Genomic DNA, 60,948 nt, shown 5'->3' with positions numbered 1-60,948 from the left:
ACTGTACTCGTTGGAATTTAGAAGGATGAGGGGGGATCTTATAGAAACATTTAAAATTATGAAGGGAATAGATAGGATAGATGCGGGCAGGTTGTTTCCACTGGCGGGTGACAGCAGAACTGGGGGGCATAGCCTCAAAATAAGGGGAAGTAGATTTAGGACTGAGTTTAGGAGGAACTTCTTCACCCAAAGGGTTGTGAATCTATGGAATTCCTTGCCCAGTGAAGCAGTTGAGGCTCCTTCATTACATGTTTTTAAGGTAAAGGTAGATAGTTTTTTGAAGAATAAAGGGATTAAGGGTAATGGTGTTCGGGCCGGAAAGTGGAGCTGAGTCCACAAAAGATCAGCCATGATCGAATTGAATGGCGGAGCAGGCTCGAGGGGCCAGATGGCCTACTCCTGCTCCTAGTTCTTATGTTCTTATGTTCTAATACTTTTCATCAGTATTCACTCAAGAAAAAGATAATATTGTGGAGGAGAATGCTGAGACCCAGGCTATTAGAATAGATGGCATTGAGGTGCGTAGGGAAGAAGTGTTGGCAATTCTGGACAAGGTGAAAATAGATAAGTCCCCGGGGCCGGATGGGATTTATCCTAGGATTCTCTGGGAAGCCAGGGAAGAGATTGCTGAGCCTTTGGCTTTGATTTTTAGGTCATCATTGGCTACAGGAATAGTGCCAGAGGACTGGAGGATAGCAAATGTGGTCCCTTTATTCAAGAAGGGGAGTAGAGATAACCCCGGTAACTATAGGCCGGTGAGCCTAACGTCTGTGGTGGGTAAGGTCTTGGAGAGGATTATAAAAGATACGATTTATAATCATCTAGATAGGAATAATATGATTAGGGATAGTCAGCATGGTTTTGTGAAGGGTAGGTCATGCCTCACAAACCTTATCGAGTTCTTTGAGAAGGTGACTGAACAGGTAGACGAGGGTAGAGCAGTTGATGTGGTGTATATAGATTTCAGTAAAGCGTTTGATAAGGTTCCCCACGTTCGGCTATTGCAGAAAATACGGAGGCTGGGGATTGAGGGTGATTTAGAGATGTGGATCAGAAATTGGCTAGTTGAAAGAAGACAGAGAGTGGTAGTTGATGGGAAATGTTCAGAATGGAGTTCAGTTACGAGTGGCGTACCACAAGGATCTGTTCTGGGGCCGTTGCTGTTTGTCATTTTTATAAATGACCTAGAGGAGGGCGCAGAAGGATGGGTGAGTAAATGTGCAGACGACACTAAAGTTGGTGGAGTTGTAGACAGTGCGGAAGGATGTTGCAGGTTACAGAGGGACATAGATAAGCTGCAGAGCTGGGCTGAGAGGTGGCAAATGGAGTTTAATGTGGAGAAGTGTGAGGTGATTCACTTTGGAAAGAATAACAGGAATGCGGAATATTTGGCTAATGGTAAAATTCTTGGTAGTGTGGATGAGCAGAGGGATCTCGGTGTCCATGTACATAGATCCCTGAAAGTTGCCACCCAGGTTGATAGGGTTGTGAAGAAGGCCTATGGTGTGTTGGCCTTTATTGGATAGAGGGATTGAGTTCCGGAGCCATGAGGTCATGTTGCAGTTGTACAAAACTCTAGTACGGCCGCATTTGGAGTATTGCGTACAGTTCTGGTCGCCTCATTATAGGAAGGACGTGGAAGCTTTGGAACGGGTGCAGAGGAGATTTACCAGGATGTTGCCTGGTATGGAGGGAAAATCTTATGAGGAAAGGCTGATGGACTTGAGGTTGTTTTCGTTAGAGAGAAGAAGGTTAAGAGGTGACTTAATAGAGGCATACAAAATGATCAGAGGGTTAGATAGGGTGGACAGCGAGAGCCTTCTCCCGCGGATGGGGGTGGCTAGCACGAGGGGACATAGCCTTAAATTGAGGGGTAATAGATATAGGACAGAGGTCAGAGGTGGGTTTTTTACGCAAAGAGTGGTGAGGCCGTGGAATGCCCTACCTGCAACAGTAGTGAACTCGCCAACATTGAGGGCATTTAAAAGTTTATTGGATAAGCATATGGATGATAAGGGCATAGTGTAGGTTAGATGGCCTTTAGTTTTTTTTTCCATGTCGGTGCAACATCGAGGGCCGAAGGGCCTGTACTGCGCTGTATCGTTCTATGTTCTATGTTCTATTTCCTCCGGCAGCTCATTACAATACGTACCAGTAAAAAACAGACTTGATTACAGCTTTGAAACTTATGTTGCACATTGAGGATCTTTTATTGCCTCTACTGATTACAACCGAGAGAAACTTAAATCTATTCTCAATAAAGCCTTGCCAGCAAAAGACTTAAAGAGAAGTAATTTATAAAACAATTCTGACTTTCAAAAATAATACAGAAATGGTTTCTTGCTGAAGACAAAGAAAGCTTGCGCAAATTTCAAGAGTTTTAGAAGGGAAAGTATGAAAATACAGATAGTGAATAGTCAAGTAAAAGTATAGAATGATCTGGGTGGAAAATGGCTGTCCGGACTCTCATGTTTAAGGAGAATGTTATCGGTCTGAAGCCATCTGTCCCTACCTCTATGTCGTCCTCATTGGTTTGGGTGAGTTTCAAATACGTTTGATTGGATTGTCAACTGTCAATCCTCAATGTGCAACATAAGTTTTAAATGTTTCATGTTTGAATTTTTGTGTGTGCTATAGAATGTGATTTTGTGCTGTAATCGAGTCTGGTTCTTACTGGTTTTCTGCTGACTTTCATTTTATCCATGTTCTGAACAATGGTGGCTTCAAAGTGCTTATTTCGACCTTGATCTGATTACTGGTACAGATGCATTAAGCAGAGTCTTCCCATTTGCGCTTTAGCTCCTCTGTCTGCGTTTCCTCCGACTCCATGGATTCTTTCTAAATAGCCGAAACCTTTCCCTCTCCCACCCCTGTTCTGGAAACGACCCTGTCCTGTATCCCCCATGGCAGCAGGAGCGGAAAGGTCGAAACCTGCCTTCGCAAAAAATCCCGTGCCTGCAGATATTTGAATCCATTTCCTGCTGGCAGTTCAAATTTTTCCTCTAAATCCTTCAAACAGGGCAAGCTCCCATCTACAAATGGATCCCCCATCCCCTCTGCCATCTCCAAAACCCTCCATCCAGCCTTCCCAGTACAAACCGATGGTTATTGCCGATTCGATGCTCCCTTCACTCTCATATCCTTCCTCCACTGCCCCCATACTCTCAGGGTGCCACTACCACCGGGCTTGTAGAGTACCGGGCCGGCGAGAACACGAGAGGTACCAATGCCCCAAAACTTGTGTCCTTGCATGATGCCGCCTCTACTCGCTCCCATACCGACCATACCCCTCTCCCCCTCCCCCCCCCCCCCAGACTACCCACTTCCTAATCATGGGTATATTTGCCGCCCAGTAATAGTTGCTAAAGTTCAGCAGCGCCAACCCACCCTCCCCTCGGCCACATTCCAGCAACCATTTTTTAATTCACGGGGTTTTACACGCCCACACAAAACCTGAAATCACCTTGTTAACCCATTTAAAAAAGGCCCTTGGGATAAAGATGGGGAGGCACTGAAAAACAAACAGAAACCTCAGGAGGACCGTCATTTTCACGGTCTGTACCCTCCCTGCCAGTGACAGCGGGAGCATGTCCCACCTTCAAAAGTCCTCCTTCATCTGTTCTACTAGCCGGGTCAAATTTAGTTTATGTAACAGTCCCCAGTCCCGTGCCACCTAGATTCCCAAATAATGAAAGCTCCCTCCCACCACTCTGAACAGCTGCTCTCCCAATCTCCTCTCCTGCACCATTACATATCTATGTAATTCTGTGTATGTAACTTCCAATGATTGGATTTGAACTCACAATCTCTAGATTGTTAACCCAGCACCAGAATGATTCGGCTCCATACCTGGAGATACATCTATTGAAATCTCTTTTTGTGCCTTATTGAGCTCTCAACCTTTCCCTTGCAGTCTTTGCGATTTTGTAAGATTTTATATTTGTATTCTGATTCTCACCACAGTGGCTCCCAGGCCACAACTGGTCAGGTCAATGGTCTTGACTGTCACTGAGCTGATTTATTTTCTTTTAATTACATCTTCCACTTGATGACTCCCAGTTAAAAATGATAGCAATGTATCACCCATAAAGTACAATGACTTCTTTACTCGACAAGGTTTAATCTGATTTTGAAGAAAACCCTTTCCATTAGTACTAGACACCCGTGTCCTTAGTGTTCCTGTCTCGTGGGTTTTCTTGAAATGTCCTCATACTTCAACTGGAAACTACTTGTTTTCTGTTCTTTAAAAACTTTCTTTGTTGATCAACTAACTCATTAATTTTGTCACTCAATTAATTCTTATTCAAAGCTTTGAATTAATTCTCCGTGATTCAATAAGGCAGTCTCAAAATAGCATTCTTGACCTTGTTGAGGCTCTTGGCTTTCTATGATTTACTTCAATAAAACCAAACTCCTTTGGTTAAAATCTAATTCTAACCATCCCCAAAACTACCTACAGAGAGAGCTAGGAGAAAATTGCTCCCTCTATCTTACGTCTCTCTCTCCTGTGCCTCTTCCTTGCTGTGTCCCTCTCTCCTGTGTATGTGCTGATTCCACCACTGCACATCATCATTGCTTTGGTTGCTGTGGGTCTTCCTCTTCTAATCTGCTGTCATACACATCCAAAGCTGCACATCCTACACTAACGTTGTTAGTTTGACAGCCTCTGAGGATGAAAAGTGCGATTCCCACACTCAAAATCTCTGTTAAACATTTACCCCGGGGAACTGAGACAGCAGCTGCAATAAGCAAAGTTTTATTCAGATGGAACAATGACAAGTTTGGAAGCCACAGTGTACAAAGGAACTTATCCAAACATCCCCCTTTTTGTTTACAAGTTACTCCACATAAAAATAAAATGATCACACTTGAACAAAAAATCTATTTGTTTTTTCTAGTCTGTTCCAATTTTGCCTGTCCTTTAAAGAGTTCAAGTGCTCACAAATGAAGGACCATCCTTTAAACACTTAAAGTAAACACTTTGGAGATAGAAGCAGTTTGAGAAAGATCATGTGAAGTGGTTTGTGGTCATATTCTACCATCACATTCTCTCTCCCAAACAAATACTGGTTGAAGTGCTCATAAAAAAGACAATATCCGGGCACCCTTTCTCAATTTATGCACAGCACCATATCATTTGTGTTAATGCTCTGGATATAAACACAACTGGTTTCTTTGCTGTAGTTGCTTCAAGTCCTGTTTCATTGGCATCTCACTGTAGGGTGACTTCATCATTGACATCATAGTACTTCAGCACTGACATTGTCGTCACCAGTGTTTGATGTGAGTGAGAGCTGCTTCTTTGTTTAGTGCCTCAATATCACTGAATATTCTTTGTACTGAACTTGTGTAGAGACCCACACTCTGATGACAGATTGGCAAAACATGGTTAAGTCGTTCTCATGTGGGTTCACTGATGTTCCAGGAGGTTCAACAACTGTGTGATGGTTTTATTACACAATTCGCACCAATAGGGTTCCCCCTTTGTTTGTGTTGGTGGAACAGGGCTGGTTTAGCATAGTGGGCTAAATAGCTGACTTGCAATAAGAACATAAGAACTAGGAGCAGGAGTCGGCCATCTGGCCCCTCGAGCCTGCTCCACCATTCAATGAGATCATGACTGATCTTTTGTGGACTCAGCTCCACTTTCCAGCCCGATCACCATAACCCTTAATCCAGGGGTGGGCAAACTACGGCCCACGGGCCGCATGCGGCCCGCCAAAGGTCTTTATACGGCCCACCAAGTCATTGAAAAAAAAGAAAAAACAAATTTCAAAAAATCTTTTTTTTTTTATTTTTAATTTTTTTTTTAAGGTTAATGGGGGGGCTGTTGGGTTACTTACTGGTATAGGGTGGATACGTTGACTTGAGTAGGGTGGTCATTGCTCGGCACAACATCGAGGGCCGAAGGGCCTGTTCTAGAACATAGACATAGAACAGTACAGCACAGAACAGGCCCTTCGGCCCTCAATGTTGTGCCGAGCCATGATCACCCTACTCAAACCCACGTATCCACCCTATACGCGTAACCCAACAACCCCCCCCTTAACCTTACTTTTATTAGGACACTACGGGCAATTTAGCATGGTCAATCCACCTAACCCGCACATCTTTGGACTGTGGGAGGAAACCGGAGCACCCGGAGGAAACCCACGCACACAGGGGGAGGACGTGCAGACTCCACACAGACAGTGACCCAGCCGGAAATCGAACCTGGGACCCTGGAGCTGTGAAGCATTTATGCTAACCACCATGCTACCCTGCTGCCTCTGTGCTGTACTGTTCTATGTTCTATATGAGGCGCCCAGAATCATAACCGGGTGAAGTAATTATTTTACTTAATATACTATGCGGCCCTTTAAAATTGTGAATTTCTGAATGAGGCCCTTGCACTGAAAAGTTTGCCCACCCCTGCCTTAATCCCTTTATTCTTCAAAAAACTATCTATGTTTACCTTAAAAACATTTAATGAAGGAGCCTCAACTGCTTCACTGGGCAAGGAATTCCATAGATTCACAACCCTTTGGGTGAAGAAGTTCCTCCTGAACTCAGTCCTAAATCTACTTCCCCTTATTTTGAGGCTATGCCCCCTAGTTCTACTTTCACCCGCCAGTGGAAACAACCTGCCCGCATCTATCCTATCTATTCCCTTCATAATTATCTATGTTTCTATAAGATCCCCCCTCATCTTCTAAATTCCAATGAGTACAGTCCCAGTCTACTCAACCTCTCCTCATAATCCAACCCCTTCAGCTCTGGGATTAACCTAGTGAATCTCCTCGGCACACCTTCCAGCGCCAGTACGTCCTTTCTCAAGTAAGGAGACCAAAACTGAACACAATACTCCAGGTGTGGCCTCATTAACACCTTATACAATTGCAGCATAACCTCCCTAGTCATAAACTCCATCCCTCTAGCAATGAAGGACAAAATTCCATTTGCTTTCTTAATCACCTGTTGCACCTGTAAACCAACTTTCTGTGACTCATGCACTAGCACACCTAGGTCTCTGCACAGCAGCATGCTTTAATATTTTATCATTTAAATAATAATCCCGTTTGCTGTTACTCCTACCAAAATGGATAACCTCACATTTGTCAACATTGTATTGCATCTGCCAGATCCTAGCCCATTCATTTAACCTATCCAAATCTCTCTGCAGACTTCCAGTATCCTCTGCACTTTTCGCTTTACCACTCATCTTAGTGTCATCTGCAAACTTGGACACATTGCCCTTGGTCCCCAATTCCAAATCATCTATGTAAATTGTGAACAATTGTGGGCCCAACACAGATCCCTGAGGGACACCACTAGCTACTGATTGCCAACCAGAGAAATACCCATTAATCCCCACTCTTTGCTTTCTATTAATTAACCAATCCTCTATCCATGCTACTACTTTACCCTTAATGCCATGCATCTTATGCAGCAACTCGGGGCTTTTCCCAGTAACTTCATTGAAGCCTACTTGTGACAATAAGTGATTATTGTTATTAACAGGAGACACAATGACTGTGAGAAAGCCTTGTCACACATCTCACACCTGAATGGTTTCTCTCCTGTGTGAATCTGCTAGAGATCAGAGGAATGGGTGAAAACCTGGTCAGAAATATCACACCTCAGAACTTTCTCTCCTGCATAAATCCTCTTCTATCCCAGGAGAGTAAATATCTGAAGAAAGCTTTAGTGAAAACCATTTGAAGGGATATTCCTCTATGTGGACCCTCTGACCTAACTGTGTGAATGATTTGTCACACACCTCACAGGTGAATTGGTCTCCACGTGTGGACTGTCCAATGGAACAGGAACTTGAAAATGTTGTGATGGTTTTATTACACACCTGATACTAGATGGGTTACTTCTGTGTGACCACATCGGTGTACACGGAACGATCGAGACTGTGAAAATGATTTTTCACAAATTGTACATGTGAACGGTTTCTCCCCTGTGTGAATGCGTTGGTGTGCATGGAGGGTTGATGACTGTGTGAATGATTTGTCACACACTTCACACGTGAATGGTTTCTCCCCTGTGTGAATACGTCGGTGTTCCCGGAGGGCTGATGAGTCTGAGAATGATTTGTTACACACCTCACACACAAATGGTCTCTCTCCTGTGTGAATGCGTTGGTGGACACGGAGGTCTGATGAACGCATGAACAATTTGCCACACACTTCGCATCTGAATGGTTTTTCCCCCGTGTGAATGTGCTGGTGTTCAAGGAGGGTTGATGACCGTGAGAATGATTTGTTACACACCTCACATCTGAAAGGTCTCTCCCCTGTGTGAATGCGCTGGTGATCGAGGAGGGTCATTGATCGTGAGAATGATTTGTCACACACCTCGCACGTGAATGGTTTCTCGCCTGTGTGAATGCGTTGATGTCTGCGAAGGGCTGATGACTGCAAGAATGATTTGTTGCACACCTCACACTTGAAGGGTTTCTCCCCCGAGTGAATCCTATGGTGTGTTTGGAGGTTGGAGGATTGCGTGAAAGCTGCCCCACAGACATCACACCTGAAGGGTTTCTCCCCTGTGTGAATCCTCTGGTGTATCAGGAGGCTTGAAGATGTCACAAAAGCTTTATTGCAAACGTCACACTTGAATGGTTTCTCTTCCATGTAACAGTGCTGATCTTAACAGTACATAGAAAATGTACGAGCCCGTGGAGCCATCCTCACACACCTCACACTTGTGGGAGTCAATCAGTGGTTCGATGAATGGTTGAAGCTTTCCATACACTTGGAGCTCACTCACACCAGTCTCACAGCCCACAGCAGAACATTGGGAAAGGCTGGTTCTGATAGAAGGCTCCTTCCCATTGACCAGTTTCTATCTGACGGTTTGTCTAAGCTCCCCAACCTGATTGATTTCCAGATGATGGTTTCACTGCCCAGCCTTCACTGTGTTGAGCAATGCTGTGAAGCGACTGAATATCTTCCCACAGTGTGCAGTTGTTCCTTGGGTGATGGTCAGGACCTATCTGTGGTGTCTATCCTCTGTATTGTCTGGTGTAGTACGGCGCAATCCTTCTGTAAAACAGGAAAAGGAAACATGATTTCTTCCAACTCCCTCTCCTGCTTTGCTGAAAGGGCTGAACTCCTCAGTTCGACAGTTTCACAGTGAGTGCCAGTCTGATACTCCCCTGTGTGAAAGTCCTTTTTTTCCCCTCACTTAACTGTCACACACCCTCTGTTTCCAGGAGGGACACTGGATAGTAACCAGGAGCAGACAATAAGCGTACCTTCTTTCCTCCATCCAGACCACCATCTTCCCAGGCACATTGAGAATAATGGTAAATACATCGGGCAGAATGTAAAACAGGCTATCAAAGAACAAAGAACAATACAGCACAGAACATGCCCTGTTCCTTCGGCCCTCCAAGCCTGTACCGGTCATGATACCAACCTTTGCCAAAACCCTCAGCACTTCCTTGTGCCGTATCCCTCTATACCCATCCTATTCATGCGTTTGTCAAGATGCCTTTTAAATGTTGTTAATGTATCTGCTTCCATAACCTCCCCGGCAACACATTCCAGTCACTCACCATCCTCTGCGTAAAAAACCTGCCTCACACATCTCTAAACTTTGCCCATTGAACCTTAAACCTTTTTCCCCTGGTGACTGACCCCTCCACCCTGGCAAAGAGTGCCTGTCCATCCACTCTATCCATGCCCCTCATAATCTTATAGATGTCTATCAGGTCACCACTCAACCTCCATCTAATGAAAACTGTCCGAGTCTATTCAGCCTCTCCACATAGCTAACACCTTCCAGACCAGGCAACATCCTGGTAAACCTCCTCTGCACCCTCTCCAAAGCCTCCACATCCTTCTGGTAGTCTGGCGACCAGAATTGTGCGCAATATTCCAATTGCAGACTTACCAAGATTCTATACAACTATAGCATGACTTGCCAGTTTTTATACTTGATGCCCCGTCCAATAAAGGCAAACATTCTGTATGCTTTCTTCTGTATGTTTTCAAATTCACTGTGAGCTCGTTTCATAAGTCAAAGTCAAGTTTTACCCTTAGAATATGTGTTCAATATAAAACATACTCAGGAGAAATGTTAATTCGATGGAGATTTGGAAATGTATTTCCTTGTTTACCAAATTATTTGAAGAAAACATACTGGGCAGAAAGTGCTGAAAGCTGAGGTAAGTATTGCTTCAGTGAAGCTGATTGAAGCGTTCTGGTTTATCCTGGGAAATTAGACACACTGCACTCACTCAGACTGCACATCCCAAATTTAGCACAGTGGGTAGCACTGCTGCTACACAGCACCAGGAACCCAAGTTCAATTCCAGACTTGGGTCTCTGTCTCTGAGGAGTCTGCACGTTCTCCCCGAGTGCTCCGGTTTCTTCTCCCAAGTCCTGAAAAACGTGCTTGTTAGGTGAACTGAACATTCTGAATTCTCCCTGTGTACCCGAACAGGCGCCTAAAAATAGCAACGAGGGGATTTTCACAGTAACTTCATTGCAGTGTTAACTAAGCCTACTTGTGACATAATAAAGACTATTATGATTTAGCTCTCAGATACATTACTGAGCTATCAAATCCAAGACTTTTGGGAAAGGCTGCGGCCTTCAGGTAAAATGTTTAAAGAAGGCATTACAAACATTTGAATAAACGTGTCTCTGCCCCTGCCAGATAATTACACCTCACCTTCTCATATTCAGGACTGACCCATCAACAAAACTCAGCCTGTAAATCAGAGGGGAAATGCTTCCAATAAACACTCAATATCCAACACAGTCAATCAAACAGTTCAGCACAAAGCACCGAGTAAACAGGTCTCTCAGCTGGATCTTCTCAGACAGAATAAGGGGCATTTCACAGCTGATTCCCACAGGATAGTCAGACTGCCTGAACATTAGTGTGGATATTCTGAGATGTAATGATTCTAAATTCTACTTCACTCACCATCTCCTGACTTGGTTTGGAGTGCCTACAGGAAATGAAGCAGCTGTGGTAGAGGAAGAGGAGAGAATGGGCAGAGTGGGTGGGCCTCTCTGATTGACGTCTCTCACAGACAATCCAAATATTTCTGCAGTAACTGGAGTTTCCTGAAGCTTGGAAATCTGATGGTGAAACAGAGGCGACTTTGAGCAGCATCAAGTGGGGATTTAAACTTGTCCTTGTCCCCTCTGAATAAAACCTCACTTATTGTAGCTGTTGTCTCAGTTCCCCAGGTAAACCTTGAACAGAGATTTCTAGTGTGGGGAAAGCATTTTTCATCCTCGGTGGCTTTCAAACTGACAGCAGATGTGTAGCCTCGGATGTGTTTGACAGCAAATCAGAAGAGTTTGACTTTGTGACTTGAAGATTCATTCTGTTCCCTCAGTGCTTGCCAGATCTCTCCAGCAGCGTCGCAACTCTTGAGTGATGATGCCATCCCCATGCCTGACCCCTTATTCTGCCTCTCACCCCTCATGTCTTGCATGACCCCACATCTTTTTCCAGGAGTTGGGAGGTAACAATATGTTCAAGGACAGAGAAACATAAGGCCTTCCAGCCCTTTGAGCCTGCTCCACCACTCATTAGTGACGGGCTGTTTCTTTGAGGAGAGGAGAGAACTGTGAAAAATGTCAGCTAACATGGGAACCAGGAATGTAAATTGCGTCAAGGGAACAGGAAGTGGGGTTCATGGACAAAATTAGTTCAGAGAGGACATGAGGGGAGATAGGAGAGAAACTAGAGAAAGATGTGAGTCCGGGGCTCAGGCAGGGAGAGAACTGATGAAAGTTTGTCCAGATGAGCTAGTGGAAGGGAGGGACGTGGCAGAGGCAGCTGTTTCAATCTCATTTCCCTGAGCAGAGAGGTCAATATTCAGGGAGCAGAGATTTAAAGTCATTGATGGAAGGATTAGAGGGGAGTAGAGGAGTATTTTCTTCACCCAGAGGGTGGTGAGGGTCTGGAACTCAGTTTCTGAAAGGGTGATAGACGGAGAAACCCTAATCACATTTTTAAAATACTGGGATATGAACTTGAAGCAATAGTCTCTCCACTTTTAAAATAGGCATGGAATAACATTAATTACTGGCATACAAAAAGCAAATCCTGATCCTGTCAACTCATTACTGGAATGTTTGGAATTGATCCAATCTGGTTTTCGCTGAAAGGGCCAATCCACAAAAAGGCATCAGATTTGGCAGCGATTATATCAAGACAAAGAATTCAAGTTACAGTCACCAAATCTCCATCCAGTAGTTTCTGTAGCCTAACGGATAAAACACTGGGCTCCTCATCCAAGAGATTGTGGGTTGAAATCCCATCTGGGTGGAGTAAGGTTTGATACAGAAACAAATGTCAAAGCTTCTTCTCTAGACATTGTCACATTCTGTGACAGTCAGGTAACTTTCTGTTCACAACAGAAAATACTGGACAGACTTGAAAGGTTTGACAGCATCTCTCTCAACAGGCCTGTTGAGATTGTCTGATATGTTATGTTTTTGTTTCAGATTCCGGCCTCCGGGAATTTGTTTTTAACTTTCTGTTTAACTTCTCAACCAATCTGGCCAGTTCCTGTTCAGCCCCCTCCTCACTCTGTCACGGCTTTCCACTGATAGAAAGCAAAGCAATGTTCCTTCCAAGCTGTGCACCATTGCAAAACTCAAGGAGCAATGTCACCTCCACTTTCCAGCCAAATACTGTCCCCTTAACTCCAGTCTACAGTTCACCCAACATACCCCAAACTCAGTGGCTACTGTGGTGAATGTAAGAAATTGGAATATATAATAGTTTTAATGTCTGTTGCAGTAATGTTTTTAAACGTCTGAGTTCAGATATATATATGTATATATTGGTTGCAGTAATATTTTCAAGAGACTAGGTTGAGGTATCCAGATTCTGTGGCTGCAAAAGGTGCAATTAAAATGTCATCATTCATTCCAACCATGTATATAGTTTACCTGTACAGGGCTAATGGAATTTTGTTTATCGAAAGAAGGTTCCCTGGGGTTTCGATAATTAAATGGTCAGAACAGAGTTTGTGGAATAGATATGGTGCAATTAATGGGAGGAGCCAAGTCTGTAGCTTTTAGTTTCTTTGTTGGGAGCTTGAAACTGAGCAGGAGCCAAAGGCTATCAAGTTAAACAGTAGCCTCCCAGAATCAATCAGCAAGACTTGCAGCTGGTGTCTGAAATGGTTTCTGTCTCTCTTCAAGCAGACTTTTCCAAGAAATCTCTATCCAGAGGACCGCAAGTATCCCTGTGCTTGCTAACTTTATTTGCAAGTGGCTTTTGATCTGTGATGGGATTTGCTTAATTGGAGATAAAGTATCAGTTAGAATTAAAGTGTTTCAATGTTACGAATTGTTTAACTGTTCAGAGGAAGTCATTTTCATATGACCATGTGGCAAAGGAAGCCATTTTAACATGAACATAAGGCAAAGGAAGCCATTTTAACACAAACATGTGGCAGAAGCATGTGGCAGAGGAAGCATTTTTAACTACATGTATTAACTACAAGTATTCAATAATGGGCCACAGTAGCACAGTGGTCAGCACAGTTGCTTCACAGCTCCAGGGTCCCAGGTTCGATTCTCGGCTTGGGTCACTGTCTGTGAGGAGTCTGCACGTTCTCTCCGTGTCTGTGTGAGTTTCTGCCGGGTGCTCCGGTTTCCTCCCACAGTCCAAAGATGTGCAAGTTAGGTGGACTGACCATGCTAAAATGCCTTTAGTTACCAAAAAGGTTAGGTGGGGTTATGGGGATCGGATAGAGGTGTGGGCTCAAGTGGAGTGCTCTTTCCGAGGGCCGGTGCAGCCTCGATGGGCTGAGTATGGGCCGTTATGAGCCTTAGCCAGTCCGTAAGATCACCTTTGCCAGAACCCCAAAATGGAGCAGGAGGAACACTACAGGAAATGAAAGCAGCCATATTAGATGTCATCAGGTATAACGAAGGAGATCCAGTCAAGGGTTTAAATCACTGCAGGCAAAAGGAGGGAGAACATCTGACCGTGTTTGCTGGTTGTTTGTGGATTCATTTTATGGTAGTCTCCGGACAACTGAACCGTGCATACCTAACTGAGGAGGACACTAAATGGTCCCACACCTTAGTCTCGCATGCCACAGACGCAGGTCAAAAGGCTTGTGTAAACTATGATCCCGCAGACCACACACACAATGAAGTTTGGGTATTGAAACGACTTTCTAGGGCATGGGAACAAACCCTACACCGACAGACAGATCAGGACGATACAGAAGCAAACATGCACCCAGTTAGGACTAGCCAGGACCCAGCATGGATAAACGAGGGTAGACATGAGGGACAGCACCCCAGAGCATAGGCACCACGAGGTTGTTACAATTGTGGTCACATGGGACATTACACCCGCGATTGCCGACAAAACTCCGAACCAGCAACGATACCAACAACCAAATCCCCCATCTAGGAACAATGTTAGGCCCATGCATAATGTTAGCACCCGTTCAGACAATTTAGCGTTTAATCCCACAGATTGACGGTGTTCGGACTCCCCAACTTGGGTCTGTGACACATGCTAGGACAAATCAGGCAGACCAGTAGTTACAGGCACAGTCCGGGGACATACAGTCGATTTCCTTTGGGACACAGGAGGATCCCGCACCACTTTAAACTCCTCCACCATGTTTAACATGACAAATGGCCCACCACAGACACCATAACCCTGGCTTCCACAGCACACAGACGCCATTGATGATTTAAAACATGCCCTAGGCACGTTTTAAAAGTTCCAGACCCAGACTTGCCCTATGCCATCGAAGTAGCAACCACCGACCAAACCCTATCAGCAGTACTACTGCAAGAACGACACAATCACTGAGGACACGTAGCCTTTGCCTCAAGAGTATTAGACCCCGTAGAGCAAGGATTCTCAGCCTGCAAACGGCACTTGCTTGCAGTCTTTTAGGCAGTACAGTACTTTGCGTAGATCACAGGCCTTAACCCAGTAACGATCTTGACCGAGCACACCCCCAGGCAACTATTAGATTAGACGGTAGTGATGGAACCATCAATTCAGCGAACACGTGTAGTTGGATCTGAACAAAGGCTTTAATACACTTACAACAGAGCCAGCCTATTCATCGTTGAACTCCAGATGGACAGCAGGCTGGCTCTAAGGCACTGATCTTTATACATCGGTCCCAGGGGGAGGAGTCCTGGGCGGTGCCAAGAGAGGAGCCCAGTACAAACTCTCGCGTACTCCCAGAGCGACTCCCCCTGGTGGTCGGATAGTGCAACTGCACTTACAATGGTGGATAGTGAACATCTATACACAGAGTTATATTGGCAACTATATACAGCATTGACCTTACAACGGGTAGATAACGAACATATATGCATGGAGTGATATTGGCAACTATATATAGTGTGAATCACATTCACCCCCTGTTAAAAAACTCAAGTCCAGCGGGGGTGATGGCTCAAAGAGTCAGTCTGTCCGGTGGACGAATTGTCCGTTTTGATCTGCGGAGCACCGGGGTTGCAGCCTCTTGCGGTGGCTGGGCGGGCGTCGAGGTCTGGGGTACGGTTGCCGGCTCCGGGGCGAGTCTTGTCCGAGCCTCATACACCTCCTGGTCGAATGGAGACTGGGGGCGCGGGGGGCGGGCTGGTGCTGGCGCTCGGGACTGGTGGGGTGAGCTCGCAGAATCGGGAGCGCAAGGGGGCGGCCGCATAGGGAAAGGGGAAAGGAATTCCTCGGTGGGGGTAGATGGGGGGCTGGATCCAGCGGGTGCCAGGTCCCGGAGGGATACTGTGTCCTGGCGACCGTCCGGGAACTCAACAAATGCGTACTGTGGGTTTGAATGAAGCAGGCGCACCTTTTCAACAATGGGGTCGGTTTTGTGCGCCCTGACGTGCTTCCTTAGGAGAACCGGGCCTGGCGTCCTCAGCCACACTGGAAGTAAGACCCCTGTGGTAGTGCCCCTGGAAAAAATGAAGAGCCGCTCGTGGGGGGTTTGGTTGGTAGCTGTACACAGGAGGGATCTAATTGCGTGGAGCGCGTCAGGGAGGACTTCCTGCCATTGGGAAACTTGGAGCTTTCTGGACCTCAGGGTCAGTAGGACAGTCTTCCAGACCGTCGCGTTCTCCCTCTCCACCTGTCCGTTCCCCCTGGGGTTGTAGCTGGTAGTCCTGCTTGAGGCGATGCCCTTGTCGAGCAGGTACTGACGCAGCTCGTCACTCATAAAGGACGCACCCCGGTCGCTGTGCACGTAGCTGGGGAAACCGAACAGGGTGAAGACACTATGCAGGGCCCTAATGACTGTGTGGGAGGTCATATCGGGGCATGGGATGCGCAAAGGGGAATCGGGAGAACTCGTCAATAATGTTAAGGAAGTAAATGTTTTTGTTAGTGGAGGGGAGTGGCCCTTTGAAATCAATCGCAAGGCGTTCAAAGGGCCTAGAAGCCTTGACCAGGTAGGCCCTGTCTGGTCCATAGCAGTGCGGTTTGCACTCTGCACAGATCAGGCAGTCCCTGGTGACTGCCACCCATTGGGGCCACACCCAAGGCAGCCACAGTGAGGGCAGTGTCAGCCAATGGTACCCCTGGCAGCAGGGATGGGCGCCAGGGGCAGGGGCACTGACGGGGCCAAGATGCGAGGGTGAGGGAGGGGCATGTGTGGGCAGGGCCCGCAGTGCCAACTGGGGACAGCATGAGCCCATGGAATCTGGATGGGCACGGGAGTGTGCATCATGCTAACATGTTGACCTTTCATCCCCTGCAGAGAATGGCATTCGGGCATCAACCTGTGATGATGGCTGCTGTGGTGATGGCCTCAACTCTGCAAGATGCCCTGCAGCAGCATAAGCGGAGGCTGCTCAGAGAGGAGGAGGAGGCTGCAGCAGAGGAGCAGGCTGCGGAAGGGCAGGTGGCAGCCGCACCAGCTGGAGGGCAGGCCACCCAAAAGGCTGAAGAGGAGGAGGAGGTGCCAAGGGGGCACCGGATGATGCCCGGCGTGAACCGCAACCCCATGTTGTTCGATGACCTCCTGGACCAGGCATCTAGACGGAGACTGCGGATGAGCAGAGGGACTGTGTGACATATGTGCCAGATGGTGGCACACCTGGCACCGCAAGGGTATGGGGGAGGACACCCGCTCCCGGTAACCGTCAAGGTGATGGTTGCGCTGAACTTCTATGCGACAGGATCCTTCCAGTCGCCAAGTGGAGGCCTGTCCGGCATTTCAGACATCGGCGCACAGCTGCATCCGTGCTGTCACAGACGCCCTATGTACACAGGCTGACCAGTACATCCAGTACCATGTGGACCGAGCCCACCAGTATGCCCGGCCAGCGGGTTTCACTGCCATTGCCGGGATGACCCGGGTCCAGGGGGTGATCGATGGCATGCATGTCGCCCTATGGGTAGTAGCGGATAACAGGCCACTGTACACTAACAGAAATGGGTTCCACTCCATGAACGTCCAGCTGGTCTCAATCAACAGATGTGCATCATGCATGTCTGCGCCCGATACCCGGACAGTGTGCACGACACATTCATATTGGCACACACAGTGATCCCCGACATGCTTGAGGGGTACGCCCCACCGGCTGCGGGGCTGGCTGCTGGGCGACAGGGATTACCCGCTGCGGTCATGCCTGATGACCCGCTACAACGATACACACACAGCGACCAGGGGTGTGGTGGAGAGGTGCTTTGGAGTCCTGAAGATTTGCTTCAGGTGCCTGGACTGCTCTGGAGGGACCCTCCAGCACGAGGCTAGGAGGGTTGCCCGCATTGTGGTGGCCTGCTGCATCCTCCACAATATAGCCCAGCAGAGGGGTGATGTGCTGGAGGAGGAGGATGAGGAGGAAGGGTTGGCGAGGAGGATGAGGGAGAGGGGAACAACGAGCGTGACATGGGCCCGGTCAGGCACAGGAAGCTGCACGATGGTTTCGCCAGGGCCAGCATGCACGGGGCGCCCTCATCGTGACATGTATCACTGCCTGGGGAAGAGGGGGGTTGCTGGCTAGGGGCACGGACCACCATCACAGACCACCTCACCTCCCACACCATCAACCCTCCACGATATATCCCTGCGGCACGACGAGCTGAGGGCATTGGGTTAGCAGTGACAGCGGGTCTAGTCCATAGAATAGAGGATGATAATAACCCGCTCTGCGATGTGCTCCACACCAGTCCATCACACAGTCCCATCGAATCCCTGGGGTGGGAGTGCTATGGATGGTCAGGGTAGTGGGGAGAGGGAGGGAGAGTGGGGAGCATGCTCCACCCACAGGGCCTACACTGGTCTCCCACCCCCCCCAATTCCCCCTGGCCAGCACTGACCGGCCCACCCCCACACCCATCAGACAGAGCACCGAGGCAGGTATCGACCGTGTTAACAGGTGTTTAATATGGAGAAATATATATAGTCTGTGCCCTAGCCCCTATAACTAAACTGTGCCCTGCACCCGTGCCAACTGAACTTGTGTCTAACTTTATGGCCTTACGGGCCCTAACAGTACACCTTGATAGTTCCCCAGACGGGACAGCAGGAGTGGAAGCGGCCTGCTGTGACTCCTGCCCTGCGACAAGGGTCCCAGTTTGTGCACGTCTCCTGGGGTGGCCCAGCCTGGATTGGCCCGGCTGCTGCTTAGGCGTCCCAGGTTGCGTGGTGCCACTCTGCTCTTCCCGCTGCTCACCAAATGCACCACGGACAGGAAGGGGGGAGTCCAAGGTGCTGCGCTGTTCCGGCATCTCCCCTGCGGGAGTCACCGGCACGGGCCCCAGCACCTCCTCCGCCCTCGGGTTGCCCGCTGGCCCTCGGGACACTCTATTGTGCGGGGGCGCGAGCAGTGCCATCCCCTGAGGCACCCCCCCCCCCCCCCCCCCCACATGCCGCTGCCAATGTTGGAGGCCCACTCTGACCAAAGAAAAAAGAACAAATTAAAGTACAGCACAGGAACAGGCCCTTCGGCCCTCCAAGCCTGTGCCGACCATGCTGCCCAACTAAACTAAAATCTTCCACACTTCCTGGGTCCATATCCCTCTATTCCCATCCTATTCATGTATTTGTCAAGATGCCCCTTAAACGTCACTATCGTCCCTGCTTCCACCACCTCCTCCGACAGCAAGTTCCAGGCACCCACTACCCTCTGTGTAAAAAACTTGCCTCTTACATCTCCTCTAAACCCTGCCCCTCGCACCTTAAACCTGTGCCCCCTAGTAGTTGATTCCTCTAACCTGGGAAAATTCTGACTATCCACCCTGTCTAATTTTGTAGACCTCTATCAGGTCGCCCCTCAACCTCTGTCGTTCCAGTGAGAACAAACCAAGTTTATTCAATCTCTCCTCATAGCTAATGCCCTCCATAGCAGGCAACATCCTGGTAAATCTCTTCTGCACCCTCTCTAAAGCTTCCACATTCTTCTGGCAGTGTGGCGACCAGAATTGAACACTATATTCCAAGTGTGGCCTAACTAAGGTTCTATACAGCTGCAACATGACTTGCCAATGCCCCAGCCAATTAAGACAAGCATGCCGTATACCTTCTTGACTACCTTCTCCACCTGTGATGCCCCTTTCAGTGACCAGTGGACCTGTACACCTAGATCTCTCTGACTGCCAATACTCTTGAGGGTTCTACCATTCACTGTATATTCCCTACCTGCATTAGACTTTCCAAAATGCATTACCTCACATTTGTCCGGATTAAACGCCATCTGCCATCTCTGCGCCAAAGTCTCCAAACAATCTAACTCCACATATCGCAGAGTCACTACCTAAGTAACAGAGTCAATTCCCAAGCAGTTGATCATTCTCCTCTCCCAATCTCTCCTCTGCTCTCCGCCCCTCCCCCTCACTTTGGTGCAAGTGATGATGCCACCACTGTACATCATCACTGCCTTGGATGATCATAGAATTTACAGCGCAGGAGGCCATTCAGCCCATCGAGTCTGCACTGGCCCATGGAAAGGTCAACCTATCTAAGCCCACATCTCCACCCTATCCCCGTAACCCCACCCAACCTTTTTGGACACTAAGGGCAATTTAGCGTGACCATGCCACCTAAACTACACATCTTTGGACTGTGGGAGGAAAATGTAGCACTCGGAGGAAACAAATGCAGACACGCGGAGAACGTGCAGAATCCGCAGTGCCCCAAGCCAGGAATCGAACCTGGCACCTTGGAGCTGTGAAGTAACATTGTTTTTTTTTAATTTAGAGTACCCAATTAATTTTTTCCAATTAAGAGGCAATTTAACGTCGCCAATCCACCTAGCCAGCACATCTTTTGGGTTGTGGGGGCGAAACCCACACAAACACGGGGAGAACGTGCAAACTCCACATGGACAGTGACCCAGATCTGCGATCGAACCTGGGACCTCGGTGCCATGAGGAGCAATGCTAACCACTGTGCCACCGTGCTGCCCCCATTAAGCAACAGTGCTAACTACTGTGCTACCGTACCGCCCGCTAAATTCCACCAGCTGCCATGAACCCATCACTCTGGAGCGATCGCCACTGGATTATTAGGTGGCTGACATAACCACTATGCCACAGTCTCCCCTCCGCAGGTCTTCCTCGTAAAATCTGCTGTCAAACACATCCGAGGCTGCATATCCCACTGTGGTCAATTTGGAAGCCTCTGATGGTGTAGAATGCTATTCCCACACTAGAAATCTGTCAAATATTTGTCAGAGAAGCAGTAGATTTTTTATAGATGGCATCCTGTAATATCCACACTCGTACAGGAAGAATATTCAGTGAATGATTGATTAAAATTCCTATGAATTTAATTCCATAATATCCACACTGATGTTCAGGCAGTCTGACTATCCTGTGGGAATCAGGTGTGGAAATGCCCCTTATTCTGTCTGAGAAGATCCAGCTGAGAGACCTGTTTACTCGGTGCTTTGCGTTGAACTGTTTGATTGGAGCAAACCCAAACCAGGAGAAAGGGCTTGTCAGTTGTGACATTCGTTGCAGGGGTACCCTGGAATGAGTGTGGAGGCAGTGGCGTAGTGGTACTGTCACTGGACTAGTAATCCAGAGACCCAGGATAATACTCTGGGTTCGAATCCACCAGGGCAGATGATAGAATTTGAATAACATTTTTAAACATCTGGAATGATAAGTCTCATTGTCGATTATTGTTAAAAACCCATCTGGTTCATTAATGTCCTTTAGGGAAGGAAGTCTGCCATTCTTACCTCGTCTGGCCCACATGTGACTCCAGACCCACAGCAATGTGATTGACTCTTAAATGCCCTCAGGAATGGACAACAAATGCTGGCACAGCCAGCGACGCCCACACCCCATGGACGAATAATTTTTAAAAAGGACCCTGTGTGAGGAGGCAGGCTGGGTGAAATGTCTGTCCTGGAGAACCGGCACTCTATTGAAGTTTTAAAAACTTGTTAAAACAGAGAAACATACAGCTGTCTCTCCCCACATCACATCCATGACAAATGATGCCCCAGTCCCCCAATGTCATATGGTTCCGCTCTTACCCTCTATGTCATCCTATGCCCCCCAATCATTACACCCACCATACTATCCATGCCAATGTATGTATCCAACCACTTCCATGGGTCTTCATGCCAACCTCTGCCCCCCTCCAGTCTATATGGCCCTTTATCGCCTCTGTACCAACTCTTTGTTAATTCAAACCAGACTATGCCCACCCATTGTCCTTACACCACCCATAAACGCTCCCTAATGGGCAGACCTCAGGACTTGCTGGGGTTAAAAATAAAGCTCCAAGTGTCTTTTGCAGACTTTATTTTTTTAAACAATTAATTTATAAAAGAATTTACATTTACATTCCTTATAACAAACATCATTTAATTACATGATCCTGTCTAAAAGAAACAAGCAATTAAATTCATATCCGCACTTCAAGTGTCCATACCCACTTGAAGTTGCCAATCAAAATGATGTGGTAGGCACCCTAATGTGTTAATGGATGGTTGTGAAATGTGTCATGCAACATTAATCCAGTCAACCCCTGAGGCTTATGTAAATAGACAGAGGGAAAGTAAATAATTTTTAATACTCCCGTTTCTTCACAGTTCAAGTCAGGAGGTTTAAATGCTTGGCAGCTCCCTTTGACCGTTCATCTCAACGCTTCTGACATTTGTTTCGACAGCTCCTTATACTCATTGGAACTGAAAGCTCATGCATTTTTCATGCACATTCATTGCCAATTTCAGTAATCTCAGGACATCGTACCTCACACAAAGATGGCTGCGGAGCCATAACCTCTACAAAAAGGTACCCTATATATCGAAACAATCCACGGAGTTCAGACTTGCTCCTACTGGGTCTAACCTGCACATGTCGGGTCTTAGACATCTCATCCAAAACCACACGAGTGGACGCAGCTACTGATCTCTATGGACAGCTGCCTCTGCAATGTGAAAATCCTGATCCGGCCAGTCCTGATCCCACAGTAATGGGAGGTGCTACAATCGAGGTATGGGCAGGACTCACGGGTTTGGGAGTCTTCTACCATTATCCTCAGAATGGATCGGCGCTCTGTCGTGACAAAAATCCAGACAGAAAAATAACCCTCATGAAGGGGGAGATAATAGGGTCGAGGAGGCAGTGTTGGAGGGAGGGACGCTAATGCCTTCTGCGTCTGCCTCGTCCCCGTGACAGGATCTCTCCAGTGTTGGAGGCATGTCCAACAGCAGATGTCTCTGCACTGGGCTGCTGCTGGCCAGAAGGTGCAGGCGCTACAATCTGAGACAGAATCTGTCTCATTTCATTCAAAGTTTCATTGCTTTTTCGCAGAAGCTGACAAAGAGCCTCAGTCTGCCGCTGAAGAATCTCATTGTGTCTTTGGAGATGATGCTGAAGAATCTGGCTAACATCCATCTTAAATTCAGTCAAGATTTGCCGAAGTGAGTTAGAAGTGGTCTGATAACTCTCTGTACTTTGAACTTGTTGCCGATGTAAGCACGCAAGAGGTTTCAGATCCTCTTCATTTTCTTCACCAGCAGCATGAGCCTGATGCTGTCTGTGTGTTCTTTGAGATGGTGGAGCTTCGACTCCCAAAGCCGCAGGTTCCTCACCTCCAAAAAGTTCTGAGCGTCCTCCCTCCACCACAGCATCAGAGACCTCATACTTCACACAAGCCACAATATTTAACTTCTCATCAACTCTACTCTCCAAATCAAACATCTTCCCCTCCTGACACTCCTCTCCCTCCTCCACTGCAGCTGCCATCCCACATTGCTGTGAGTTATTCACCTCTGTCCCTTCATCAGCCCCTTCAGGAATCTCGGAGGCTGCTGCCAGCTCTCCTTCGTCACCATCTGATGTGTCCATGGACACCTGGGTACCTGTCAGAAGAAAAAAAAAATCACAATTATTTATCTTTTGTCCCATAAATGAACTCTCCTCCTGATGGTCAGAACACTCAGCTGTTGACATCACCTTCGCTCATCCCCATCTCTGATTCATCATTATTTATCGTGGCGTTGGAGAGGCCAAACTGCTTCCTCGTGAACTCCTTCTGTTCTGTCAGCTCCTTGATGGACAGAACCCGCCCTCCAGTCAACGAGCGCCCCTGGGCATTATGGGCCAGCTTTACCTGAAGGAGGAAATGAAAATGAAACAGAAATCATCGGCCAGATTTAGCTGTGCTAGAACATAGAACATAGAACAGTACAGCACAGAACAGGCCCTTCAGCCCTCAATGTTGTGCCGAGCCATGATCACCCTACTCAAACCCACGTATCCACCCTATACCCGTAACCCAACAACCCCCCCCCTTAACCTTACTTTAACGGGCAATTTAGCATGGCCAATCCACCTAACCCGCACATCTTTGGACTGTGGGAGGAAACCGGAGCACCCGGAGGAAACCCACGCACACAGGGGGAGGACGTGCAGACTCCACACAGACAGTGACCCAGCCGGGAATCGAACCTGGGACCCTGGAGCTGTGAAGCATTTATGCTAACCACCATGCTACCCTGCTGTCTTGTGACACATTTTCCGAGTGCTGGAGACATTTTTCCAACCTGCACCCCGGATATTTCTGATTAAAGATAACTCTTATGACAATGTCAGAGTCATCTCCAAGGCAACTGCATTTTCAAAAATCTCATAAAATTTGTGGAAAAAAAACCTTGTGATCTTCCCGTATCAAACAGTGGCGGCCATATTCTGAGCGGTAACAAAAATGTGGCTCTTGTCAAGGAACTTTGATTTAGGTCTTTCAACCCCACAAAACACACATCAAAAGGGTGAAAAGTTTGCCAAACTAACCCGGGGGGGGCCCCACTGGAGTGGTAGCTAAAATGTCAAAAAAAACAGCAATGGAGCTGTAATGGAAGTAAAAGCAGGGAAGAGAGAAACCTCAACCTTGGAGCAGGAAAGCCCGTGTGGAGGCATGGAACCGGCCATGGCCCACCCACGGAATCCCCAGGGCAGACCCAGGTAACGATGCAAAAGATGATGGATATTATTTCTACTGAGCTCCAGAAGCACAGGACAGCGATGAAGGAGGGCCTTTTGGCGGCAGTGAAATCAGCAGCAGCGACCGCGATGGCGTCCATAAAGGAAACTGGGTAGAATGAAGCGAAGACTCGAGGCCCAAGAGGCAAACATGTGGGACCTAGAAAAAAGCCACCACAGACCAAGAGACTGCACTCAAGGCTGAAGTGACGAGACTGGTCAAGCCGCAGAGGTTTTAAAAGAAAAGGCTGACGACGAAGAAAACCGATTGCAGGGCTGCTGGAGGGCATGGAGAGGAGGAACGATACTGGGAAAGCCCCCGGCATGCTCAGAAACCTGATCAGGGAGGAAGGCTTCATAAAGGCCCCAGAAGTGTACTGTGCCCACAGAGCACTCCTGAGCAGCCCAAGGAAAGGAACCACCGCGGGCGATGATAGTGAGGCTCCATAGGTTCCAGGAAAAAGAGCAGATCCTGAGGTGGGCAAAAAACACGAGGACTTGCAAGTGGGAAGGATACACCATTTGCTTGGACCAAGATATTGGAGCAGACTTGGCCAAACGCCAGGTAGAATTTAATTGCGCCAAATCCGCACAGGTCGACAGCAAGTTGCGGCTCGGCATGCCCTAACCTGCCAGACTATGCGTCATAGCAGAGTAAAGAATATTTCTTCCACTCCCTGGAGGAGGCAAAAATGTTTGTCTGGAACAATAAACTCGAGAAGCATCAGCAAAAGAAAACGGTCCGAATATGGACATTAATAATCCAGAGGGGATTGGGGCATCCGCACATGGGTCAGTGGAGAGGGTGGGACTGGGGGGGGGGGGGGGGGGGGGGGGGGGGGAAGAGAACCAGGTGGTGTTGTAAAAATTAGAACTCAATCATTGGGAGGTGCCGCCGCACTAGTGGACCAGCTCGAGTACAGAAGCAAAATGAAGGGGGAGGCCACAGCGCACATCCCGAGAGGGCTGAAGGTGGGGGGGGTGAGGGGAGTGACAACCCGTGGTGGTGAGGGGAGTGACAACCCGTGGCGGTGAGGGGAGTGACAACCCGTGGCGGTGAGGGGAGTGACAACCCGTGGCGGTGAGGGGAGTGACAACCCGTGGTGGTGAGGGGAGTGACAACCCGTGGCGGTGAGGGGAGTGACAACCCGTGGCGGTGAGGGGAGTGACAACCCGTGGCGGTGAGGGGAGTGACAACCCGTGGCGGTGAGGGGAGTGACAACCCGTGGCGGTGAGGGGAGTGACAACCCGTGGCGGACAAGAGGCGAGAGGTGAAAGAAAGAGGAGGGGGAAGGGAAGGGAAAGGAGACAGAGGAGGAATGGGGAACAAGAAGGGGGCAAACACATAGGTAGCGAGGGTCGGGATGGGGGGGGGGGGTGAATCGGGATGGGGGAGCGGAGGGGGAGAGTTTCGAGTGCTGTTTACAAAAAGTCACACGTGGAGATAACTGAAAAGAGGATGGAGATGGTGGTTATTTTGAATGGCCCAAGAACAAGGGCAGGCCCAGGCAAGCAGGGCCATGCCACAGGGTGAGAATGGGTGACCCCACAGGAGGGGAGAGGAACAAACCCCCCACCCATCAGGATTGTCATCTGGAATGTTGAGGCCAGCGAAAAGATCCAGAGTCTTCGCCCATCTCAAAAGCCTGACAGTGGATGTAAAATGAAAATGAAAATCACTTATTGTCACAAGTAGGCTCATAGAACATAGAGAAATACAGCACAGAACAGGCCGTTCGGTCCACGATGTTGTGCCGAACTTTTGTCCTAGGTTAATCATAGATCATAGAATTTTAGACGCTAAGGGCAACACTAAGGCCAATCCACCCAACCTGCACATCTTTGGACTGTGGGAGGAAACCGGAGCACCCGGAGGAAACCCACGCACACACGGGGAGGATATGCAGACTCCACACAGACAGTGACCCAAGCCGAATTCGAACCTGGGACCCTGGAGCTGTGAAACAATTATGCTATCCACAATGCTACCATGCTGCCCTTAAGAACAAATTAATCTACACTCCATTATTCTACCATAATCCATGTACCTATCCAATAACCGCTTGAAGGTTCCCAACGTTTCCGACTCAACTACTTCCACAGGCAGTGCATCCCATGCCTCCACTACTCTCTGGGTAAAGAACCTAACTCTGACATCCTCCCTATATCTTCCACCATTTACCTTAAATTTATGTCCCCTTGTAATAGTTTGTTCCACCCGTGGAAAAAGTCTCTGTCTACTCTATCTATTCCCCTCTTCATCTTATAAACCTCTATCAAGTCACCCCTCATTCTTCTCCGTTCTATTGAGAAAAGGCCTAGCACCCTCAACCTTTTCTCTTAAGACCTACTCTCCATTCCAGGCAACATCCTGGTAAATCTCCTTTGCACCTTTTCCAAAGCTTCCACCTCCTTCCTAAAATGAGGTGACCAGAACTGCACACAGTACTCCAAATGTGGCCTGACCAAGGTTTTGTGCAGCTGCATCATCACCTCACGGCTCTTAAAGTCAATCCCTCTGCTATTCCCTTTTTTGAACAGTGGCACGACATTCGCCACTCTCCAATCCCCTGGTACCACCCCTGTTGACAGTGAGGACGAAAAGATCATTGCCAACGGCTCTGCAATTTCATTTCTTGCTTCCCATAGAATCCTTGGATATATCCCGTCAGGCCCGGGGGACTTGTCTATCCTCAAGTTTTTCAAAACAGCCAGCACATCCTCCTTCCTAACAAGTATCTCCTCGAGCTTACCAGTCTGTTTCACTGTCCTCTCCAACAATATAGCCCCTCTCGTTGGTAAATACTGAAGAAAAGTACTTGTTCAAGACCTCTCCTATCTCTTCAGACTCAATACACAATCTCCCGCTACTGTCCTTGATCGGACCTACCCTCTCTCTCTTCATTCTCATATTTCTCACATATGTTTAAAAGGCCTAGGGGTTTTCCTTGATCCTACCCGCCAAAGATTTTTCATGCCCTCTCTTAGCTCTCCTAATCCCTTTCTTCAGTTCCCTCCTGGCTACCTTGTATCCCTCCAGCGCCCTGTCTGAACCTTGTTTCCTCAGCCTTACATAATTCTCCTTCTTCCTCTTAACAAGACATTCAACCTCTCTTGTCAACCATGGTTCCCTCACTCGACCATCTCTTCCCTGCCTGACAGGGACATACATATCAAAGACAAGCAGTACCTGTTCCTTGAACAGGTTCCATATTTCACTTGTGTCCTTCCCTGACAGTCTATGGGACATCTCTCTGGGCACTAGCCACCACCTCGTTCCCGGACTCCCCACACACATACTCTATGAGCCCAGTGGTAGTAGCCACGTCGAAGACCTGGAACCAGGTCAGGCACCATTTTAAACTCAATGATATATCTGTGGAGGCCCCCCATCTGCAAGAACCATAAGTTTACATTGGCAAGGATAGATGCCACATACAAGACATGGAAAGAGGTCAACAGGATACTGACGTGAGGGACGTGTACGTGGACGGTAGAGTACCGACCTTGGGGTAACTATCGGAGAAGCTACAACTCCCAAAAGGGAACGAGCTTCGATACCCGGAGCTGCGAGACTTTCTCCCCCAACTACTGGATAGGTTAGGGGGGGTTGTTGGGTTACGTGTATAGGATGGATACGTGGGTTTGAGTAGGGTGATCATTGCTCGGCACAACATCGAGGGCCGAAGGGCCTGTTCTGTGCTGTACTGTTCTATGTTCTATGTTAGTAGCACTGAATTGGCTGGGGGGAAATGTGCTGACATATTCGGAAGAGGTCAGGACCCCACTGAACGTGACAAATGGGAGGAGCTAGGCATGGGGATGGGGGGAGGACTCTGGATCGAGACGCAGCACGGGATCAACTCCATCTCCTCATGCACAAGGCTGAACCTAATACAACTCAAGGTGGTGCACAGAACGCACCTTACCAAGATACAGTTGAACAGATTCTTCCCAGAGGTGGAGGGTAAGTGTGAGAGGTGTCGGGAGGCCCGGCCAACCGCACCCACATGTTCTGGTCCTGCCCAGGCTCAGTGGGTTCTGGACAGCCTTCTTTGAGGGCATGTCCAGGGTGGTTGGATTGAAGATGGAGCCATGCGCGTTTGTGGCGATCTTCGGGGTATCGGAGGATCCAGAGCTCTTTATAGGGAGAGGGGCTTATGCCCTGGCATTTGCATGACCCAGGGCCTCAGACTGGCTTTCTGACCTAGCCGAGTTCCTAAGGTTGGAAAAAATAAAAATAGCAATGAGGGGATCTGTCGAGAGTAGGAAATATTCATCGGCCTCCTCGGGGACCTGATCGTAACCATCGACTAGAGGGGTGAGGGAGAGGGAGCAATGGGAGCAGATAGAGGAAGGGAAGGGAGGAGTGTCCAGAGAGGATGGAAGGAGGGGCAACTGGAGGAATGGGGAGGGGGCGGGGTACACCCACATCATATAGGAGAAAAGGGGAAATAGGCCTTACACTCAGAGGGGTGCAGACACCCACGCATAAATGACTGGCGAAACATAGTATGGATTGGTTGACCCAGAAACACTGAGAAATAAAAGGGGATTTGGAAAATGAAGCCATCTACCTAGCCCTGCACTGTAACCAACTAAGACAATGTAAACAGATCACTCATGGCTGTGGGTGCATTGATAGTTGTATTTTTAATACAATTCTATGTGTTTCTTCGTTCTCTTTTTCCAATTCCTGTATTTTATAGTGTGATTGTTGTTTCTCTCCATTGTTATTCCATGTTAGAATCATAGAAAAGTTACAGCACAGAAGGAGGCCATTGGGCCCATCTTGGCCATGCCAGCCCGAGGACATCCAGGTGCCCTTTCCCATTCCCACTTTCCTGCACCTGGTCCATAGCCCTGATCTTACAGCACTTACTGTGTAGATTCAGGTACTTTTTAAAAGGGTTTAGGGTCTCTGCCTCCACCACCAACTCGGGCAGCGAATTCCAGACTGCATAAAAACATTCTTCCTCATGTCCCCTCTACACCTTCTGCCACTTATCCTGAATCTATGTCCCCTGGTTCTAGAATTCGCAACCAAGAGAAACAATTTTATTCTGTCCACTCTATCTCTTCCCCATATATGTTTGTATATCTCAATTAAGAGCAGCAGGTAGCTTAGTGGTCACTGTCTGTGCGGAGTCTGCACGTTCTCGCTGTGTCTGCATGGTATTCCTCTGGGCGCTCCGGTTTCCTCCCACAAGTCCCGAAAGACGTGCTTTTAGTTAATTTGGACATTCTGAATTCTCCCTCTGTGTACCCGAACAGGTGCCAGAATGTGGCAAATAGGGAATTTTCACAGTAACGTCATTGCAGTGTAAGCCTACTCGTGACAATAATGATTATTGTTATGATAATTGCCTTCTTGGTTCCAAGGAAAATAATCCCCACTTTTCCAATCTCTCCTCACAGCTACACTTTTTTTTTATCCCTGACAACATTCTTGTACAACTCCTCTGCATTCTCTCCAGAGCAATTACGTCCTTCCTGTAATGTGCTGACCAGAACTGCACACAATACTCCAGTTTTGGCCTCACCAGTGTTTTATACAATTCCAATATTAATACTAATGTAAATAATGTAATGCCAATATAAACACAAAATGTTATTAAAATGTTGCTGTCCTGTCCATCATAGGGAAACATGTGCCTAAGTAGGAGCTTTTATTCATTTCAAAAAAAAATTAAATTTAGAGTACCCAATTAATTTTTTCCAATTAACAATTCAGTATGGCCAATCCACATACCCTGCACATCTTTGGGTTAGCACACAGAATTTACAGTGCAGAAGGAGGCCATTTGGTCCATCGAGTCTACACCAACCCTTTGAAAGACCGCCCCACTTAAACCCAAACCTTCACCCGATCTCCGTAACGCAGTAACCCCTCCTAACCTTTGTGGACACTAAGGGTAATTTAGCATGGCCAATCCACCTAACCTGCACATCTTTGGACTGTGGGAGGAAAACGGAGCACCCGGATGAAACCCACGCAGACACGAGAACGTGCAGACTCCGCACGGGTCAGTGACCCATGGCATGATCGAGCCTGAGACCTTGGCGCTCTGAGGCAGCAATGCTAACCACTGCACCACCATGTTGCCCTTAGGAGCTTCTATGCATATTGATGTCTTCTTTTGGTGATGTTTGGCAATCTGGTCAACGGCTAAATTGCCCTTGAAACCATTTAGATTGATGGTGGAAGAGGTTGGGAGACAGACACTGCTGAGACAGACAGTCCTTTGGAAGGACAGCTCCCCTGTGTGAGGACTGAAGGGTAAACAATACAAATAACTCTCAGTGTGAGGGTGAGCCACACTGTGAGTGTGCCGATGTCTGTGGAAGTCTGATGACTGTGGTAATGGTGACCTGATGAAGGACCTGTGCCCCGAAAGCTGGTGATTTCAAACAAATCTGTTGGGACTTTAACCTGGTATTGTAAGACCTCTGACTGTGAGAATGATTTGTTGCAAATCTCGCATATGAATCATTTCCCACCAGTGCGTGCAGAGGGCTGACTGGCCAGAGAATGATTTGTTACGTACAATACATATGAATGGTTTGTCTCCTATATGAATGTCTTGCTGTGCAAAGAGGGACGGTGACTCAGTGAATGACTTGTTGCATATCCTACATGTGAATATGTCAGTGTACGCAAGAAACCAACGAGTCAAAGAATAATTTGTCACATACCTTGCATGAGAAGGGTTTCTCCCCTGTGTGAAGGTGTTGGTGTTTACGGAGGCTTGATGACTGCGAGAAAGATTTGTCACACACCTCACATGTGAAAGGTTTCTCCCCTGTGTGAACGCGTTGGTGTTTACGGAGGGTCGATGACAACGAGAATGATTTGTCACACACCCCGCATGTGAAGGGTTTCTCCCCTGTGTGAATCCTCTGGTGAGATAGAAGCTGGGAGGATTGGTTGAAAGCTTTCTCACAAAAATCACATTTGAAAGGTTTCTCCCCTGTGTGAACACGTTGGTGTTGACGGAGGGTCGATGATACCGAGAATGATTTGTTACACACCTCGCACGTGAAGGGTTTCTCTCCTGTATGAATCCGCTGGTGTGATAGAAGATGGAAATTTCGGTTGAAAGTCATCTTACACACATCACACTTGAAGGGTTTCTCTTTCTCCCCTGTGTGAAGACGTTTGTGTTCACTGAGGCTTGATGACCATGTGAATGATTTGTCACACACGTCACACGTAAATGGTTTCTCACCTGTGTGAACACGTTGGTGTTTATGGAGGATTGATGACAACGAGAATGATTTGTCACACATTTTGCACGTGAAGGGTTTTTCCCCGGTGTGAACACGTTGGTGTTTACGGAGGTTCGATGCTAATGAGAATGATTTATCACACACTTCACATGTGTAGGGTTTCTCTCCCGTGTGAATCCTCTGGTGAGATAGAAGATGGGAATTGTGGTTGAAAGTCATCTTGCAAACATCACACCTGAAGGGTTTCTCCCCTGTGTGAAGACGTTTGTGTTCACTGAGGCTCGATGACCACGAGAAGGATTTGTCACACACTTCACATGTGAAGGGTTTCTCACCTGTATGCATACGTTGATGTTTACGGAGGATCGATGACGATGAGAATGATTTGTCACACACCTCACAAGTGAAGGGTTTTTCCCCTGCGGGAACATGCTGGTGTTGATCGAGAGTCGATAATTGTGAAAAGGATTTGTCGCACACTTCACAGTTAAAGGATTTTTCCCCTATGTGAGTGCGCTGGTGTTTACGGAGGGTTGATGGCCTTGACATTGATTTGTCGCACATCTTGCACTGAAGGGTTTCTACCCCATGTGAATCACCTGATGATTCATAAAATTCACAAAATCCTCATCACAAATATCATAATTGAACAATTTCACGTCCTTGTGGCTGCCTTTACGGTTATAGGAGTTCTAACAAATGCACCTTAGAAGATCTTATAAAGTTGTGGAGTCCCCAACACACACCTCACATTTAAACAGCCTCTCACCTGTCAGAATTAGTCAGTGATTCATGAGGCTCGACACGATTAAATCTCTCACAATACTTGGAGCCCACTCACACTTCTTCCCTGCCTAAGGGGAAGTAGATTTAGGACTGAGTTTAGGAGGAACTTCTTCACCCAAAGGGTTGTGAATCTATGGAATTCCTTGCCCAGTGAAGCAGTTGAGGCTCCTTCATTACATGTTTTTAAGGTAAAGATAGATAGTTTTTTGAAGAATAAAGGGATTAAGGGTTATGGTGTTCGGGCCGGAAAGTCCACAAAAGATCAGCCATGATCTAATTGAATGGCGGAGCAGGATCGAGGGGCCAGATGGCCTACTCCTGCTCCTAGTTCTTATGTTCTTATGTTCACCCTGGCTGATCACCCACAGCTGAACCTTCAGAAAGGTTGGTTCTGATGTAAGGTTCCACACCACTGACCAGTTTCAGATCTGATGATATGTCAAAGCTCCAACCCAGTTGATGGTTTCACTGCCAACCTTCTCTGTGTTCAGCAAAGCTGTGAAGGGAATGTCTTCCCACAGTTGTGTAGTGGGTGCTGGTCAGCATCTATCTGCAGAGTCTATCCACTCTGTATTCTCTGGTGTAGTACGGCGCAATCCTTCTGTAAAATAGGAAAAGGAAACAGGATTTCCTCCAACTCCCTCTCTTCCCTCAGGACACCTCAGTTAGAGACTGTTCCACAGTGAGTACCAGGCTGTAATTCCCCTTTGTGGCAGCAGATGCAAGTGCTTTTTTCCCCTCACTTGACTGTTACACACCCTCGGTTTCCAGCAGGGACACAGGATAGTGACCAGGAGTAGACAACGTGGCTACTTTCCTTCCTCCATCTGGACCCCCATCTTCCCAGGCACGCTGAGGGCAATGGAAATGAAAGTTGAGTGGAATATAATGCAGGCTATAGAACATAGAACAGTACAGCACAGAACAGGCCCTTCGGCCCTCGATGTTGTGCCGAGCAATGATCACCCTACTCAAACCCACGTATCCACCCTATACCCGTAACCCAACAACCCCCCTCCCCCCCCCTTAACCTTACTTTTAGGACACTACGGGCAATTTAGCATGGCCAATCCACCTAACCCGCACATCTTTGGACTGTGGGAGGAAACCGGAGCACCCGGAGGAAACCCACGCACATACGGGGAGGACGTGCAGACTCCGCACAGACGGTGACCCAGCCGGGAATCGAACCTGGGACCCTGGAGCTGTGAAGCATTTATGCTAACCACCATGCTACCGTGCTGCCCATCATGCTGGCTATATGTTGTAACCTCCACAAGGAAACCATTGTTGATCTCCCTGTGGCACCCGTGAAGTACGAGCTTCCTAGATAAGGGACAGAGGTAACTCAGCTGGAGATCTTACAGACCATACATAAAAGCTGGCCCAAAGTAGGGCCTGCTGTGGTTAGTTTTCCCATCTAGGACTGGAGTGGGAGCAAGTTACTGCCAAGAGTAGAAAATTGTATATAGTTAAATAAATCTCTGTTCAACTTTCTATTTCTATCAATTTATTTTTATTTTCATTTCTTTCATTGACATGTTTTTCACTCACCATTGATCCCCCTTCCCCCACTCCACTTGGGCCAATTGTTCCGAGTTGCCCTTTGACACACTGCACAACTTTGTTAGGCCATACACACATTTTAATCTCTTTATGTGCCATTGGCTGCACACTTCTAAGCCTTAATCACCTCAATTTACATAGCTTTTGTCTTCTACCTTGACATATTTGACTATCTCCACCTACTGCTGGCCCCTATCCAGCCCTATCGCTCCCCTGCTACAGCATAAATCTGACCCTATTTCCTGTTCCCTCCAGCTTTATAATAATAATAATATTTATTGTCACAAGTAGGATTACATTAACACTGCAATGAAGTTATGTGAAAAGCGTCTAGATGCCACAATCCGGCACCTGTTCGGGGAGAATTCCCGAGAGGGTAAATTCAGAATGTCCAAATTACCTAACAGCATGTCTTTCAGAACTTGTGGGAGGAAACCAGAGCACCCAGAGGAACCCATGCAGAGACGGGGAGAACATGCAGACTCCGCAGACACAATCACCCAAGCCGGGAATCAAACCTGGGACCCTGGAGCTGTGAAGAAACAGTGTTATCCACAGTGCTACCTTGACAAAGCTTTGACAAAGTCATCCAGACTCGTATTTATCTCCACAGATGCTGTCAGACCTGCTGAGATTGTCCAGTATTTTATGCTTTCGGCTCTCCTCAATTCTTCAAGTTACTAAACTACGAACTGACGATGACCTTGTGTTGTACTGGCAAAGACCAGTTTTATCTTTAGAGTATGTGTTTAATATAAAAACCCTCAGGAGAAAAGTTAATTCAAAGGAAATTTTTTAATTTTTCCCTTTTTTCCCAAAAATATTTGAAGAAAACACACTGGGCAGGAAGTGCTGGAAACTAAGGTAAGTATTGCTTCAGCGAATCTGATTGAAGGTTCTGGTTTATCCTGGGAAATTAGACACACTGCACTCACTCAGACTGAACATCCCAAATTCAGCTCTCAGACACAGCACTGGGCAAAACTATCAAATCCAGGCCCAGGCTTTTGGGAAAGGCCTAGGCCTTAAGGAAAAATCTTCAAAGAAGACATTACAAACATTTGAATAAATGTGTCTCTGCTCCTGCCAGATAATTACACTTCACCTTCTCATATTCAGGACTGACCCATCAACAAAACTCAGCCTGTAAATCAGAAGGGAAAAGCTTCCAATAAACACTCAATATCCAACACAGTCAATCAAACAGTTCAGCACAAAGCACCGAGTAAACAGGTCTCTCAGCTGGATCTTCTCAGACAGAATAAGGGGCATTTCCACAGCTGATTCCCACAGGATAGTCAGACTGCCTGAACATTAGTGTGGATATTGTGCAATGTAATGATTCTAAATTCTGCTCCTTCACTCACCATCTTCTCAATTTGTTTGGAGTCCCTACAGGAAATGAAGCAGCTGTGGTAGAGGAAGAGGAGAGAATGGGCAGAGTGGGTGGGCCTCTCTGATTGACGTCTCTCACAGACAATCCAAATATTTTTGCAGTAACTGGAGTTTCCTGAAGCTTGGGAAACTGATAGTGAAACAGAGACGACTTTGAGCAGCAGATCAGGTGGGGATTTAAACTTGTCATTGTCCTCTCTGAATAAAACCTCACTGTGCCCAGTCATGTTCTGCAGGGATCAGTGCTGGGACCTTTACTGTTCGTAGTATATATCAATGATTTGGAGGAAAATGTAACTGGTCTGATTAATAAGTTTGCCGACACAACATAGAACATTACAGCGCAGTACGGGCCCTTCGGCCCTCGATGTTGCGCCGACCCGTGAAACCATCTGAAGCCTATCTGACCTACACTATTCCATTTTCATCCATATGTCTATCCAGTGACCACTTAAATGCCCTTAAATTTGGCGAGTCTACTACTGTTGCAGGCAGGGCGTTCCACACCCCTACTACTCTCTGAGTAAAGAAACTGCCTCTGACATCTGTCCTATATCTACCACCCCTCAATTTAAAGCTATGTCCCCTCGTGTTGGTCATCACCATCCGAGGAAAAAGACTCACTGTCCACCCTATCTAACCGTCTATCTTATATGTCTCTATTAAGTCACCCCTCAGCCTTCTCCTCTCTAACGAAAACAACCTCAAGTCCTTGAGCCTTTCCTCGTAAGACCTTCCCTCCATACCAGGCAACATCCTAGTAAATCTCCTCTGAATCCTTTCCAAAGCTTCCACATCCTTCCTATAATGTGGTGACCAGAACTGCATGCAGTACTCCAGGTGCGGCCGCACCAGAGTTTTGTACAGCTGCAGCATGACCTCGTGGCTCCGAAACTCAATCCCCCTACTGATAAAAGGCTAGCACACCATATGCCTTCTTAACAGCCCTATTAACCTAGGTGGCAACTTTCAGGGATTTATGTACCTGGATGCCGAGATATCTCTGTTCATCTACACTACCAAGAATCTCGCCATTAGCCCAGTACTCTGCATTCCTGTTACTCCTTCCAAAGTGAACCACCTTTGGAACCACCTAAGGTTAAGGGAGGGGTTGTTGGGTGACGGGTATAGGGTGGATACGTGGGTTTGAGTAGGGTGATCATTGCTCGGCACAACATCGAGGGCCGAAGGGCCTGTTCTGTGCTGTACTGTTCTATGTTCTACCTCACACTTTTCCGCATTAAACTCCATCTGCCACCTCTCAGCCCAGCTCTGCAGCTTATCTATGTCCCTCTGTAACCTATAACATCCTTCAGCACTATCCACAACTCCACCGACCTTCATGTCATCTGCAAATGTACTAACCCATCCTTCTACACCCTCTTCCAGGTCATTTATAAAAATGACAAACAGCAGTGGCCCCAAAACAGATCCTTGCGGTACACCACTAACAAAGGTTGGTGGAATTGCTAATTGTGATAAGGACTATCAGAGAATCATAGAATTTACAGTGCAGAAGGAGGCCATTCGACCCATCGAGTCTGCACCGGCTCTTGGAAAGAGCATCCTACCGACGCCCACACCTCCACCCGATCCCCATAGCCTAGCAACCCAATGCTACTGAGTTAGCATTGCTGCCTACGGCGCTGAGGAAGCGGGTTCGAATCCGAGCCCTGGGTCACTGTCTGTGCGGAGCGTGCACACGCTCCCCCTGTCTGCGTGGGTTTCGCCTCCACGATCCAAAAGATGTGCAGGATAGGTGGATTGCCACACTAAATTGCCCCTTAATTTGAAAAAAAAAATAATTGGGTGCTCTGAATTTTTTTTTTAAAAAGAACCCAGCAACCCCAACTAACCTAAGGGCAATTTAGCATGGCCAATCCACCTAACCTGAAATGAAATGAAAATCGCCTATTGTCACAAGTAGGCTTCAAATGAAGTTACTGTGAAAAGCCCCTAGTCGCCACATTCAGACTCCTGTTTGGGGAGGCTGGTACGGGAATTGAAGCCGCGCTGTTGGTCTGCTTTAAAGGCCAGCTATTTAGCCCACTGTGCTAAACCAGCCATCTTTGGACTGTGGGAGGAAACCGGAGCACCCGGAGGAAACCCACGCAGACATGGGGAGAACGTGCAGACTCCGCACAGACAGTGACCCAGCGGGGAATCGAACCTGGGACCCTGGCGCTGTGAAGCCACGGTGCTATCCACTCTGTGCTACCGTGCTGCCCGTTGTTATTTTGTGTTGTTATTTTCAAAGCTGCATCAAATCAGCCCATCGTCTCCACTTCCCTGAAGTGCAGACATCAGCTGTTGGAATCCAGTGGGGAGAAATGGTGTCAATGCTGCAAATCCGAGAGATTCAGGGAATATTGGAAATGCTCAGATCAGGAAACATCTGTGGAGATAGAAGCAACCTGCCTGCAGCCCTTACCTTCCCCGTCTACACTACCCTCCCCATCAACAACACTTTTATGTGTGGTTCAGTCAGTGGGACTTTTTCTCTTCAGTTGTACCCAGAGAATCTGCTGCAATGGTGAATCTTCCCCCACCGCCATCATTCTGCTTCCTCCCCAGGACCAATCTCCGCTCGGGGCTCGCGCTTCCTCACATTCCAACTCCCAAACACCACTGCGCGCGACAAAACGACAACTCCCATCAAACACCGCGGACTGGCTCTCCCCATTCAGACGCAGTGCAGGCGTCCAGACCACGTTCAGCATAGGAAATGACGTTCCAGACGGATGTGGAAAGCCCCTGCGCAGATCTGGAGGGTAAATGCATTCTATGTGATTGGTTGCGCCGTGATTGACATGCCTCTTAATGGCGGGTCTCCAGATTCTGGTCTCCCTGATTGGCTGTGCGTGCCGTCAATCGGAGTTGAGCTGTTTGATTGGCTGTGTTGAATATAGAATGTTTATTGGAAGCTTTTCCCTTCTGATTTATGTTGATGGCTCAGTCCTGAATATGAGAAGATGAGGTGGAATTATCAGAGACTTATTTATTCAAATGTCATTTATTATCTTTTTAATTGTATGAATTCTTTATTCAAAATGTATTTTAATGTCTTCTTGATAAAGATTTTATCTGAAGGCCAGCTGCACCTCTCCCCTGGGCTTAGAACATAGAACAGTACAGCACAGAACAGGCCCTTCGGCCCTCAATGTTGTGCCGAGCCATGATCACCCTACTCAAACCCACGTATCCACCCTGTACCCGTAACCCAACAACCCCCCGCTTAACCTTACTTTTTAGGACACTATGGGCAATTTAGCATGGCCAATCCACCTAACCCGCACATCTTTGGACTGTGGGAGGAAACCGGAGCACCCGGAGGAAACCCACGCACACAGGGGGAGGACGTGCAGACTCCACACAGACAGTGACCCAGCCGGGAATCGAACCTGGGACCCTGGAGCTGTGAAACATTTATGCTAACCACCATGCTACCGTGCTGCCCCTGTTAATGTTAATTATCATTTTGCCAAGTACTGTGGCACAATGACAGCAGTTATTAACAATAATCTTTATTATTTTCAGAAATATGCTCACATTAACACTGCAATGACGTTACTGTGAAAATCACCACACCATGGCGCCTGTTCGGGTACACTTATTCACTGTCTTGGAAGCTGTGGGTCTTCCTTTTCTGATCAGCTGTCAAACACATCCCACATGGATAGTCAGTTTGAAAACTTCTGAGGATGAATTCCCACAACATAACGGGCTACAAAGCAAAGCCGAGCAGTATCTCTGATAGCAGCGCACCCCTCCCCAATGAACTTAATGCATTCTATGCTTGGTTCAAGCAGGAAACCATTGATCCACTGTCGAGTGCCCCAGCAGCCAACACCTATACCCATCGTCACAGCTTCCAAAGTCAGATCGGCATTCCTGAAAATGAACCCTCGGAAGGCAACGGGAGCCCTGGCCGTGCACTCAGAGCCTCCGCAGACCAGCTGGCAGATGTGTTCGCAGACGTCTTCAACCTGTCCCTACTCCGCTCCGAATCCTCACCTGCTTCAAGAAGACCACCATCATACAGGTGCCAAAGAAAAACCAGGCAACATGCCCCAATTACTACCGTCTGGTGGCCCTGACCAGCGCCGGCTCTAGGGTTGCTGGCGCCCCGGGCAAGCTGAATTTCGGCGCCCTTGGGGGGGGGGGGCCGGGGGGGGGGGGGCTGAGGGGGGGGGGGGGGCCGAGGGGGGGGGGGGGGCGAGGGGAGCAGGGGCGGGGGGGGCAGGGCCGGCGGGGGCGGGGGGGGGCCGAGGAGGGGGGGCGGGGCCGAGGGGGGGCGGACCCGGGGGGGCGGACCCGAGGGCGGGGCGGGGGGTGGACCCGAGAGGGGGGCGGACACGCGGGGGGGCGGACCCGAGGGCGGGGCGGGGTGGGGGGGCGGACCCGAGGGCGGGGGGGACTGAGCGGGGGGGGCGGACCGAGCCGGGGGGCCGCCCTGGGGGCGGGCGGCCACCGCGCATGCGCTGGTTGGCACCGGCCCAACTGCGCATGCGCGGGACCCGAGTCTCTGGCGCCCCCGAGCACATGGCGCCCCGGGCAGTCGCCCGAGTTGCCGGTGCCTTGAGCCGGCCCTGGCCCTGACATCAATCATAATGAAGTGCTTCGAGAGGATGGTCATGAAGCCCATCAACTCCATACTCCCAGAACCCTAGATCCACTGCAATTCGCATACCGCTGCAACTGGTCCACAGCAGACGTCTGGCCTTACACTCATCGCGAGAGCATCTCGACAACAAGGACTCCAACGTCAGACTCCAATTTACTTACTACAGCTCCGCCTTCAACACCATTATCTCTACGAAGCTCATATCACACTGGGCTAAATCGCTGGCTTTGAAAGCAGACCAAGCAGGCCAGCAGCACGGTTCGATTCCCATAACAGCCTCCCCGAACAGGCGCCGGAATGTGGCGACTAGGGGCCTTTCACATTAACTTCATTTGAAGCCTACTCGTGACAATAAGCGATTATCATTTTTCATTTCATTCATATCAAAGTTCCAAAACCTAGGACTTGGCTCCTAACTCTGCAACTGGATCCTTGACTTTCTGGCACACAGACCACAATCAGTAAGAATAAACAACAACACCTCCTCCACGATAGCCCTCAATACCAGGGCCCTGCAAGGTTGCATACTTTACACCCTATATACACATGGCATGGCAAAAGTTGGTTCCAACTCCATCTACAAGTTTGTTGGTGACACGACCATAGTGGGTCAGATTTCGAACAACGAGGAGTCAGAATACAGGAGGGAGGGAGATAGAGAACCTAGTGGAGTGAATACAGCAGGACATTGATCAGTTGGAGACTTGGGCAGAGAGATTGCAGATGAAGTTTGATCCAGACAAATGTGAAGTAATGCATTTTGGAAGGTCTAATACAGGTGGGAAATATGTAGTATTTAGAGTATTGACAGGTAGTGGTCCACAGGTCACTGAAAGTGGCAGTGCAGGTGAAGAAGATAGTCAAGAAGACATTCGGCGTGCTTGCCTTCATTGGACGGGGCATTGAGTATAAAAATTGGCACGTCATGCTGCAGCTGTGTAGAACCTTAGTTAGGCCACACTTGGAATATAGTGTTCAATTCTGGTCGCCACACGACCAGAAGGATGTAGACGTTTAGAGAAAGTACATAAGAGGTTTAAGATGTTGCCTGATATGGAGGGCATTAGCTATAAGGAGAGGTTGGATAAACTTGGTTTGTTCTCACTGGAACGACAGAGGTTGAGGGGCAACCTGAACAAAGAGAACAAGGAACAAAGAAAAATTACATGCACAGGAACAGGCCCTTCAGTACTCCAAGCCATGCGCTGATCCAGATCCTCTTTCTAAAACTGTTGCCTATTTTCTAAGGATCTGTATCCCTCTGCTCCCTGTTCATTCATGTATCTGTCTAGCACAGATGTTTAACAGGGGTTGTTTAGCACAGGGCTAAATCGATGGCTTTGAAAGCACACCAAGGCAGGCCAGCAGCATGGTTCAATTCCTGTAACAGCCTCCCGAACAGACGCCGGAATGTGGCAACTAGGGGCTTTTCACAGTAACTTCATTTGAAGCCTACTTGTGACAAGCGATTTTCATTTTCATTTTCATTTCATACATCTTAAATGACGCTATCGTGCCCGCCTCTACCACCTCCACCGGTAATGCGTTCCAGGCACCCACCACCCTCTGCATAAAGAATTTTCCACGCATATCTCCCTTAAACTTTTCCCCTCTCACCTTGAACTCGTGACCCCTAGTAATTGAGTCCCCCACTCTGGGAAAAAAGCTTCTTGCTATCCACCCTGTCTATACCTCTCATGATTTTGTAGACCTCAATGAGGTCCCCCCTCAACCTCCGTCTTTCTAATGAAAATTATGCTAATCTACTCAACCTCTCTTCATAGCTAGCACCCTCCATACCAGGCAACATCCTGGTGATCCTCCTCTGCACCCTCTCTAAAGCATCCACATCCTTTTGGTAATGTGGCGACCAGAACTGTACAAAGTATTCCAAATGTGGCCGAACCAAAGTCTGTGACATGACCTGACAACTCTTGTACTCAATACCCCTTCCGATGAAGGAAAGCATGCCGTATGCCTTCTTTTTTTTTTAAATTTAGTGTACCCAATAATTTTTTCCAATTAAGGGGCAATTTAGCGTGGCCAATTCACCTATCCTACACATCTTTGGGGTTGTGGGGGTGAAACCCACGCAGACACGGGGAGAATGTGCAAACTCCACACGGACAGTGACCCAGAGCCGGGATCGAACCTGGGACCTCAGCGCCGTGAGGCAGCTGTGCTAACCACTAGGCCACCGTGCTGCCCCCGTATGCCTTCTTGACCACTCTATCAACCTGCGCAGCCACCTTCAGGGTACAATGTACCTGAACACCCAGATCTCTCTGTACATCAATTTTCCCTAGGGCTTTTTCATTTACCATATAGTTCGCTCTTGAATTGGATCTTCCAAAATGCATCACCTCGCATTTTCCCGGATTGAACTCCATCTGCCATTTCTCCACCCAACTCTCCAATCTATCTATATTCAGCTGTATTCGCTGACAGTCCCCTTCACTATCTGCTACTCCATCAATCTTAGTGTCATCTGCAAACTTGCTAATCAGACCACCTATACCTTCCTCCAGATCATTTATGTATATCACAAACAACTGTGGTCCGAGCACGGATCCCTGTTGAACACCACTGGTCACAGTTCTCCATTTTGACAAACTCCCTTCCACTACTACTCTCTGTCTCCTGTTGCCCAGCCAGTTCTTTATCCATCTAGCTAGTAGACCCTGGACCCCCATGAGACTTCACTTTCTCCATCAGCCTACCATGGGGCACCTTATCAAATGCCTTACTGAAGTCCATGTATATGACATCTACAGCCCTTCCCTCATCAATCAACTTTGTCACTTCCTCAAAGAATTCTATTAAGTTGGTAAGGCATAACCTTCCCTGCACAAAACCATGTTGCCTATCACTGATAAGCCCATTTTCTTCCAAATGGGAATAGATCCTATCCCTCAGTATCTTCTCCAGCAGCTTCCCTACCACTGACATCAGGCTCACCGGTCTATAATTACCTGGATTATCCCTGCTACCCTTCTTAAACAAGGGGGAAACATTAGCAATTCTCCAGTCCTCCGGTAGCTCACCCGTGTTCAAGGATGCTGCAAAGGTATCTGTTAAGGCCCCAGCTATTTCCTCTCTTACTTCCCTCAGTAACCAGGTCCCTATTCATCAGGAGCTGAGTCGGCGACATGCCAGTGGACAGTGGGGTCGCCCTGTACGTAAGTAGCGCGAGGTAGATATCAGAAGCAGAATCCGCGGCCTTGCAGATCAACTGTTTCACAATGTGCACCCCTTTTTCCACCTTCCCATTGGACTGTGGATAGTGTGGGCTGGAAGTGACAAGTTTGAAATGGTACAACTTGTCAAACATAGAACACTCGTGGCTGCTGAAGCACGGGCCATTGTCACTCATGACAGTGAGTGGGATATCATTCCTGGACAACGTCACCTTACAGGCCTTAATGACCGTCCGAGAAGTGAGGTCTGAGAGCTTCACGACTTCAGGGTAATTGAAGAAATAGTCAATAATCAACACGTAGTCATGGCCATTCGCACAAAAGAGGTCGATGCCAACTTTGGAACATGGGGAGGTCTTGATTTCATGCTGCTGGAGCGTCTCCTTGCTCTGTGCTGGCTGGAAGCGTTGACAGGTCACACAGTTGAGGACCATGTTCGAGATGTCCTGGCTAATCCCAGGGCAGTAGACAGCTTGCCTGGCTCTGCGTCTGCACTTCTCGACGCCCAGGTGCCCCTCATGGATTTAGCTGAGCACCAAGCTCTGGAGACTATGTGGAATGACAATCCAGTCCAGCTTGAGGAGGATACCATCAATCACCATCAGGTTGTCCTTTACATTATAAAATTGAGGGCACTGCCCTTTCTGCCAGCCATTGGCAAGGTGGTGCATGACACGCTGCAAGAGGGGGTCTTTGACTGTCTCCTTGCGGATATGAACCATCTTCTCATCAGACGCCGGGAGGGAGCTAGCACACAGCTGCACCTGTGATTCAATCTGCCGGATGATTTCCAGTGGTTCACTAGGCAATGTGATGGAGCGGGACAATGCATCAGTGATGATGAACTCCTTGCCAGGCGTGTACACTAAGTCAGAGTCGTACCTTCTGAGTCTGAGGAGGATGCGCTGCAGCCGGGACGTCATGTCGTTCAGGTCCTTGTGGATAATGTGGACCAGAGGCCTGTGATCCGTCTCGACTGTGAATGTTGGCAGGCCGTAGACATAGTCGTGAAACTTGAGAATTCCAGTGAGAAGACCCAGGCATTTCTTCTCTATTTGCGCATACCGTGTTTTGGTGGGCATCATGGCCCTCGATGCGTAGGCTACAGGTGCCCAGGATGAAGTGTCATCGTGTTGAAGCAGCACCGCACCGATGCCATCCTGGCTCGCATCTGTTGAAATATTTGTCTCCCTGTTGGGGTCGAAAAATGCCAAGACGGGTGCAGTGGTGAGCTTGGTTTTTAGCTCCAACAACTCTGCCTGATGTGCTGCCTTCCACTCAAAGGCAGTGGACTTTTGCACCAGGTTTTGTAGGGCCGTGGTGTGTGAGACCATGTTTAGGATGAACTTGCCCAGAAAATTGACCACGCCCAGGAAGCGCAACACCGCCTTCTTGTCTTCCGGGACCTTCATGGCTTCGATGGCCTTGACCTTGTCTGTGTCCAGGCGCACACCCTGCTGAGAGATCTGGTCACCTAGGAACTTGAGTGTTGACATGCCAAAGCAGCATTTGGACCTGTTCAGCTTCAGGCCATTGGCATGGACACGGTGGAATACCTGCTGGATTCGCGAAACATGCTCTTCAGGGGTCATGGATCATGTGATAACGTCGTCCACGTACACACAAACCCCTTCAATGCCCTCCATCATCTGCTCCATGATGCGATGAAAGATCGCCGATGCTGAGACAATGCCAAACGGCATGCGATTATAGCAGTACCTGCCAAACGGTGTGTTGAAGGTGCAGAGCCTTCTTTAACCGCTCCGCTCCTGGTCCAGTCCATCCACCGGCAGATAAGCGCAGTGGATGCGTTCCCACACCGGGAAAAGTCCAGCTGGACAAGCTCATGGCGACTCAGACGGCTCAGGGTGCAGAGGTCCGAGAGCTACGGCAAAAGGCCTCGGAGAGCGAGGACAAACTCCTAGGCCTGGCAGTGAGGCGCTCCACAAGAAACGGCTAGCGAGGATGGAGGAGATGGAGAACCGCTCCTGTCGGAAGAACTTGCAGATCCTGGACCTCCCGGAGGGGCTGGAAGGTTCGGATTTGGGGGCCTATCTGGCTGCGATGTTGAACTCGTTAATGGGCGCGGGGTCATTCCAGGGGCCCTTGGAGCTGTGGGTGCCCATCGAGTGCTGTTGAGGAAGCCCAAGCCGAACGAGCCACCTAGGGAGGTGCTGTTCCATTTTCACCGCTTCGTTGACCATGAGTGTGTGCTGAGATGGGCGAAGAAGGAGAGGAGCAGCAAGTGGGAGAATGCAGAGATCAGGATTTATCAGGATTGGAGCGTGGAGGTGGCGAAGAGAAGGGCTGGTTTTAATCAGACAAAGGCAATGCTTCACAAGAAGGGGGTGAAGTTTGAGCTGTTACAGCCGGCTCGCCTCTGGGTCACTTACAAGGATCACCAGCTTTACTTTGATTCCCCGGAGGATGCCTGGGCCTTCGTCCAGGCAGAGAAGTTGGACTCAAACTGAGGACTGGAGGGCTGGGGACTGATGTACATGATCGGGGCTAGATGCTAGGCCTTGTCCTCCTGGGTATCCTTTCATTTTTCTGGTTGTGTTTGTTGATGCCTTTTTGCTTTTTTGGGTTGTTATTTATTTATTCGGGTGCTTCCTTGTTTTTAACTGGTGGAGGGCTGGGGAGCTGTTCGCGGTCCCGCTGGGTCAGGTGCCCGTCTTTTTCCCGCGTGTTGGGTCAGGGGGGCGGGGTTTGGGATGAAAGCGCGGGTTTTCTTCCCGCGCTGGAGGAGCAGTGGGCGGGGCCGGCAGTGGGAGGGGGGGAATGGTGGTTGTGTTACACCGGGGCGGGGGGGTGGTTGGGCAGCCGGGGTCAGCAGGAGTCAGCTGACTTATGGAAGTACGATGGAAGGGATTACGCAGCTGAGGGGGGGGGGGGGGGGGGTGGTACTGGGTTGCTGCTGCAGGGGCCGAAGGGGAGCTGCTGGTGATGGGGGGGGGGGGGGGGGGTTGGGAGGGGTGTCTGCCACCGTGGGGAACGGGCCTGGGGGGGTTCTGTGGGCACTTGGTGAGCCGAGTGAGAGCTATGGCTGACTGGCGCATTTGAAGGGGCTGGGAGCGGACGTGGCTATGCTCCAGTAGACGCACCTTAAGGTGGCTGATCAGGTGAGGCTGAGAAGAGGCTGGGTTGGGCAGGTGTTCCACTCGGGGCTAGATGCGAAGAATCGAGGGGTAGCAATTTTAGTTGGCAAGAGCTTGTCGTTCGTGGCGTTGAGTGTGGTGGCGGATAGCTGTGGTAGATACGTAATGGTGAGTGGTAGGCTTCAAGGGGAGCGGGTGGTTCTGGTTAATGTGTACGCCCCCAACTGGGACGATGCAGGTTTCATGCGGCGAATGTTCAGCCGGATTCCGGACCTGGAGACGGGAGGCTTGATCTTGGGAGGGGATTTTAATACAGTGTTGGATCCAGCTCTCGATTGTTCGAGGTCTAAGACGGGCAAGAGGCCGGCGGCGGCCTCAGTGCTGACGGGGTTCATGGATCAGATGGGAGGGGTAGACCCTTGGAGGCTTTTTAGGCCGGGAGGTAGGGAGTTTTCCTTTTTCTCCCATGTCCACAAGGCTTATTCCCGGATCGATTTTTTTGTCCTCAGCAGGGCGTTAATCCCAAGAGTGGTGGGGGTGGAGTATTCGGCGATTGTCATATCTGACCACGCTCTGCATTCGGTGGACCTGGAGCTGGGAGAGGGGAAGGATCAGGGCCCGCTGTGGAGGCTAGATGTGGGGCTTCTGTCAGAGGAGGAAGTATGTGGGCGGGTCCGTAGGTGCATAGAGGGGTATTTGGAAGCTAATGACAATGGGGAGGTGCAAGTTGGAGTGGTCTGGGAAGCGCTGAAGGCAGTGGTTAGAGGGGAGCTGATATCTATTCATGCGCACAGGGAGAGGGGGGAGAGGGTTGAGAGGGAGAGGTTGGTGGAAGATATGGTAAGGGTGGACAGGAGGTATGCGGATGTCCCAGAAGAGGGGCTTTTGAGGAAGCGTCGCAGTCCCCAAGTGGAGTTCGATATACTGACCACCCGGAAGGCGGAGGCGCAGTGGAGGAGGGCGCAGGGGGCGCATGAGTACGGGGAGAAGGCAAGTCGGATGTTGGCCCACCAGCTCCGGAAGTGGGAGGCAGCGAGAGAGATAGGGGAAGTCACAGATGCAGGTGGGAACCTGGTGCGGAGTGCTAGGGACATTAATGGGTTGTTCAGGTCCTTCTACTTGGAGCTGTACCGGTCGGTGCCCCCTAGGAAGGTGGGCGGGATGGACCGCTTTCTGGATAAGCTGGAGTTCCGAAGAGTGGAGGAGGAGCAGGTGGAGGGGCTGGGGCCCCCAATCGAGTTGGAGGAGCTGATGAAGGCACTGGGGAACATGCAGACAGGGAAAGCGCCGGGACCTGACGGGTTCCCGGTGGAGTTTTATAAGAAGTTCTCAGACTTGCTGGGCGCGTTGTTAGTGAGGACCCTGAACGAGACGAAGGAGGGGGGGGGGGCTTTGCCCCCGACGATGTCTAGAGCAATAATTTCACTGATTCTGAAGCGGGATAAGGACCCCCTTCCAGTGTGGGTCTTACAGGCCGATCTCGCTCCTCAACGTGGACGCAAAGTTGTTGACTAAGATACTGTCCAGGAGTGTGGAAGATGTGGTCCCGCTGGTTATCCATGAGGACCAAACGGGGTTTGTGAAGGGGAGGCAGCTGAATGTCAATGTGCTGCGGCTTCTTAATGTTATGATGATGTCGTCGGCGGATGGGGAGGCGGAAATAGTAGCATCGATGGATGCGGAGAAAGCCTTCGATAGGGTGGAGTGGAGCTACCTGTGGGAGGTGTTGAGGAGATTTGGGTTTGGTGAGAGATTCATTAGCTGGGTGAGGCTGCTGTATAGTGCCCCAGTAGCGAGTGTGGTGACGAATGGGAGGAGGTCGTGGTCTTTTGACTGTCCCGGGGGATGAGGCAGGGGTGCCCCTTGTCTCCCCTGCTCTTCGCGTTAGCGATTGAACCCCTGGCCATGGCACTGAGGGATTCGAAGAACTGGAGGGGGATTGTGCAAGGGCGAGGAGGAGCACCGGTTGTCGCTGTACGCGGATGATTTACTGCTGTACATCGCGGATCCGGCGGGGGGGATGCCAGAGGTGTTGAGGATACTTGGGGAGTTTGGGAACTTTTCGGGCTACAAGCTCAACGTGGGGAAGAGTGAACTGTTTGTGCTGCACTTGGGGGACCAGAAGAGGGAGATAGGGGAGCTCCCATTGAAGAGGGTGGAGAGGAGCTTTAGATATCTTGGCGTCCAGATAGCTAGGGGCTGGGGGCCCCTGCATAGGCTAAACTTTTCGAGGCTGGTGGAACAGATGGAGGAGGAGTTTAGGAGGTGGGATGCGCTGCCACTCTCTTTGGCGGGCAGGGTCCAGTCGGTTAAGATGACGGTGCTGCCGAGGTTTTTGTTTCTCTTCCAGTGTCTCCCCATCTTGATTCCGAAGGCTTTCTTTAGGAGGGTTAATAAGAGTATTCTGGGGTTCGTGTGGGCGCGGAAGACCCCGAGAGTGAGGAGGGTATTCCTGGAGCGAGGCAGGGAGGTAGGTGGTTTGGCGTTGCCCAACCTGTGTGGGTACTACTGGGCTGCGGATGTGGCAATGATTCGTAGGTGGGTGATGGAGGGGGAGGGTGCCGCATGGAAGAGGCTGGAGGCGGCGCCCTGTGTGGATACGAGTTTGGTGACGGCCCCGCTCCCACTCCCCCCGGCAAGGTATTCTACGAGTCCAGTAGTGGTGGCTTCCCTCAAAATTTGGGGGCACTGGAGGCGGCATAGGGGGGAAGTGAAGGCCTCAGTGTGGGCCCCGATACGGGGCAACCACCGGTTTGCACCAGGGAGAATAGATGGGTTTTTGAGTTGGCATAGGGCAGGCATCAGGTGGATGGGGGACCTTTTCCTCGATGGGAAGTTTGCGACTTTAGAGGAGTTGGGGGGGAAGTGGGGTCTCCCCCCGGGAATACTTTCAGGTATATGCAGATCAGGGCATTTGTTAAGCGGCAGGTGGTGGAGTTCCCGCTGCTGCCGCCTAGGGGGGTGCAGGATAGGGTGCTCTCGGGGACGTGGATCGGTGAGGGTAGGATCTCGGCAATTTATCAGGTGATGCAGGAGGGGGAAGAGGCCTCGGTGGAGGAGCTGAAAGCGAAGTGGGAGGAGGAGCTAGGGGAGGAGATCGACGAAGGGACGTGGGCGGACGCCCTGGGGAGGGTGAATTTGCCCTCTTCTTGCGCACGGCTCACCTTAATTCAGCTGAAGGTGCTGCATAGGGCGCACATGACTGGGGCCAGGCTGAGCCGTTTCTTTGGGGGTGAGGACAGGTGTGGGAGGTGTTCGGGAGGCCCGGCGAATCACACCCACATGTTCTGGGCGTGCCCGGCGTTGGAGGGGTTTTGAAAGGGGGTTGTGGGGACCTTGTCCAAGGTGGTCGGTTCCTGGGTGGAAATGGGCTGGGAGCTATCTTTGGGGTAGCATCGGAGCCGGGAGTGCAGGAGGCGAGAGAGGCCGGTATCCTGGCCTTTGCGTCTCTAGTAGCCCGGCGTAGGATTCTTTTACAGTGGAGGGACGCGAAGCCCCCGAGCCCAGAATCCTGGATTAACGATATAGCCGGGTTCACCAAACTGGAGAGGGTCAAGTTTGCCCTGAGGGGTCGGTGCAAGGGTTCTTCAGGTGGTGGCAGCCTTTTCTTGATTTCCTGGCGGAGTTTTAGGGGGTGGTCAATCTCAGCAGCAACCCCGGGGGGGGGGGGGGGGGGGGGGGGGGGGGGGGGGGGGGGGGGGGGGGGGGAATTATGGGTCAGTTAAGGGGGTTTGTTTTTGCAACTATATGTTTGTTACTTTCTTTTTTGTTATTAATTTATTGCTTTGTATGGGGGAGGGGGGGGGCTTTTCTTTCTGTTTTTTCTATGCCTTGTTTATTTTATTGTTGGGAGAAAATTTGTTGTTGAAAAATTTGAATAAAAATTATTTTAAATATATATATATATTCTTATTGAGGATCAATGCAGATGCGCAGGTCTCCCGAACTCTTTCTAACACATACCATTGAGCTGACCCAGTCAGTTGGTTCGGTTACCTTGGAAATGATGCCCTGGTCCTGACGATCCTTGAGCTGTGCCTTCAGGCGCTCCCTCAGTGGAGCCGGGAGTGGTGCGTGGACCACTGGCTTGGCATCAAGTCGAAGCAGAATCTTGTATCAATATGGCAGCGTGTCCATCCCATCGAACACATCCAGATACTGAGCGAGGATGTCGTCAATGCCGGCCTGAAGATCCTCATTGGAGGATGTTGTTGCATAAACCCGCTGCACGAAGTTCAGCTGCTTGCAGGCATGCGCGCCAAGTAGGGATGCCCTGTCTGGCTTGACAATTTCAAAACGTAACCGTGCATGGGTGCTCCGGTTGGAGACGAGTGGATGGCAGGATCCCAGTGCCATGATGGCATTTCCATTGTAGTCCGGGAGCCTGCAGGCTGCCGGAAGGACCTTGGGGGGCTTCTTGATGCGTTTGAAATCTGCCTGTGAGAGGAGGTTGGCAAAAGCACCTGTGTCCAGCTTAAACTGGATGGAACAGTGGTTGACCTGCATCACCGCACGCCATTCGTCCGCAGAATCCACAGCGAGGATGGACTGCAGTTGTGATGAGTTGGATGTGGCATATTCACATTTGATAATGATGCCCACACAGTAGACGGAATCCAGGCATCCTTCCTCTGGATCCGTTGTGCTGCCAGGATCAGAATCCTGTAATCGTTGTTGCAGACTTTGAACACGCCGTCGTCGGAATTGGGAGCGCTGGCCCCTGACTGGTGGTGCAGACCTGCACAAGGCTGCATAGTGTCCAGGCTGCCTGCAGTTTAAACATCGCCTGCTTCTTGCAGGTCAGTGTTTCTTTCAGTGGGTGTTGCCGCAGTTCGAGCACGTCATGCCGTCGGTGCCCTGATGCTCCGCGCGTCGATGCACATGAGCAGTGCGGGTGTCGGCCGCTTTGTTATCCCGTTCGCATCGCGCATGCGTGGGGCCCCGGGAAAAGCACGCAAAATGGCCGCTTTATCAATGTTGAGGCGCTGCATCCGGTAGATGGCCTGCACACTCTCTGCCTCATGGGAGGCAAGTTTCTCATTTTCAGCCAATATGTACTGGGCATCGCGATTTTTGGCTTGTTCATGCACTGTGCATGTTTCAGTTGCGACTGGCAGGGTCATATGCTTGATTTTCAGTAGCTGCTCTCTCAGAGGATCAGATTGAACTCCAAAAACGATTTGGTCAATGATCATAGAGTCAGCTATATCACCAAAGTTGCAGGACAGCGCTAGCAGGCAGAGGTTAGGTAAGGAGTTGAATGATTCATCTCTACCTTGTGGACGCTATTTGAATATGTAGTGCTTGAAGATTTCATTGGTGTCCACTTCACAGTGACTGTCAAACTTGTCCAGGATGATCTGAAACTTTGTCTTGTCCTGGCCTTCGGTGAAGTGAAAAGAGTTCAAGAGTTCGATGGCTTGATCACCCGCTGTTGAGAGGGGAAGCGCGATCTTTCTGGCATCAGATACACCTACGAGGTCTGAAGCTTCGATGTACAGCAGATATTTTTGCTTGAATGTCCGCCAGTTGGCACTGAGATTGCCGGAGGTCCTGAGCTGGTGAGGAGCCCGAATCTTTTTCATGGCGCCGGGATAGATTCGCTGGTCATCACGGAATGGACCGACGTAAACCACCTAGATTAAACAGTCTCCTGGTATCATGATGTGTTATGTACTGTGGGATAACACAGGCTGCAACTGGATGCAGCTTTGACCAAAAGATACTCCAGACCGTGAAGTTAGTTCAATCTGATTTATTGAACCAGTAGCACAGTTAGCACAGTTCTCTATGAGTTTGACTCTCTGCTAAACTAAGTGTGGTTACTCTGTCTGACTGAACCAGACTAGCTCTTAGCCACGTGCTGGAGGTGTGATACTGTACATACACCCTGACTCACTCTGTAGATGTTCATCAGTGGAAAGAGGCGGAGTGTGAGTGCCTCGTGCCTTTTATAGTGAGATACCACCCCCCCCCCCCCCCCCCCCCCCCCCGAGTGTCCTGCCTGCTCATTGGTCATGTCCTGTTTTCTGTGTTCATTAGCTGCCTGTCTGTATATCATTATCTGCATATTTGCACATCATGACACTGGCGACTTATAAATTTTCAGGGATTTCAATCCTTCGAGTACTTCCCCCCTCTTCATGATTATCCCATCCAGTATCTCACAATGTTCCTCCTGGACTACTAGATCTGCATCATCCATTTCCTTTGTAAACAGGGAGGCAAAATATTCATTTAAAATCCTTCCCGCAGCCTCTGCCTCTATACACAAGTTCCCCTCTGCATTTCTGATAGGTCACACTTCTTTTTTAACTAACCGTTTACCATTAATATATAGGTAAAGGTTCTTTGGGTTTTCTTTAACTTTACTTGCTATCTTTTTTCATGCCCTCTCTTTGATTTCCTTGTTTCCTTTTTGACTTTTCAGTCAATTCCAGTTGTGAGAAGGGATGATGTACTCAATGGGTCAACAAACTTTCTGCACTTTCTGTACTCATCTGGGTTATCTGCAGTGCTTTTAAGCCTGTGTAAACTTTCTTTTTCTGTTTGATCCTGTACTCCTCTAGACAACCGGGGGTGGAGGAGGGGGGTCTACCATTCTTATTTTTGGAGGGGACATGTCTACTTTGTACATTTAGAATTTTTCCTTTTCATGCCTCCCACTGGTTTTCCACAGATTTATTCTCGAGCAGTGCTGGCCAGTCCACCTCAGCTAAGTCCTTCTCATTTCTACAAAATTTGCCTTCCCCCACCTCAAAATTTTTAATCCTGCTTTATCTCTGTCCTTTTCCACGGTAAAACTTAATCTAACTGAATTGGGATCACTATCCCTGATATGGTCAGCAGTTGTCACTTCATCCCTTCTTCGTGCCTCCACAGCGGCATTAATACTGTAAGACCCCAGTGCTAACCACTGCGCCACCATGCCTCCCCACAATACATCCATTTCAATGTGGACTGAGTCCACCAGGATGCCTGTGCAGCAAGGTTCACTGCCATCACTAACATACCCCGGGTCGAGGGAGTGATCGACGGGATGCATGTCACCCCATGGGCACCTGCAGATGACAGTCTACCCGATGAACGTGCAGATGATGTGTGACCATCAGATGCACATCTGCGCCCAATAGCCGTCTCTCTCTCTCTGTCCCTCTCTCTCTCTGTCTCTCTCTCTCTCTGTCTCTCTCTCTCTCTCTGTCTCTCTCTCTCTTTCTGTCTCTCTCTCATTCTTTCTGTCTCTCTTTCTGTCTCTCTCTCTTTCTGTCTCTCTCTCTTTCTGTCTCTCTCTCTCTCTGTCTCTCTCTCTCTCTCTGTCTCTCGGCGCGATTCTCCGCTCCCACGCCGGGTGGGAGAATCGTGGGAGGGCCGCTCTGGCACCCCCACAATTCCACCACCCCCCACAAAATGGCGTGTCGCGTTTTGCGACACGCCGCTCGGAAAATCGCAGGCCGCCGTTTTTCATGGCGACCCGCGAATCTCCGACCCGGATGGGCCGAGCGGCCTGCTGTTCCCGACCGGTTCACGCCGGCGGCAACTACACCTGGTCGCTGCCGGCGTGAACATGGCGGCAAAAGCTGGTTTGTGGTTTGTGGGGGGCGGAGAGGGGAGTGAGCACCACGACCGTGCTCGGGAGGGGACTGGCCAGCGATCGGTGCCCACCGATCGTCGGGCCGGTGTCTCAAAGGGACGCACTCTTTCCCCTCCGCCACCCCACAAGATCAAGCCGCCACGAATTGCAGGGCAGCGGAGGGGAAGATGACAACCACGCATGCGCAGGTTGGAGCCTTCAGCCGTCGTGACGTCAGCCGCGCATGCGCGGGTTGGTGCTGGCCAACCTGCGCATGCGCGGCTGACGTCATTAGGCGCGCCGGCCACGTCATTCTCGGCGTGCCGGGCCTTGACGCCAGCGACAAGGCCCCGTGGCCGAGATTTACAGCACGGCCCTCCTAGCACCCCGGGGGGAGAGTAGGGGGCGAGGAGCGGCCTCTGACGCCGTCGTGAACGTCTCCGTGTTTCACGACGGCATCGAGCCTTGTGGAGAATTAACATAGAACATAGAACGATACAGCGCAGTACAGGCCCTTCGGCCCTCAATGTTGCACCGACATGGAAAAAAACTAAAGGCCATCTAACCTACACTATGCCCTTATCATCCATATGCTTATCCAATAAACTTTTAAATGCCCTCAATGTTGGCGAGTTCACTACTGTTGCAGGTAGGGCATTCCACGGCCTCACCACTCTTTGCGTAAAAAACCCACCTCTGACCTCTGTCCTATATCTATTACCCCTCAATTTAAGGCTATGTCCCCTCGTGTTAGCCACCTCCATCCGCGGGAGAAGGCTCTCGCTGTCCACCCTATCTAACCCACTGATCATTTTGTATGCCTCTATTAGGTCACCTCTTAACCTTCTTCTCTCTAACGAAAACAACCTCAAGTCCATCAGCCTTTCCTCATAAGATTTCCCCTCCATACCAGGCAACATCCTGGTAAATCTCCTCTGCACCCGTTCCAAAGCTTCCACGTCCTTCCTATAATGAGGCGACCAGAACTGTACGCAATACTCCAAATGCGGCCGTACTAGAGTTTTGTACAACTGCAACATGACCTCATGGCTCCGGAACTCAATCCCTCTACCAATAAAGGCCATCACACCATAGGCCTTCTTCACAACCCTATCAACCTGGGTGGCAACTTTCAGGGATCTATGTACATGAACACCGAGATCCCTCTGCTCATCCACACTACCAAGAATTTTACCATTAGCCAAATATTCCGCATTCCTGTTATTCTTTCCAAAGTGAATCACCTCACACTTCTCCACATTAAACTCCATTTGCCACCTCTCAGCCCAGCTCTGCAGCTTATCTATGTCCCTCTGTAACCTGCAACATCCTTCCGCACTGTCTACAACTCCACCAACTTTAGTGTCGTCTGCAAATTTACTTACCCATCCTTCTGCTCCCTCCTCTAGGTCATTTATAAAAATGACAAACAGCAACGGCCCCAGAACAGATCCTTGTGGTACGCCACTCGTAACTGAACTCCATTCTGAACATTTCTCATCAACCACCACTCTCTGTCTTCTTTCAACTAGCCAATTTCTGATCCACATCTCTAAATCACCCTCAATCCCCAGCCTCCGTATTTTCTGCAATAGCCGACCGTGGGGAACCTTATCAAACGCTTTACTGAAATCCATATACACCACATCAACTGCTTTACCCTCATCCACCTGTTCAGTCACCTTCTCAAAGAACTCGATAAGGTTTGTGAGGCATGACCTACCCTTCACAAAACCATGCTGACTATCCCTAATCATATTATTCCTATCTAGATGATTATAAATCGTATCTTTTATAATCCTCTCCAAGACTTTACCCACCACAGATGTTTGGCTCACCGGCCTATAGTTACCGGGGTTATCTCTACTCCCCTTCTTGAACAAAGGGCCCACATTTGCTATCCTCCAGTCCTCTGGCACTATTCCTGTAGCCAATGATGACCTAAAAATCAAAGCCAAAGGCTCAGCAATGTCTTCCCTGGCTTCCCAGAGAATCCTAGGATAAATCCCATCAGGCCCCGGGGACTTATCTATTTTCACCTTGTCCAGAATTGCCAACACTTCTTCCCTACTCACCTCAATGCCATCTATTCTAATAGCCTGGGTCTCAGCATTCTCCTCCACAATATTATCTTTTTCCTGAGTGAATACTGACAAAAAGTATTCATTTAGTATCTCGCTTATCTCCTCAGCCTCCACACACAACTTCCCACCACTGTCCTTGACTGGCCCTACTCTTACCCTAGTCATTCTTTTATTCCTGACATACCTATAGAAAGCTTTTGGGTTTTCCTTGATCCTACCTGCCAAAGACTTCTCATGTCCCCTCCTTGCTCGTCTTAGCTCTCTCTTTAGATCCTTCCTCGCTTCCCTGTAACTATCAAGCGCCCCAACTGAAACTTCCCGCCTCATCTTCACATAGGCCTCCTTTTTCCTCTTAACAAGAGATTCCACTTCTTTGGTAAACCACGGTTCCCTCGCTCTACCCTTTCCTCCCTGTCTGACTGGTACGTACTGATGAAGAACACGCAATAGCTGTTCCTTGAACAAGCTCCACATATCCAGTGTGCCCAACCCTTGCAGCCTACTTCTCCAACCTACACATCCTAAGTCATGTCTAATGGCATCATAATTGCACTTCCCCCAGCTATAACTCTTGCCCTGCGGGGTATACTTATCCCATTCCATCACTAATGTAAAGGTCACCGAATTGTGGTCACTGTCTCCAAAGTGTTCACTTACCTCCAGATCTAACACCTGGCCTGGTTCATTACCCAAAACCAAATCCAATGTGGCCTCGCCTCTTGTTGGCCTGTCAACATATTGTGTCAGAAAACCCTCCTGCACACATTGTACAAAGAACGACCCATCCAATGTACTCGAACTATATCTTTTCCAGTCAATATTAGGAAAGTTAAAGTCTCCCATAACAACTACCCTGTTACTTTCGCTCTTTTCCAGAATCAAATTCCGCCCTCTGTGTCTCTCTCTCTCTCTCTGTCTCTCTCTCTCTTCCTCTCTCTGTCTCTCTCTCTCGGGAGGGGGAGAGTCGTGAGGGGGAGTCGGGGGGGGGGGGGGGGGTAGTCGCGAGTCGTGGCGGGAAGGGGGGGAGTCGGTGGGGAGTCGGGAGGCGAGTCGGGGGGAGTGGAGGAATTGGTAGGAGTTGGGGGAGGGAGTCAGGGGGCGGGAGAGTCGGGGGTGGGGGGGGGGGGGTAGAGTCGGGAATCGGATCCCTGTGGTATGTCACTGGACACTGGCTTCCAGTTACTAAAGCAGCTGTCTGTCATCACCCTCTGTTGCCTACAGTTCAGCCAGCCTTGAATCCACCTTTTCAAGTTCCCTTCTTTACATGTCTCCCATGTGGGATCTTGTCAAATGCTTTGCTGAAATCCATGCGAACAACATCAACTGCTCAGAAAAATTCAATCAAATTTGTTGGGCATGACCGCCCTCTGACAAAGCCATGCTGACTTTTCCTGATCAAACCTTGCCTCTCCATGTGGAGACAGATTCTCTCCTGCAGAATCTTCTCCATTAGTTTCCCCACCACTGACGTGAGACTTACTGATCTGTAGCTATCTGGCGTATCCCTACAGCCTTTCTGAAGAAGTGGGAATGCATCCACGGTTCTCCAATCCTCTGGCACCTCTCCCTTGGCCAGAGAAGAATTAAAAATTTGGATCAGGGTGCCTGCAATCTCCTCCCTCATCTCCCACAGCAACCTGGGACACAATTAATCCGGACCTGGAGATTTCTCCACTTTTAAGCCTGTCAACACCTCCAATACCTTGTCCCTTCCTGTGACAATTTGCTCAGTAACCTCACAGTCCCTCTCCCCAAGTTCCATATCTGCCTCGTCATTGACTTGGGTGGAGACAGATGTGAAATATCAATGTCCTCTAACTCCACCCACAGATTCCCCCTTGGTCCATAATGGGCTCTATTTTTTCCCTAGTTATCCTCTTCCCATTGATATACTTATGGATGGAATATCTTGGGATTTCACCTACTTTTACCAGCTAGAGATTTCTCATGTGCCCTCTTTGCTCTCATAATTGATTTCTTAAGCTCCATCCTGAACTTTCTATACTCCACTACTGCCTCTTTTGATTTGCTCCCTTTGTACTTATTAAAAGCCTCCCTCTTCCTTCTCATTGTATCCTGAATATCTCTGGTCATCCATGGTTCTCTGGGCTTGTTACTCCTTCCTACGACCCTAGAGGGAACACGTTGGGCCTGTACCTTTCCCATTTCCTCTTTGAACACCCCCCCACTGTTCTTCTGTAGATCTCCCCATCAGCAACTTGTTCCAAACTACCTTGGCCAGATCCTGCCTTATTTTACTAAAGTCTGCTCTCCCACAATCCAAGACCTTTTTCTGCAATTTCTCTATTTCCTTGTCCATAACAATTGTACCATGTTGTGGTCGCTATCACTAAAATGCGCCCCCACCATCACATCAACCACCAGTCCCGCTTCATTCCCCAGAATTAGGTCCAGCACTGCACCAGCCCTTGTTGGACCCTCCACATGTTGAGCTACAAAGTTCTCTTGTATACATTTTACAAACTCTGCTCCATCTATGTCCTTAACACAATGACTATCCCTGTTAATGTTGGGAAAGTTGAAATCACCCACTATAATTTCCTTATTATTATTTTTACACACCTCTGCAAATTGCGCACATATCTGCTCCTCAATTTCCCGCTGGCTACCTGGGGGTCTATAATAAACACCTAGCAATGTGGCTGTCACTTTTTTATTCCTAAACTCTAGCCACAAAGCTTCATTTGACGCCACCCCAAGATATCATCTCTCCTTATTGCAGTAATTGACTCCTCAACTAGTAGTGCAATGCCTCCCTCTCTTTTGCACCTCTCCTGTCCTTCCTGAAGATTCTGTATCCTGGGATGTTAAGCTGCCAATCCTGCCCCTCCCTCAACCACGTCTCCGTGAAGGCTACTATATCATAATTCCACGTGTCAATCCTCGCCCGCAATTCGTCCATTTTACCTGTAATGCTCCGGGCATTAAAAGAGTGGCCATTCAGCCTGGTCTTACTCTCCTGAAACTTCGCTGTACTCCCTCTGACCTGATTGCTTTTCTGTGATGCATTGTGTCTCTAATCTGCTAACAGTCTGTGTCCCTTAACCCTGCCGAATTAGTTTAAACTCCTCCCAATAGCACTAACAAACTAGCAAAGAACTAGCAGGACAATGTGGATTGCAAACAAAAACATCGTGAGCACAGTCTTTTGCTCCATCAAACAAGCCAGATTCAACTTGTGTAATTGCTCCCACCCTCGTGCCATCTGGATGCCGAGATACCTAAAACTCGCCCCCATTGCCTTAAACGCTAGTCTGCCCAGCCTCCTCTCCTGCCCCCTCACCTGAATCGGAAATATCTTACTCTTTCCCATGTTTAATTTGTACCCTGAAAACAGATTGAATTTCACCAAAATGTCCATGATGCCCCCTTTGCTTTCCAGTGGGTCCAGTATATACAACAGCATATACGGACACCCTATGCCCAACCCACCAACCTTTTCCAACCCTTAGACGCTCTAAGTGCCATCGTCAGTGACTCTATCGCCAAGGCGAAAAGCATCCCTGTCTCGCAATCAAATTCAATCTGCAAACCCCTACCCAAACCGCCCCTGTACCTCCCACAAATACTCCCACTCTACCTGATCAAAGGCCTTCTCAGCAGCCATTGCGACCGCCACCTCCACATTTCGGCTCTCCGGAAACATCATTATGACATTTAGCAGGAGCCTGATATTGGCCAACATACGGTAGTATAGTGGTTAGCACAAATGCTTCACAGCTCCAGGGTCCCAGGTTCGATTCCCGGCTTGGGTCACTGTCTGTGTAGAGTCTGCACGTTCTCATCGTGTCTGCGTGGGTTTCCTCTGGGTGCTCCGGTTTCCTCCCACAGTCCAAAGATGTGCAGGTTAGGTGAATTGGCCATGATTAATTGCCCTTAGGGTCCAAATTGCCCTTAGTGTTGGGTGGGGTTACTGGATTATGGGGATAGGGTGGAGGTGTTGACCTTGGGTAGGGTGCTCTTTCCAAGAGCCGGTGCAGACTCGATGGGCCGAATGGCCTCCTTCTGCACTGTAAATTCTATGTGAAATCCCGTCTGGTCCCTCTCCTATCCGGCACACATTCCTCAATCCACGAGGCCAGAATCTTAGCCAGCAACTTGGCATTCACATTCAACAGCGATATTGGATGGTAGGACCCACACTGCTTCGGATGCTTGTCTTTCTTTAGGATTAGCGATATTGTGGCCTGCGCTAACGACTCATTAAACGCCCTCACCAGCAGGGGCCCCAGGTCACCCAAAAACTTTTGATAAATCTCTACAGGGAAACCCTCCGGACCCGGAGCCTTCCCTACCTGCATTGCCTCCATACCCTCCACCAATCCAATGGGCGCTCCTCCACCCTGGGGAATTCCAGCCCCTCCAAAAAATCCCGCATCCCCTCCCCCTCAGCCGGGGATTCCGATTCATAAAGCCTCCTTCAGAACTCCTCCAACATATAATTCACTCCTACCGGATCCAATATCACTCCACCCTTGCCGTCCTTCACCCTACCACTCACCCTCGCCACCTCCTATTCTTGAGCCAGTGGGCCAGCATCCTGCTCACCTTCTCCCCGTACTTATACACTGCCCCTCTGGCCCTCCACATCTGTCCCACTAACCTCCTTGTGGACACCAATCCAAACTCCATCTGGAGCTTCTGCCTATCCTTCAACAATCCCGCCACATACCTTTTGTCCACCTGCATAATCTTGTCCACCAACCTTGACATCTCTGTTCACTCCTCTTTCTCCCTGTGGGCCCGAATTGAAATAAACTCCCCCCTGACCACTGCCTTGAATGTCTCCCATAGCGTGGCGGCTGAGACCTCACCTGCATCAGTATTTCACCTGTACTGTATTCAGTAAAGCGTTTGATAAGGTTCCCCACGGTAGGCTATTGCAGAAAATACAGAGGCATGGGATTCAGGGTGATTTAGCAGTTTGGATCAGAAATTAGCTAGCTGATAGAAGACAAAGGGTGGTGGTTGATGGGAA

General features: G+C 49.2%; 2 protein-coding genes across 8 annotated transcripts; both read right to left on the bottom strand.

Annotated features, from left to right (window-relative positions):
* Positions 1-7,367: 7,367 nt before the first annotated feature.
* LOC119965009 (zinc finger protein 271-like) lies at positions 7,368-11,407 on the bottom strand. Of its 2 annotated transcripts, none has more exons than XM_038795209.1 (2): positions 10,927-11,407; positions 7,368-9,032 (listed from the first exon to the last, which is right to left on the bottom strand). In XM_038795209.1, the coding sequence occupies exon 2, from the start codon at positions 8,619-8,621 to the stop codon at positions 7,833-7,835; it is 789 nt and encodes a 262-aa protein (XP_038651137.1). In that variant the 5' UTR covers positions 8,622-9,032; positions 10,927-11,407; the 3' UTR covers positions 7,368-7,832. The 2 variants fall into 2 exon arrangements, with proteins under 2 accessions (XP_038651137.1, XP_038651138.1); XM_038795210.1 differs by lacking the exon at positions 10,927-11,407 and adding an exon at positions 10,669-10,854.
* Positions 11,408-21,697: 10,290 nt separating this feature from the next.
* LOC119965006 (zinc finger protein 2 homolog) lies at positions 21,698-38,015 on the bottom strand. Of its 6 annotated transcripts, none has more exons than XM_038795199.1 (4): positions 37,890-38,015; positions 31,096-33,267; positions 23,374-23,530; positions 21,698-23,279 (listed from the first exon to the last, which is right to left on the bottom strand). In XM_038795199.1, exons 2-4 carry the CDS (start codon positions 32,191-32,193, stop codon positions 22,558-22,560), a joined length of 1,977 nt encoding a protein of 658 aa, XP_038651127.1. In that variant the 5' UTR covers positions 32,194-33,267; positions 37,890-38,015; the 3' UTR covers positions 21,698-22,557. The 6 variants fall into 6 exon arrangements, with proteins under 6 accessions (XP_038651127.1, XP_038651130.1, XP_038651125.1 ...); XM_038795202.1 differs by having other exon boundaries at positions 31,096-33,016; positions 37,890-38,010; XM_038795197.1 differs by lacking the exon at positions 37,890-38,015 and adding an exon at positions 35,349-35,467.
* Positions 38,016-60,948: the final 22,933 nt, after the last annotated feature.

This window comes from Scyliorhinus canicula, chromosome 4 (genome assembly GCF_902713615.1).
Source record: "Scyliorhinus canicula chromosome 4, sScyCan1.1, whole genome shotgun sequence".
NCBI lineage: Eukaryota > Metazoa > Chordata > Chondrichthyes > Carcharhiniformes > Scyliorhinidae > Scyliorhinus > Scyliorhinus canicula.
This window is presented reverse-complemented; position numbering and strand designations above follow the sequence as displayed.

What these genes read in the sequence shown, in the direction of transcription:
- LOC119965009 (XM_038795209.1), bottom strand. Translation starts at nt 8,621, where the DNA reads ATGGAAGAGAAACCATTCAAGTGTGACGTTTGCAATAAAGCTTTTGTG.
- LOC119965006 (XM_038795199.1), bottom strand. Translation starts at nt 32,193, where the DNA reads ATGTGCGACAAATCAATGTCAAGGCCATCAACCCTCCGTAAACACCAG. An exon ending in AGAAACCCTTCTCATGCAAG is followed by an intron (nt 23,531 to 31,095) that starts GTATGTGACAAA and finishes TTCCTCCTTCAG; the next exon opens with GTAAAGCTGGCCCATAATGC. An exon ending in AGAGATGGGGATGAGCGAAG is followed by an intron (nt 23,280 to 23,373) that starts GTGATGTCAACA and finishes TTCTTCTGACAG; the next exon opens with GTACCCAGGTGTCCATGGAC.